This window comes from Nyctibius grandis, chromosome 8, assembly GCF_013368605.1.
Source record: "Nyctibius grandis isolate bNycGra1 chromosome 8, bNycGra1.pri, whole genome shotgun sequence".
Classification (NCBI taxonomy): Eukaryota; Metazoa; Chordata; class Aves; order Nyctibiiformes; family Nyctibiidae; genus Nyctibius; species Nyctibius grandis.
Genome location: NC_090665.1, coordinates 8,615,544 through 8,680,000, shown reverse-complemented (window position 1 = coordinate 8,680,000; position 64,457 = coordinate 8,615,544). Strand labels below are relative to the sequence as shown.

At 39.8% G+C, this 64,457-nt stretch overlaps 2 protein-coding genes across 4 annotated transcripts; one reads left to right on the top strand and one right to left on the bottom strand.

The window, feature by feature from the left end:
* The first annotated feature begins 4,140 nt into the window (after positions 1–4,140).
* DNAJC19 (DnaJ heat shock protein family (Hsp40) member C19) lies at positions 4,141–9,077 on the top strand. Its single transcript, XM_068406743.1, has 6 exons — positions 4,141–4,246; positions 4,794–4,845; positions 5,113–5,186; positions 5,551–5,627; positions 7,105–7,175; positions 8,513–9,077. Exons 1-6 carry the CDS (start codon positions 4,244–4,246, stop codon positions 8,581–8,583), a joined length of 348 nt encoding a protein of 115 aa, XP_068262844.1. The 5' UTR covers positions 4,141–4,243; the 3' UTR covers positions 8,584–9,077.
* A 1,472-nt stretch (positions 9,078–10,549) lies between these two features.
* On the bottom strand, positions 10,550–48,408 carry FXR1 (FMR1 autosomal homolog 1). 3 transcript variants are annotated; one of them, XM_068406741.1, is made up of 17 exons: positions 48,295–48,408; positions 38,346–38,398; positions 34,057–34,150; positions 32,730–32,801; positions 30,383–30,531; positions 29,839–29,932; positions 28,830–28,946; positions 28,560–28,730; positions 23,304–23,382; positions 20,606–20,715; positions 19,603–19,689; positions 18,633–18,840; positions 16,781–16,948; positions 15,887–16,087; positions 15,058–15,138; positions 12,422–12,513; positions 10,550–11,570 (listed from the first exon to the last, which is right to left on the bottom strand). In XM_068406741.1, the coding sequence occupies exons 1-17, from the start codon at positions 48,343–48,345 to the stop codon at positions 11,400–11,402; spliced, it is 1,998 nt and encodes a 665-aa protein (XP_068262842.1). In that variant the 5' UTR covers positions 48,346–48,408; the 3' UTR covers positions 10,550–11,399. The 3 variants fall into 3 exon arrangements, with proteins under 3 accessions (XP_068262842.1, XP_068262841.1, XP_068262843.1); XM_068406740.1 differs by having other exon boundaries at positions 16,781–16,984; positions 48,295–48,405; XM_068406742.1 differs by lacking the exon at positions 15,058–15,138 and having other exon boundaries at positions 16,781–16,984.
* Positions 48,409–64,457: the final 16,049 nt, after the last annotated feature.

Sequence of the window (64,457 nt, the reverse complement as noted above, 5' to 3'; positions counted from 1 at the left end):
AATGTCCCAGTGCCAATACCTGGAGAAATGGTGCATTTCCCAAGATGTGAGAGACCAGCAGAGCAAGTTTTCTATTTTGTGCTATTTCTCCTGCCACTGGTGACCACACTTACCACTCAGTTGACTTAAATACTCAATTCTGCTTGCAAAGAACGGTCTGGTAAGGCCCCACTTCCCCACTGTCCCTACTATAAGGAGAGATTCAGAGGTGTCCCTAATCCCTTCCCCTCCTTCCTAAATGCGGTGTTGCAGAAGACCTAGACTACCCTTCCAGCTTCTCCCAGAAAAAAAGCAGTTGATGTGCTGATCTCACGCTGCTCCCTTTCCACTCACTGGCAGAATGTCACTACTGAAGAGGGGAGAGCAGGATGTGCTTTGTGTGGTACCTTTCACTGGCTAGCAGTCCATCAGAGAGCACGTTTCTTCCTAAGTGAAATCCAGATAAACTTGAGTGTTTCAAGAAAAAAGAAAAAAAAACACACAACGAAAAACTTACTACATTGCAGACACATCATATCCTCTGTTCCGCGTACGCCAGTCTCTCAGCAGCACTTTCATTAAATAATCCTATCAAAACAGAACAGTAAAAAGGGTTATACACAAATTGTTTCTTGTCCACTATGTATTTAGAGGGTAGTGTTTTCCATGCTTGGTTTCATTGAATTCAATGGCTGTTTGGGTTGAAACAATCTCTGCATAGTCCCTATAAAGTTTTCCTTCTTATCATCTATAGGTGTGACCATATGCCCTCTGATCCTTTCAACTATATCCTCACTTGAGCACAAGCCTCCCTGTTCTTTGCTGTGTTTTCTTCTTTCTTTCTCTGCCTACAGTCTTGAGTCTTATCCCCCAAAGTCAGTCAGCTGCTCTTAAAGAAAATGAGCAACCTCACCCTTCCCTCTTGATGGTTCCACCTGATCTAGTGATTCTTTTTAAAGCAGCGTAACATGCAAACCAAGAGCAAAATGCAAACGCAACACTGCCCGTTACAGCTTCCATAATCAAACTGTGCATTACAGTTTCAACTTTCAACCTTAACATCGTCAAAAAAACTGCAAACCCCTCTGCTCTGTCCTCAGAAAAACCCTTAATGTCTAGAGAAATCTCCTTTTAAACTCATGGCTGAAGAATGCCATTAAAGCTTTCTCCGAGGCTGGTAGCTTTCTTCTTCTTGCTCTTCTCTCACTTCTGCTATCTGCTCCGCCCAAATTTTCCTTGCTGGCTGACAATGTTGACATTTCAGTTGCAATCTTTGGGTAGGAGAGGAGCAGATTCTGTTGCAAATCTGAACCTACAGTATACAAAGGGACCGCAGTCTACCCGATAGCTGATTCAGGCCTTGATCCTGTGATAATCTCCACGTGGGGGAAACCTAAGAATCAGGACCTTCGTTTAGAAGAACTATTGCTCACTACAACTCACTGTCAGTGCAAATAAAGGCTTTACTCTTTCCAATTTCTTTGCTACAACTAGCACAAGCTTGTTTTCCTAATACTTAATAGAGTTTCACACCACAGACATGCAAGTTTCAGCACCAATGCAGGCAGAATACAAATTTCAAAAATGAAGACTTGTCAAGGTTTAAAGCTGGGCTGTCTATTAAACGGATGGCAGATGCTATTAACCCTTTCCTCCCCCCAGACAGGAAAGGAAAAGATAAAAGAGAAAGAGACTTATGCATTGGAAAGTTAAAACAGTTTTAATAAACAATAACAATGAAAAGGAGTATAGTAATAACAATGGAAATAATTAAATATATACAAATATATACAAACCCAAGATCTAGCTCCCCTGGTGATGATCACATCACCACTGGCGCTGCAGGGCTGGTTCTGGGATGCCTCTGACTGGACGCAGCGGCAGACAGGAACTGCATTCAGGAATGCACAGATTGGGGATCGAAGGCAGGAGAAAAACAGTCAGAGTCCTCTTCAGACAACCCTTCTGATCCCTCAGCTTTAAACTGAGAACGACGTGTATGGGATGGAATACTTTGCTGGTCAATTTTGGATCACCTGTCCTGTCCGCTCCTCCCTGCAAGTGCGACTCTTTTACAGCCTTTCATTTGTGGACCATAAGAAACTTAGCAGTAACCTTGGTTTCTATAGGAATAAGTCTAAGCAAGAGGCCTTTCTGCATACCATTCTTACCATTACCTTAGTAATAACTATAAACTTTGAGCGTTATCAATCCTAGAAGCAGACACTGTCTGAAAAACATGTAGTTAGCTTCAGAAAGTGCAGTTCCTTAGAAGAAACTTAGCTGAAACAAAAAATCACTGAAAGGAAAATGGGTTCTGTCCTAGTCCAAACCAGGACAAGACTCCAGAGTAATAACAATCAATACAAACCCAGAAATAATATAGTAGCCCTGGTAAAACACATCAGCATTATCTTATTGCTTTTTCCTCAAATAAGCTTACCTCAGGACAACACAGGTAAAAGATGATAAGTATCAAACAACTTTAGAAATTATTGAGAGAGAACACATTCACATCTAGGTGCTGTATTCCTTAGTTCAGCTTCAGGGAATTTTGTGACTAATTGACTAACAATTACAAACCTTGCCCCTCCATCACCTTTCAACAATCTTACCTGTTTTTGAACTGAGCTAGGAAGTCAAATAATGCCCACTGCAAGTCAGACATATTCTCTTGTGATTGTCATGAACACGGATATACTACCTGCCACACATACACACTTCATACCTGGTGTCAAATTACAGTGAAATCTTGCTTTGTGATTAAAAAAAATCCACAACCATTCTTACCAAGTGAGAGAATCTCAGTTTATAATTAGTTACAAACACATTATGCTCTAATAATTATGATTATCAATTTAATAACAAAATGATGCTACATATACCAAGCTAATAGAGCCACAGGTAAAAGAGTGTGGCATTGTATTCTGGTACAGACGTTTAGCACACAAAAGGATAGCAGAATCTAAAAAAGGACAAATGTAAAGAAAAAGAAGAGGTGTGAAACACATAATTGGCAGACTGGCATAGCCAAAGAAGGTGGAGTACAGGCAAAAAGCAGGAAAGAAGTTTGCAGGAAAAAAAGAAAAAACCAAGATATTCTACCTAAACTTTATGATATCTATCTTAAAATATAAATACACACTGTGCTTACAAGTGCCTAAGAAATTCTGGGTCTTGGTGCCCCAAGGTGAAACCCTGCAAGCTTTTAACAGCTTGTTAGTTCAGCCACTGCGCATATAGGAATAAGCAATATAAGATTTGGCTGGCTGTGCATATGACAACATATAGCTGTGATTTTCACTTAAACAAATGTTTAGCAGCCTTATATAGGCATTTAACAGGTACATCTCAAACCTTCTGAAAGCACCACTATCTGTTTCACCTTCTGTCCAGTTTGTGGAAGGTACAGTTAAGAGAAAGTACTGCCAGATTTCTGCAGAAGTGGCCTGCTTTAATGGAAAAGTTTACTTATATACTACATACTAGCTGCTTTGGACAGTACAGTAAGATAGAGCTTCCAAAAGAATAATAATCTTCTACCATGAGGTATTTTAACCCCAGAGTGGAAAACCTGAAGATAGCAGTAGGATAAAACTCTTGTCAGAATAAACTACAAAAGCTTCAGGGTTTCTCTGGAAATTAGAAAGGGAGCAGTTTAAAAACACAGTAGGCGAAACAAAAGGTTTTGCACTCCAGCTGAGAGTATATTTCTTAAACACTCAATAATTTTGCCTTCCTCCTGATTTCAAAAAACACACATTCTGCAGAAGGGATAAAAACTGTAGTGCATCTATTTCATTTGAGCCCATTAGAGCTTATTAATTTTCCCCCGTGAATGACCTTCCATACACCACCACAAGGCTGACCGATAGAAGATCCAGAGGAATACGGTGCTATAAAATTAACTAATCAGGCAAACAGAACAGAATTTCAATTTCTAAATAAACGCATACTCTGATGGCAAAAGAAGTCACTTCCCCGCTAGTTGCAGGCAGCAACCCCGGCCGGCTCTACACCCCCGGCCCCTCCTGCCCCGCCGGGCTCTGCACCGTCGGCCCCTCCCGCCCCGCCGGGCTCTGCACCCCCGGCCCCCGCCGCCCCCCCGCATGCCCCGGGGCGGTGTCGGCAGCTCCCTCCCCTCCCTGCTTTACGACAGCCGGCGGTGGCTTTGCGGCCGGCCCGGGTGCCGTACGGCGAGCCGGGGTCCTCTGTGAGCTCGGCCCGGCGGTGGCCAGTGCGCGGGGCCGGGGCGGGCGCGGCTATGGTGAGTGCGGTCGGGGGCCGGGCCCCAGGCCCGGCGGGTCTCGCCGTAGGAGCCGGGGGGCGCTTACGTATGCGCCAGCAGCTCCCAAGTCCTTCCCCGGGCCGAGGAGCTCGGTTTGTCCTTGGCCCGGCCCGGCCCGGCCGCGGTGCCGAAGGGCCCGGGGCCGCGCGGGGAGGGCGCTGCCCCGCACAGGCCGCGGCGGGGCCGTAGGCTCCTTCCTCGGCCCCGGTGCCTCCGGGGCTAAAGCGGGGCCGCCGAGCGGGGCGGTGGCGCCGGGCTGGGTTTCCCTCGTCCCCCACAGCTGGGGGTTCCCGCCTCGCCCGGGCGCACCTGGCCCCCAGCCCCGCTGCCGGCACAGCTGCGCCGCTTTGCTGTGCCTCTGCGGTCACTCAGAGCAGCGTAACCGAAGTAAGTCGTATTGTGACTGCTTTTCCCCTGGCCACGTTGTTTTCAACGTATATACTAGTCCGGCCTGCTGTAGGGATTGCCGGGTGGGCTTTTTCTCTTTTCCTCTGGTAAACAAATACTTTATGTCTTCCCTGTGTAGGCCAGTACAATGGTGGCGGTCGGCCTGACCATAGCGGCAGCTGGATTTGCAGGTGTGTAGATGACGGGGGGACACTGAACACCCGGTTGTACTTACCATTGCCTGCTTTAAGGCAGCTTAATAGCTGATCGAGACACTCTGTTGGGAGAGCCTGTGTTGAGAAACATGGCTGTAATTAAACAAAAGATGAAAGTTTTTACTCTTTTATGTCCCCAAAAAGTTTATTCCACATTCTAATCCACAAGTTACCAGTTGCACTGAATTGCTAGATCTTTATGAAGCTTTATACTTAGCCTATTTCTATACTCATTTCTTTAAGGTCGCTATGCACTAAAAGCTATGAAGCAAATGGAGCCACAAGTAAAACAAGCACTTCAGAATCTACCAAAACCTGTAAGTTTTTGTTTTATCAGTAGCAGGTTTTTCTTTAACAGTTTACTTGGTGAAGTAACTAGACTATTGTCTCTGAATAGCATTACTGTATTTTCTTCTAATACTAAACATAATTTTGTCAGTAATAACAGAATTAATCTCAGCGATTCTGGTGGTGGTTGACTAACAGAGAACTTGTTTCAGCAAGTTTAAGTACTCATTTAACTAACGATACTCTAAGTGAATTTCTTATAACAAGTGCAAAAGAAGCTTCACACTATTTTTAGACTAAAAGCTCAGCAGCTACTAAAGCAAGAATGAGTTGTTTTAACTGATAAAGTTAAAAATAATTATTTTTTTTAAACTAACATGTTTTCTCTTTCAGGCCTTCAGTGGTTATTACAGAGGTGGATTTGAACCCAAAATGACTAAACGAGAAGCGGCTTTAATACTAGGAGTGAGGTAAAAGGAAATTTATTACAAATTAAAGGTAAAAAGGAAGCTACGGTGTTACCTAGTTGCTGGCCTGGTTTGAAAAGGACATAATTCTTAGTGCTTAAGCCAGTCCTATGCCCAGCTTCCCCTGCGAATCACAGAATCATGGAATCATAGAATGGTTTGGGTTGGAAGGGACCTTAAAGATCATCTAGTTCCAACCCCCCTGCCATGGGCAGGGACACCTTCCATAGACCAGGTTGCTCAAAGCCCCATCCAGTCTGGCCTTGAACACTGCCAGGGAGGGGGCAGCCACAGCTTCTCTGGGCAACCTGTTCCAGTGTCTCACCACCCTCACAGGAAAGAATTTCTTCCTAATACCTAATCTAAATCTCCCCTCTTTCAGTTTAAAACCATTCCCCCTCGTCCTGTCACTACTTGCCCTTGTAAAAAGTTCTTCTCCTGCTTTCCTGTAGCCCCTTCAGGTGCTGGAAGGCTGCTATAAGGTCTCCCCGGAGCCTTCTCTTCTCCAGGCTGAACAGCCCCAACTCTCTCAGCCTGTCTTCATAGGAGAGGTGCTCCAGCCCTCTGATCATCTTCGTGGCCCTCCTCTGGACTTGCTCCAACAGCTCCACGTCCTTATGTTGGGGACCCCAGAGCTGAATGCAGTACTCCAGGTGGGATCTCACGAGAGCAGAGCAGAGGGGCTGAATCACCTCCCTCAACCTACTATGTCACTGCCAAGTCAGGCAATATGAAGTGGCCTTTCACGATTTTCTCTACTTACTTGGGATTCTTTGCTGCATGTTAGCTGGCTTGAAGCTCAACTCTATACACCTGCAAATCCCTAGCACATTCAAAAGCCAGGTACAGGTCCTGGTAAATATGCAGTTTTCAAGAAGCCTTGAGGTTTACTTGGTATGGGGAACACGGTTGTGCTGTTTGCTTGTGGTTCCTGTCACTGCTGGTGAACTGCAGAGAGAGGCAGCATGAAGGTGCTGCAAACCCACTCCTTGCATGTGGAGTAAATTCAGCACTTATATCTAAGGTATTCTAGAATGTGGTAGCTGTCCCTGCCAAAACTTAAAGAGACTTAAGACCAAATACACAAAGTTATCTAATAAGATACAGAATAAGAACCATTTCTGTTTGAAGGCAGCTTCCAACTGTGACGTTTGTATACAACTAGTTTGTTGTTTGTTTTTTAGGAAGTTGTCCCAATAAAAATATTACAGCATAGTTCTGTTTGTTTTCAACCATGTGAATGTCCCCCACCATATTCGACTGCTATAGCACGTCATCTTCAGCATACAGTATTTTGGAAAAACCTTAGAAACCCTCTTCAGGACTTACATGCTACACATCAGTAATAAGAAAAGAAAAACATACATGTAAGCCAAAGAGTTTATGGATAAGAGAAAGTGCTTGCTTCTTATAAGACATCTTTCAAAGATCTGGGGGATTTTAAGAGGTTCCCTTACATCAGTTTTTCTCTCTTTTAAAGCCCTACAGCCAACAGAAGTAAAATTAGAGAAGCTCATAGACGGATCATGCTTCTGAATCATCCAGATAAAGGTAAGTAAATTAAGTCACACTGATTGATTAATACATGTTTTTAACACAGATTAATAGAACTTTGTAGGGAAGGAGTGACTGACATGACTACCTCAGCTCCTAAAGAAACCCCAGAAAACTCGAGTGAGAACAAATTTTAGGGTACCTTAATCCTTACGGCTTTGGAGCCTATTTTTGTGCTTGAATGCTCTAAAGCAAGCAGACAGATTCAGCAGGTCAGCTTGTTACTTGCTCTGTCTTCTGTGCATATCAGATTAAAATATGATTTGTTAAAGTGGGACTTAAAATTTTATTTATTTAATTTTATATGAAAGACGAGTATATTTGTGCTCTTTATGTACCATGTGAGTTTGAGTTCATTTGGATCCTTCAGGAATTCACCATAAATGGCAGGTATGGAGCCTTCTGCGTCTGTTGAAGACAGTAAACTATGAAGTATTTCTGTTTGTGGTGCTCTGAAGGCTCAGAATCTAGTTATGCTTAAAGTTCCTAACTTGAGGCATCTATACCTGCTCTAAATTCTGGTTACTTCAGTGAGTCAGAATCATGTGTTAGTGCTTGGCATTTAACTTTAATCCTCACATAAAAGGTAAAATGGCTTCCTTTAAAGTGACTGTTGAACTTCATTACTTTACTTTTATGCACCAAAATCCAAAATAATCCTTGGGATATGCCTTTCATAGACAACATCTACCAGAAGTTAACTTCAAAATTAACTTAATTGAATATATGCAGAACCTAAAAGACTGCTACGAGCATTTCACATGTTTCACATGACCTAAGTAAGTTAAATTAAGCTTCAAGTAAAGAGTAGTTCTAGTACTATTAAGTGGTATACATGCTATAAATACACGCTACAGCTCTTTGCACCCCATGGCCAGTTACAATTTCAGCACATTTGCATTATGGATTCTGTTTCAGTATCTTTGTAAGTCATTTGTATGTCACGTTTAAAACTGAACTAGTCCATTGGTACAGCAGCAGCTCGTTTGCTGGCCTTGAATGAGGGAGGGAAGGTTTATCTGCAGGCTTGTTGGTTTAGCGCTGCTGTATTCACAACAAACTTTGTGCTACGTCATTAGTGACCAATTCATTTATGATTGATAAAACTGGAGAAAAAACCCACTCCATTAAACTAAAAGCAACCCAAGAGGACTGAGCTGTCTGCACATGTAGCTACTGCAGTGACTCTGTGTAAACTTACATGGTTTCAGTCATCATGCAGTCTGTTCTTTAACGTAACTTTCAGACCATACTCTCACTTTTTTTCCCAGTGAACTGTGGCATCATTAACACAGAAAGAAAAAATTTTTCACCTGAAGTTTTCTTTCTTCTAGGTGGTTCTCCGTATGTAGCAGCCAAAATCAATGAAGCTAAAGATTTACTGGAAGACCAGGCTAAAAAATGAACGAGAGAGAAAAAACAGAGGGTTTGTCTGTGCAAATGATTATTTTTGATAAATGGCTTGAGTTCTAATGTCAGTCTTTGACTTAATATAAATGAAGCTGGAAATACCAATCCAGGGAGGTACTTCCCTCCCCACTCACTCCTTAGTCACTTTTTGGAGAAATGGGTGAGGGAGCGAGGCTTACGTTTTTTTTTCACAGCTGTTAAGCAGCAAATCTGCCACTCTGAAATATCTTCAGTGTAAGAGAGTAATAACTTGGTTTGGCCAATGCATGTTACCAGATGCAGGTAGACTTACATGCTGTTACCCAATTTTGTTAAACTAGCTATGTTTAACATTCATGCTGCTGTTCTTCCATACACCGAAGTTAGCATGATGAACCACTCTGGGGAGGGGGTGGAGAAAATCAAGAGGATTTATTTGAGGGGAAGAATTGCGACAGATGTGGGGTTGGTTATCTCTGACTGAAGAAATAAAGTATAGGAAACCACGTACTCAGTTGTCTTTGCCTTGTGAAAAACAAGGTTGGTGGAGCTTCTTCAGTGTTACCGTTGGGTCTGAAAGGGCCTGGATTTTTTAGTAACTTTCAGTTTTTAAATGGATTTTATAGCATTTCATAAATTCCAAATTTGTAATGTAAGTATTATAGTTTTATGTGTTATCTAACACAAAGTTAGAATTCACATGATAAGGTTTGCATTTATAGTAATTTGGAAACAGGAACTCTTTACGTAGACCACTGAAGATACCTGAGCTGGATTTATCGTGCTGCATGAAGCCCAAGGTACCCCAGCAGATGTCTTTGTAAGTATCCAAATTAGGGCCCAAGAGTTCTGTTATACTCCAAGAATCCTGCCAGTCTTTCTGTCACTACAGTAAAACCGCTGTAGAGTTAACACTCACCTGTTCAAAAATACAATGGATTTAAGAGCTTTCGTTTTTCTAGAACTAACAAGCCTCTGCTTCAGAGCAGCGTCAGTAGTCTTACATCCTCTGTGTGAACGTTGGCTGCTACGTTGCTGCATTTCTGTAGACTAGTTATAAGCCCTTTAGTATTACCAGAACAGCAAGGAGGAGTTCCATGCCTTCAGAAGAGAGAATCAAATCAGTAACATGAGCATGAAATAGAAAACGTTTAGAACTTAGAGAAGGATAACTTTGCTTTACTACAGAATTTAAAGTGGGGTGAAAAAGACAGCTGGAACATTGCCATGCAGCAGTTCCACGGTATGCAGGATGGGTCTGTACTTAAGTTTGCCCCAGCTAAATAACACTGACTTTTTAAATGTAGCTCTCTTTCTTCCTTCCCTGTTTGTAAAATTTTCTCCACTCTTGCAGCTGCCTTATCAGTTGATATGCTTGTGCATACTTCAGAGTTGTAACAATTTAACTGTTTGCTCTCCAGGAGGGAACACTGTCGATGAGTATCAACACTTAAGTCATATTAAAAACTGCACATCACCTTAAATGAACTGCATACCCAAGCCTAGTTGGTACAACTCCTCTGTAGCTGTTACCAGGTAGAGCAGCTGCAGCCACATGTGGTTCAGAGTACTTGTTTTTGTCCTTACTTCTGACGAAAGATTCTGTCTTACCTGATTTTAAGTCAGCACAACTTCAGCACTACCTGTTTGCTCTGACATCTCCTTGCTACCCAGTTGTTTTTCCACACCTGTTTTCTGCTTTACTGCTCTTGCTCATGTGCCTGAAAAGATGGGTTAGTGTGTCATGCTTCTGACTTCTCAAACAAAAACTACATCTGCATTAATTCCTATCTATGTTAGTCAGGCTAGGTGATTCTCCAAGATAAGTCATCTGTTTTTAGACTTACATCATGTTTTACATGATCACCCTAAAGAAGGGAAGATTATTAAGAGTTAAAGGTTCAAGCTGCCTTCAATTGTTAGTGTTAACAGCTTGAAAACCTTAATAGTAATTTAAATTTCTGATAGAAACAGTCAACAGATGGAAGATCAAAGTTTATTTTCTTTTACTACCAGCATACAAAAAAAACATATTGCACATCAAACAACCAAAACAAAAATAAAAATACTCTACTAAGGACTAACATATGTAGTTTATACAGAATAAACTTTCTGGAAATTGATCTTTTCAGTAGTTCAGGTTATGTCTTAATGGACATGACTAATTCAGCTTAGTGTTAACTAAAGCTATGTTTGATTTTTAAATACTGTACAGTTTAATAAATAAACCAAACAAAGCCTCAATGTAGAACAGTCACTGCCAATGTCACCCAGTATCCCTGCAGATTATGAGACTTTAACAAATGTATTCCAGTGGTCTGCAGATTTTTTTCCTCTACATACAGCATTTAAAAAACATGTATTAAAACAGACCAGTTTCCAGACTAAACTAATGGAGAAATTACATTTCAGTGCAAAATATTTTAGACTGCATTTCTTTCTAGTATTCCTCAGGTGAAGAAGTGGTTGCATATTATTAAAAATGTAACAAAAGCAGCTAATGCTTTCATAAAGAGTATTATGTTAGGGATCCCCCTCACATCTTTGCCATATTTTGAAAACAAAATAACATTTCCTATAGCCAGCAATTTTGTTTATTTAAATGTTACATATACTATCTCAAGGCACATCTGATGATATATTTATAACACAGTAGGTGTCAAAGTATGTTTAACATATGATTTCTTCAGGATCCCTCCCCTTTCTGTATTCCAAAATGGAGGAACTGAAAGTGCGGTGTCAAGACTGGCGATCCATATTCTATCTTTGGCAAGCTTATACAAGCACTATTTTAAATGTAATGTAAAAGAACTGTAAACTAGGAACTTCAGTTTATGAAACACCATTCAGCACTGCTTCTTCCTGATTATTTCCATCCTCCTGAACAGTAACTTTCTTTTCATCAGGACTGTGCTGTAGTTTGGAAGGCTCATCCCCAGAAGCTGTAGCAGGACCATTCACTGCCTTTTCGGAAGGGCTGTTTTCATCAATCGCATCTTTTGCCTTGCAAAAACAGAAACAGGGTAATATTAAAAATTCCGTAAAAATACAGTGTGTCATCTAATTCCCTCTGGCTCACACAGCAGCTCTGCAATAGGAAACACCTCGTGCCTGTCTGTGCCAATATCCTGTCACTTACCTTGTCATTTATAGGGTACTTCTGTATCGGACACTTCTGAGGAAATCATGCCAAGGTGTAACAGCGCACCCCAGCACATCCAGAATGTCCGATTTCACAGCAAACTGAAAAGCTGAGTTTTAGATCCCTTTCAAAATCTATAGTAAGATCAGGGTTTCGTTAATCGTACAGCAATGGATCCTTCTTATTTTGCTAAACTCAGACATAACTTGTGGCAGTAAGTTCAATGTTACTTTAGAAGTAAAGGCATTCTGCTTTATTCAGTTCTGAATATTATTTTTTATGATATGTAATGCCACTCTGATCCTTTAAAGAGAAGGGATCTCAAATCTGCAATCTTTGTAACATTAATTCTTTCTAACATAGTTTGTACAAGTCACTAAACATGCTACCTAGTATCCTCGATTTATGAAGTGTTTTAAGGATTAGTTCTCAAGACTCATCCACGGATAATTTTCACATTATGCGATGCTACATTAGTAAGTGTAATGTTTTAAAATGCGTAAAGACTTAATTTGAGCATTACACTGGTCACTAAAGTCTGCAGTGATCGTCTGAGTCAACGTCAGTTCTGTTTACGCTGGGACATTTTTGCTTTTAATCATTTATTCTTCAACTCAAATGCATTTGTAATCAAATGAGGGTGATCTAAATGAACCATTCCTCTACTGTTTTGCTGCAAGGGAAGAGAAAAAAAGATACATAAAAATCTTACCGTTTCCTTCTTGGTTTTGGCTAGTGTCTCCTTTGGAGGGTTTCTCTGTCTACTCTGCGATTCAGCTCGTGATATATAATCAGCTACTGTTACTGTTCAAGGAAAAAAATTACAGTGATGCTCACATCAGCAGTCTAATTCAGCATTAAGCTTCATATGTCTTTTCTGTACAACTTATGCTATAGCTGGGAGACATCCCACAAAAGGCCTTCACACTTACAGGTATCAACTACAGAGGAAGGATCAATTTGGTTCTGTTGTTAAATACAGTTCTCACTAAAATCAGTGGTAACATGACAATTTGAAGGTGGAATCTTAAAGTTAATAAAATAGTAATTTGGGTCCAATTGTAAATTTAATTGGCAAATAGAAGGGCCTTCTGTACTGGGTTTGAAGAGATCAGACTGTAGGCTCTTTAAACTACAGACTCTGCTTGTCATTGGGGCTTTACTATCTTGAGTAGCAAAGAATTTCACACTAGTAAAACGAAGGTAAGGTAAAATATGAAAAGAATTGGGGGAGGTTCAGAGTATGGTATCACTTACGATAAAGCAGTATTCAAATCTTTGTTACTTCGTGAAGCAACTGGCCAGAGAACTCACCCTCCTCCTGGTATTCAAAACGCAATCCACAGAGTTAACTCTGGCTTGGGGAGGGTGGATTGATTGTGGTGCGCGTACAGAGGCTTGAAGTGGCTCCGTATGAGCACGCCTGTACTCAAAGCAGGACAGCCGTGTTTGCACTGCTACAGCTACACTTACTGGATGCCAGCCAGGGGGTTTCTGACCTCTGTTCTTCTTACCACCTCAGCACATGTTCCTGTAGCCTGGTTTTGTCTTATCCCGCCCTCTCGTAACCACACCAACTGAGAGTCAGTTCTATCTTTAGAATACATAGTACTGCAAGTTTAAATATACACTTGTATCTTTGATGAGCTAAAGCACATTAGAGTTGGCAAGCATTATCTATGGAACAGAACAGTCAATTATATTTAGTATATCATGCATTCAGGTGAACTATTCTTCTGGACTTAGGAATGACTGTGCATGAAACCTACATCAGAACAGGTAGTACAGCACATGAATTTTCTGTTACAGTAACTGGACTTTTTACAACAGGGTCCTTGCACAATTGTAGAGACCAAGTGAGTTTCTGCACAAGGAGAATTATTTCTTTAAAATGAGGTTCTGTACCCAACTCCTCTAATGTAAAGATGAAGCATGTTTTATGCACACAGTGCAAGACACCAATTCTTAATATTCATATATGTAGTAGGAACCCAAAATGTATAGCAATGTAAATCAAATAATACAACTAACTGACTGTCAGTTAGTACACTGTCAGACAGTACACTGTCAGCATTTTGGGGGGGGAGCAGTCTGTCTTAATTTCACTCACTATACACTTACTAAGTATTTATGAAGAGATTAAATTATTAGAGCATTTTTCACAAAGACAGTGTAACTACCAATGCTCTTACTGTTGTATTGAAAAATATTTATTATGCAAACTGAAAATGGTATCTCGAACAAAGACAACAGAAAAAAACTGAGAAATCTTGTCTGGGAAATTTTGTTTTGTCCTTAGAATACTTAGATTTAGAAGAAAAATACCATAGCTTTTGTAGAGAGGACTAACATCTCATTATGTTACTAGTTTCTTCGAAGTAAAAGCTGAAATCCATTTTTACTTTTTCAGCCCCTTTGTAAACTTTATCACTGTTACAAAAGCAGAACGCTGAGAAGTTAATGGGTTACTTTGGGTCTGGTGTTTTTTAGGGGGGCAGGGTGTTTGGGTTTTTCTTCTGCCCCCAAGTTTTAATTAGTGTAACAGAACAACTTTTTTCTTCCTAACCAAATGCTGTATGAGCACCACGATACAAGGAAGACAAATATGGGTGCAATTTTGAGCCTGTCAATCTAGAAGCCCCTCTGTTACTACCTTACACCATGTATGTACAAGCATTTTCTAAATAGGGCATGACATTGAAAATGAGCTAGTTCACCTTTAACATTTCAAGTGTTAGTACACACAAAAGAAATGCAACAAGCCACAACAACAGAAAATTGGAAACATGCAATTCATTTAAATTCGTCCTCCTTCCCACCCTCAATCTGCAGATGACTTAGAAATGTTCACAAAAGCAAAGAACTGACAGCAGCAGTTCGATGCAGGCAGGGCCCTGGCAGATCCCCTGCGAGCTCCCTCACAGCGCTCTGCCAGGGCCCCAATCCTGCCCTTTCCACTCTTGGCTTCCCAGCCAGCGCCGAAAAGGTTGTGTCGCATTCAGTGCAAGTGCGCAGATGCAAGTGAGCGCAGATCATGAACCTGCACGTTTGTCTGGATCCTGGACCACTGAACTCAACAGCTGTTCGGCCATTGACTTCAGTGAGAACCGGATCAGAAGCGTAACTCGTATGTCCAAGCAAAAAGTTAGACATTATCAATTAGTTTCATTAGGCAGATTAAGAACTTTTAGAAGTTCTCCTAGTAGAAGAAATGCCTTTCATCTTTATCTAGTAGTCTTATTAGTTATTGAGTAACCTTTTTACATTATGCAGCTATATGTAAAACAGCAGACACAACATTCTCTCATGCTTTTGACCTGAGATTACCCACAGCTCCACTCGAATTACCTGGCTGTCTATCTTCTGCCTGACCCCTGAAGCGACGCCTGCGGCTACGATTGCGTCGCTGGGGTTTTTTGTCACTATCATCTGCAATTGCAAAGTTTACCATGAACTACTTCTGATGATAAAAATAAATAAATAAATTCTTCAGCAGTTTCAGCATGGGGCATTTAAAATTGCTTCTGTTAAAGAGGCTAAATAAGACAGGCTGAAAGAAAAACATAATTTTATACTGAAAGCATACACAATAACGCAAATCTAGATTTTACTGGTTTGCTCTCGGCTCACTGAAACATTTAGGCATATGCTTAATGACCTCAGATTTCATTTATTAAGTAACCATATGTCAAATTTTAGCCACATAACCCATGAAAAAAGAGGTTTTCTTCTACATTATTAAGCAACAGATTATATTCTTGGCCCAGTGAGCATCAAGAGAATTTACTGAGGGAAAGCACTTAAGCAGAAGCTGGGTAGAGACAAATTAACAGCTACTTAAGTAGCTTCCCTACGCTGAGACTGAGGTTCACAAGGAGAAAACAGAATGCTGATCCAGCAGCCCTGTTTTTATGAGAACAGCAGTACTAATGGGAAACAACAAGTTAGTCTTTGGTGTCTCTGTCAGAGAGTTTTCACATATGAAAATACTAGTGGTGCTCAGTAAACGGGAGATCCCACGGCAGAGCCATGGAGGAAGTCTTTCTTTCATCAGACAGCAACCTTTAACAGAACGATGATTCTTCACTAACAAAAACAAACATGTTTCACTACACTTACATGGTCAACACATTCTTTCTTAGCTTGTTCTGGGACTATCACCCGACTCTTTACATACCTAAACCATTCTCATTAACAGAAGCTGTATCAGACTCTGTCATTCCATCCATAAGAACAGCATCTTCATCAGTCCTTCGCCGGCGTGACCTCCTGCGGCGGTTACTGCTGTGGTGAGACTCACTAGCATCAGTATCCACTGTCTGGTCTGACTCTGTGTTATCAAGCAAGCTGTAAGGGTTGCTGTCCGGGTCTTTAAGCACTAAACAAACAAAAAGTGTCCATCTAAGATACTGTAGTTATATATAATTTCCAGGCTGATTTACACCTGTGTTCAAACGTTTCAAAATATAAAGCAACCATATGAAAAGGTCTAACACACAGAACTACGGTATTTATGATTTCATACTGGTTCCTCCCTGACTCAGCCAACAGTAAGTATTCTGACACACCACAACAGGCTCTTGTGTTATTTCATCACAAAGATTTCCAAGGTGACATTTAGAGAACTTTTACTCAAAACTGCTACGTGTGTAAAAGATACCTTTCACTTCCCAGCAGCATGGTACTTTTGACACTACTGAAGTGTTATGAATTAGCACAGTCAAATTCTGATAAAACATAAGATCACGTCCATTCTATGCTTCTTCTCTCATTCTGTATATAAACGCAAGCTTAACTCAGAAGGCAGCCATAGGGAACATGCCAAAGACTTACAAACGTTGATAATATTGTGTGTGTAGTAAAGGAAGAAAATGAAGATCATTGTGAGCAGAAGATAAACGATTAAAAATGTAACAACAGAGTATATGACAAGAAAGTATCACGCAACTCTACTGAAATCCCAGTGTATTAAGATGTAAATGTCAAAATGAGTCTTTTAAAATAGTAAGAAGTTACACAGAAAATGGCGAGCAACAAAAACTAAATGCAAAATACATTTGAAACACAGTACCAGAGCTAATAGATGACTTGCCACCACGAGGGCCACCACGCCCACGGCCTCCAGACATGCTGCGGCCTCGTCCTCCAGGACGTCGTCTATTGTCACGTTGGTGTCTGCTTTCTCTGTCATCCTCTCCTGCCAAGGACCAGTCACTAAGTTCATCTTTTCTCTCAGATTCTGTTTCAGAAGGATTAGAGAGCTCAGAGTTTGTACCTTGTACAGGAAGGAAAAGAAAATTGGAAATGAGTGTGAAATTTCGGATTATATTCTCGTTTCAGAGTCTCACAGAAGTCTTCCAACCAGCATGGAAGGTTATATATATACACATATGATTCATATATAAAAACATTCAATAAATTTATTAATATATGCTTATATAAGTACATAAATGTATATATAATTTTATATTATACATATACTCATATATAAAAATATATGCGCATATAAAATATACATAGAGCATAAGTTACCTGTGTTTCTAAGATTCTCAACCTAAGTTTGTTTGTAGTGACATGAGATATAAGGGCTCAAAGATTACCACAACGGTAATTTCTGTACATGGATACATCCAGGATGAAGCAGCATGTCCTCTCTTTGTGTACACACTGCAGGCATTTGGTGCAGTTTCTAGGCAACTTCTCTGAGATTCCCAAGGACAACTTTATCTCTGGTGGCAGTCGCTAAGCAACCTCCTCTGGCTGTTGTAATGCTGCCTGAACAATTGAACTGTTCCTATTAAACAGCGTCCGTAATATCCCACCGTCTCGGAGCCAACCAAACCCACACAGCTTTTTACTACTTAAAAATTCAACACCTACTATTTATTTTAAGCATCCAGGAACGCTCCCTACTAACCATTCTGGAATAAAGAAATTTAGACCCACATGGTTCGAACATGCAGTTCTTGCCATTTTGGGGAAAAAAAAAAATAATAATTTTTCCAAATGAAAGTCTGTGGCTATATAAACAAACCGAACAACTGTCATTACAGTTTAGTCACATAATTCATTGGGAAATAGTAAAAAACGGAATTACAAACATCAGTATTATCATCAGAATCAACCTGACCAACATGGCATGATCCTAGAAGCTACAGTCAGTGACAGACTATAAAATCCCCAAGAATTTGTCTGATTTTGTAACAGAAGTGAGCTACAAGTAGATGATCAAGAGTAATCTACTGTATTGAATAAACAGATTTTTTTTTTTTTCTGTTTACAGGAGCACCTATGTCCTTTTGTAAAATACATCTATATTCAAATACAGACTGTCTCCATCTGGGGAGCTGCTGCTGAATGAAGAGGGGATGTGCACACCTCCAGGGAACTGAATAGCAGTTCCTTGTTAATTTAAAAACACATCAGAATATTTCACTACATCTTAAACAAATCCAGCTAGTTCCTGACCAAATAAAAAAAGAGGGTTTTGTGCTGCCTCCATTTTAAATTATTTTGCTTTACTTTTCAAAAATACATTCATAAGATGGCCATGATTACAGACAAGCATTTTTTCTCCTCCTCAATCAAAACAGATAATGCTAATTCCAGATTTTTTTATTTTTACTTGTGTCTCCTGAAGAGTATCTGCTGCTCTCTTTCCCAGCTTTGTATGATATAACTACTACTGCTGAAGGACAAGATCTTGCCAGAGTTCGGTTTGCTCATTTTTTCAATTTAGAACTTAACTTCAACAAGAATGTAAATCTAATTAGGTGTTTCGAGCTACGTAAACAATGAAATGGCAATTCTAAATTTTCAACCCTACCTTCACTCAACTGCGCTGAACACGGAGAAATCTAGAGACAGTTACGGATTCCAAAGCACGCTGAGGACTCGTTCAATAGATGCACAAGAAAACTCACCGTAACCAGATGTGTAATTGGGGCCCCTGCGGCCTCTCCCTCTTCCGCTGTAGGATCTGGAGCCTTGCACCGAGGAGAGGGTGCTCTCGTCAGTTGTATAACCCTTTTCTTTTTCAGGAACTCTAGCGGAAGAAGGTCTGAAACCCATACCAATCTGACGCAATTGTTCATCAATCTGGAGCCTTTCCAGTCTTAGTTGTTCTACCTCCTACATAAAAGGAAACAAAAAAAAAAATTGCTGTTAAAGAAGTGTTCTTTCCCCTCACAAAATACCATCATCCATCTAGTCATCTTAAAAACTAGCATTCTTGTAGAAGAGTTAACACCACCTTGAAGGTGACTGCAAATAACAGAATTCAACTACGAGTTCTGCAATCTCTGAGTTTTGGAAAAAATCTAAAATCTTTCTCTTAAACCACCACGCTGAAAGACTGTTTTTAAGACTATCATTACCTTTCGAAACTACACTTCACACACTTTTCTAGTCAAATTTAAAAAAAGCAAACTGACAAAGTAACACGATTCAAATTCATTCATTATTTCTGTTCAGTCAACACCACAACTCCATACAAAGCCAACTAATCTAAATGGACAATTGTTCTAATACTACACAGCATTAGTGGGTCACTATGAGAAATTCCATCCTACCCCAACAGAGCCTTAACCTCAGAACAACTGAACACTAACACAGACAAAAAAAATTGCACATTACTTCTTAAACACCACTGAGAACAGTGTTCTTTATAGCCCAATCTTTCCGACACCAACAGCACTAAGTAACCACAACAATGTACTTCAAGGCCTACGTAACACCTCTGGGCAAGGGGTGGGTTCAAGGCACCAAACCTTAAATCCCGATATACAGAGGAACAATTTGTCAACTGCAAATCCCACCGAAGCTGTTGCTCAAAAATTCTGTTACTTCAACTGAAGTTTCCTCTACAGATTCATTCTTCTGAAACGCACTCACCTTCAGATATGCGATGTGGTATTCTAAAAGAACTTGGACATTTCCAATGCTTTCTTTAGTACCGACAAATACAAATGGTACCATTCCCTAGAGAAAAAAATGCCAGATCTCATTTTCAGGAAGAATGTTACCATCAGAACAATGCTTTCTGTTTAAAATATAAAAAAACCCCGTTTAAATTACAAAAGTGAGCTAAACAAGCAGAGATAGAAACTGAATCTACCTCAGACTGGGGTGAGGGTAGGGGCTTATATGTCAAGGACTTCAGACTATCCAGCTTTCCCAACGACCTATTCTGGCAGTTGAGGTAACTTGACATACAGTGTTTATATTACCCCTCTCACACAACAATTCCTGCGTGTTTATCACCATGGGTGTGTAGAAGCATCCACAGTTCACCAAGAAGTGTCCAGTGGTTAATTAAACCAACTTTACAAGATGAAGCATCTTTAGGAGATTTTACGTTCTCATCTATTTAAAATATGTGAACACTATTAACACTATGAATCCTAAATTAATTATGCAGCTAATGTACATATAGGAGAAAGATTAAAAAAAGGTCTTGCTTCAGCAGCAAAAAACCTTTCTTGAATCGTTTCATATAGAATTTACTGCAAGATGCCAGGCTGAAAAAAACCTTAAAAACTGCGCTCTCTGTACCCACAGAAAAGTTATAAAACTGGCTTCGTTAAATAATCCACAAGCATCTATCCAAGAAAACTACAAAAACAGGGTGTCTGTGATTCGGGTAACACGGACCTTACCACCGTTACAGATTGGCCATGAGAAAAAGGGTGCCTAGGCCACAAAAGCTGCATTTATAAACTGCATAATGACGCAGAGATGCAACAGAGATCCCATTCTGATGCCATAAGGTAGCATTCATGCCCAGCAATTCTCACTTTCTGTATGTATTTTCCTACATATTCTTTGTTAAAAGATTCAACATGACTGGTTTTGAAAATGAAAACCTAATCACAGGAAGAAAGAATAAAGTACTTACATCTTCACGGGGCAGTTTATTTTCATTATCTCCTTCAATTCTCACCCTGACGACTCCAGACTTGTCTACAATCTCCTGAATCACTTTTCCATTTTTTCCAATAACTTTTCCTTCAGAGGGCAAGAATGGTTAATTTTGCACCCACGCGCAAAATATTTTCATGGATTTCTTCATATTTTATGTATAACATAATTGTAACAACCACCTGACTCTCCTTTATTTTCACTTTCTTTCAAAGTCTTCTCCTACTTCACAGAGGTAAAAAAGAACCCAAAGAAAACCCCACACTGTGCCAGAAGAAAGAGGTGAAAACTTCCAAAATTAAACTATATATATACATGCATAGAATGACAAGTATTGGTAAATATCACCACTACACACAAGTTTCAAATAGAAACAGACTAAGAGTAAAATCGCACAAAAGTTCTGCAAATGCCTGCTTTAAATTTACGTATAAATATTATTTGAACCCCCTGACTCCACATGTACCCTCATTCCACCTTTCCTGACATTCTGACCTGCACATCCAATACGTGTTTGTTGGGAGCCTCTTAAAAATAAAAAAAAAATGAGTAAAAAACCTACATAATTGTTTTCTGAAAATTAATTTTGCCTTTATAACAAAGATGAGTACTACCCATATTGCCTTTGAAATATTTGAGATCATTTATGGGATCTAAACCAAAAGGTTCTTCAGAACTTGTATGTTTAAATCTCAAAAAAGTGACTCCCTTACTAAAAGATTTTAGCTCTTCCTTAAACTAAAGTTACACAGAAACATTTCTTCATCCCAGCTACAGATATCTGACACTTAAAAACATTTATCTTTAAATTATGAGTAAAGGAAGGTAGAACCTCTGAAAAAAAGGGTGTAACAGCCAAAAGTGTGTGACAGAATACTCCCCAAAAAATTCTTTACAGCAGGTATCAACATGACACAAAGTGCAAAAAGCATTAAAATTTGTTTCCTTTCCTCAACAGTTCAGATAGCTCAGCAGGGCGGGTTTTTTTATCTTTTTGTCTTAAAAAATGCTACAGCTCATCATTCTGTATGCCTAGAATTTCACTTTGCACAACGAACCTGTTACTACTACTAAAATAAACTACACTCATTGTAGTGTTAAACATTTTTCTACGGATAATGGTTAGCCAGTACTTGGGAAAAAGTCCTCTGTCCCAGTGAGCTTCAGCAGCTGAAACTGGCCATTGAGGAGATGGCACTCCACTCTCTTGGTGCAGAAAAACGCACTGGGCATAGTGTGACACCTTCCGTTTGACTCGATGATCACCATGCTGCTTTTTACTTGGGTGTCTTCATAAAGTGTGGCTAAATGTATGTCTGCTTACATATACCACTGTAGGTGATTTGGACAAGATGTCTGCCTTCGTCATAGACTGGTGGCGTAGTTGCCAAAAGTAGCATTTTCAGTTAAACGCTTTACAATGACTAGGGCCTCGATTCCTACATGGGTGTATTCACATCAGTAAGTGCTAGCCAAAATGTGCAAAAAGCTCAATTTGTAAAACATGAGATTTAACAAACTTCCTTGGTTCAACTCAGTTTGCTGGATGAAATTACAGAAAAAAAAAAATGTGTTCAGCTAGAAATTAACAATTAATTTGCTGAATTTTAAAACAAGCTTTAACATTTGGTAGATGAATCATCCAATTGCATCAGACACATAATTTGCAGAAGTCCTATTAAAAAAAAATAATTTAAAAAATAAACAAACCCCAAAACACTACATCTTCACTTGCTCAAGTTATAAAACCTTGAAAGTCTAATTTTTAGGAGTTTGCACACAAATTATTTAAATTAGGTAGTCTATAATACACAAGCTCTAAGCCCCAAACCATAGGAGGTTAAAGCACAGCTTTTAATTTCTGCTTTGGATAATCCAAACTGCTGCTGAATCAGGTACAACACCTGCACTCTTAATGCTCCCTTCACACTTGCATGGCCTGTGAGCTGGTGATGTGGAGTAGGAAGCTGCCAGACTCGGTGAAACAGGCAGGCTAAGAGGAGTAGAACACAGGAAACGGAAAAAGTACCCTGTGAAGACTGGACTAGGGAAAGACGTGTTTTTCTCTTGAAGGCGAAGAGAGATTAGCCCCAGCTTTGGGTAGCTTACGACACAGAAGTTAATCATAAACCACATTTACAAGTTTTGGGAAGCTACGCCTTCACAGAACTGAAACACGGACAAATGGCCATTTCCAGACCGAGGAGGAGACTGACAAGCACTGCTTACTTATACAGCAGCTCAACACCATCCACCCACCACCTCTACCAAATCCGAACCCAGGAGGGAACAGTAACACGAGAACTGTCTTGCGTCATTCTTGCAACTCAACTGTATTACTTCCATATTAAATTCTGGAATTTAGTTTCAGCACTTCTAAGTAGTCAATTTAGCAAATAATTTTTTTACTGGAATCTGAACTTCAAATATTACCACTAAATTAGATAGTACAAGTCTGTAATCAAACCATTTTAAGTGTTAAAATCCTAACAAAGTATTATACAACAACATATGGAATTTCTTAATAATTCCCTAATACATACAGTTTTAAAAAATTAATCACTTTCTACTTAAATGGAGAAATCAAGCATTGTACTGGCATTTAAATGTTCTTTGCAGTCATGCTATTTAGGCTCCCTTTCCCCAAGTTTTCAAGTTTTAGCAGTATTACATACCAACAAGATTTCTGGGAACTTGAATAAAATCCTCCACAAATTCCAAGTAACTTCTAGCCTTTTTTACTGCATCGGCAGTCTAGAAATGAATTTAAAAAAATTGAGTTTATTTGTGAATACAATATGTTAAAAATAAAACCTTGTTGCACCAGCTGCAAGTCTTCCAAACATCAAACTTATTTTCAAAGAGAGAGGAATAGAGACAAGGTTAATCTAGTTTTGAACTAAACATTAAAGAAATAATTGAGTAAAATGCCCAGAAACAAAATTCAGTAGCAAAGCAAAGCATCAGTAATGAATAAAACAACTTTTTCCATGCTATTTTAAGACATTTTAAAATATTATCTGCAACTTATCACAAGCAAACCCCAGACATAAAATATCTTACAGATACATCTTGAAGCATTTTCTTCTAGACATTAATGGAGAAAAACCCAGCGAATTACATGATTTTTCTCCAAAAATCAAGACACAATTTTGAAATCTAGAATCCATTTATTTTTAAATAATCAATATAACAATTATCACTAAGATTCTGTACTAAAAAGAAATAAATTTGTAAGAGGTTCTACCAGCATTCACAGAAACTTCAGCTTACAAGAATACTATGTTAAAGAAACTTTGGATCATGTATCTCATTTCACCCACTGTCACAGTGAATGAGTAGCTATATGGCTACTACCAGATGGGCAAGCTGCAAAACTATACCACAGAAACTGTGCTACCATCGATACTGTCAGCAACATAAATTTGATTTTGCAATTTTTAACATAATTTTTAACATTTAGTACACTATTACATTTCCCAGAGGACCACGCATGGAAAAATGGGGAAGCAGAAAATGAATTTTAGACTCATTTATCTCTTGACAGTATCTAAAGATTATGTCAGCTGATCAAGATAAGCCATTTCAAGGCTGAAGGGCAATCTCTCCACAGAACTTTACAGGCTCACTGTAAGCAGTGACCAGCTTTACAGCCTTTTCCATCAGAAAGGTGTACTGATTTTTCAGAACAGCCGACATAAACAGCCATTGAAGTTCTCTCCTCTATGAAGTTTCTGTACTCAGTTACTCAGTATTCAAGAGAACGGAAAGAAAACAACAAAATTGGTCACAGAACCTTTCTTGCAACAGCTAGATCTATTTTGCATGCAAGTCTTGATACCAAGTACAAATACACATTAATCCTCAGTGAATCAACACTGCCAAAATGTCAATAGCAGCTACTCCTCTATGTGTGCACACACACAAGGCTTGCCCACCACACAACCTGCTTGTACCTTCACGAAAGGGACCAGCTGCAGAAAGGCTGGCAGGCCACGTTCAGAGCACAGTGCTCTGCAGGAGAACTTGGCAGCAGTCCGGCAAACTGGGGATTCAAAGGAGCAACAGCACTGCAGGAAGGTGTAGGAGTGTACAGACGCAGCACACACCAAGCCTGTTTACAGCTGGCTACAGGTCAGAAGTTTTCTGTTTTCTCTACAAAAATTCTTCTTCTGTTTCTCTCCTGTCTCATGCTTGACAGGAAGCTAAGTCTGACCAACAAGCACCTTCAGACAAACTCTCTCCCGTAACTGCAGGCAAATCACACTAGTGCAACCTGAACTCTACAATGGTCGCTAAGATGGTGTGTGGCACTAAGGAACATGTCCTAATCACACATCACCTCTACGTTGTAAGTAATAAAACAACCAAGGCACTCTCCTTCCAGAATGCTGCTTTCTGACCACAGTTCACCTACAATGTTTTCCAAGACAGGACAGTGTCATTGGTTAGTTGGGAGAACTCCTAGAAATGCTCTCTTATAGCTTTATTACTAAATGACAGAAATTAACTGCCAGTTAATTGAGGCTATACAGATGCTGAAACAGGAAACAAAGCTTCAAATTAGCAACAGCAAAAGTGTAGAATTAAGGAACAAATACCAGCATCTAGTCAGTAATGACAGCTCTTGAGCAGTTTCCATTTCACACTAATGCCTCAGCCCTTTCAACTGTCATTTTTTAGGCAACACGCACAATAAGATTACCATGAGCTCCTGCATCTTTCAATCAAATTAGGGAAGTCCTAGAAGAACAAAAAATTTATAATCCTCTACTTGTGGCAGAGGTCAAAATGACAGCACGGGCAAGCTGGGTATCAAGATTAATGAAACAAGCAATAAAGCATGGAAAAGAGATGAACAGGAAGTCACTGTAGGGAGCAGAGGCTGTGCTGCAGACTCGGAGCAACTGTTAAAATGATACAAACTTCAACACGCACTAGCAATTTGTCACCTTCAAGGAACTCTACAAATTGGACACAATTAACTAAAGAGCTCACAAAGTCCTGCCTCAAAGGTATGTTTATCAACTCCTTCCCAAATAAAGCTGAAGGAACAGTGACTGCTTTCACAGAAGCAGAGTCAGGATGAGAAAATAAACAACTGCCAGTAGCTGCCGTCTCCAGTGCACCCATATGCATATCTACACTTTGCCACAAGCGCTCAGAGTTTTTGTGCAAGCACAACCTATGTGACTCCTTCACACCCCAACACGAGAGAGCATATAAAGCTGGTCTGGACAATGTATTCTCAGTTCCTCGCAGTAATTCAGAAAAGGAAACGAAAAATAATTTCTCTCTCTCTAAAAACCAGTGTGCACACGGATTAAAGACCTCAAAGAACTCCAGTTACTAGTAACCACCTTTCTAACTTTGACTGACAGTCTACACGTTCATTCATGCTCTGGTTACTACACACAGTAGCCCACACAATCAAGACACGTCCAGCTTACCTGAAGAGTCTTTAACAGAAAGATTAAATGCAGGGTATTTTTCTAAACTCAGCATTATACCTTTTGCAGGAGGAGAGTTCTGAGACTGTCAAACAAGAACTGTACGGCTGCAGATTTTAGAGAAAATGTTTTATAACCCAGTCACTAACGTAGATCTAGTGGCTACACACTAGATGAGGGTGAAGTGCACTCCTATTACAAATGGTGGAACTGTCTCAGGACCTCACACCAGTTTCTGAGATAAGGTTTCAAAAGTCTCTCCAACGTCCTGGTAGCTCTTTTAGACCTTCCCTAACGGAAAACACAAAACTATGTCTAGAAATCATTTAAAAAGCCTTATCCCCATGCAGATAAAGACAAAGCCCTCCCAAGTCATGGCAGGGAACAATGCTTTTTCTATTGTGACACAAGCCTTTTTTCAAGAAATAAAATAAAAGGCATATTAGTCTCATAGTTTAAATGGAACTGAGCTCACGAAAGCTCTAAAGGGAAGACAAGCTTTCTTGTTTTCTCCAAAGGGAAAACAAGAAGTAACAGTCTCCTGAAAAAGGCAGGATAGATAGGATCTTGCTACCCTTCTATCCAAAGGAACGGTTACCATTCAGTTAAGTATCTTAAATAAATTTATATAAGAGGGAAGAAGCTCAAGTGTTAAGAATTGCAAGAGAATTGAATGCAATTCACTTTTGCCAGTAATGAAGGTCTAAGAGAAGCTTTTCTGTTTCTGATAAGGCTCTCCCTCTCCGGGGAAGCACAAGGTTTCCAAAGTAGGGATAGCCACTCACTGTCCAAGCTCTGAAGTTCACAGTACTGTGGTCTCTATAACAAGCATCACAAGCAGCAGTGCAGGCAGAAGGGGAAGGGTCTTGGAACCAAAGTAGTCTTGACCAGACAGGGAAAAAACATGAACAGCATCCCATACAGTTTCATCTCCTTCTAATCATATAGCTCTCCAAGATTTTTTAAAATTTATCTCCCTGTTCCTTCCCTCAAAGATTCTGGCCCTGAGCAACACTGAACTTTTATTCACATGCAACACATTAGCTATGGGAGACCCTCAGACCCTGACTACAGTGTCAACGACACTGAATCACTATTCCCACACATCTCAGCCTAAAATTGTCTGCCCATGCATTCAGCCACTAGGGCCTGGCTGCTTGCCAGCTTCAGCTGAAAAGAGGCAAGAAGAGTAGACAAGTATACCCAGATGCTGAAAGCCCTCGTCACGTGGAATATTTAGGTTGCCTGGCTTTTTTAGAAGCAGCTATTGCTTCTAGGAAGGACAAGACTGGATGTGTCTAAAGGCATTTTTATTTAGGGGGCATCTGGTATTTATAATCATTGCCAGGCACTACTATAAGAGGCTGGTGACAGTTGTAACCTTTCCACAAGTTTCAGCATCATATCATCCACGTTAAAGAGATCGAAATTGGAGGGTACTAGACATTCTACTGCATTTAAACTTGTCCGATTCTTCTTCATGAACTGTGAGATGTGATTTACTGGTAGTATTAGGTCAAAGAAGGATCTGTTGCTACCCTGATACCCTGGAAGTGTTTAAAGGTTTCCAAAAAAAAAAAAGGAGAGAGAACTTCAGATACTGAAGAGTAGAGACATTTGTCCTCCCCTCAGCAATATCAGCTTCATCTGACCCTTGTATCACAACCAGGTTCTATTCCTGACATGCATGGAGTATAATACAAGACCACAGATTCTTGAAACAGTAGACAACTGAGGATTTCTAAAAGCGTTAATACCAGAGACTCAGGTGTTAGTGGCTCCTGTAGAGCTGGTAACATGGGATAAACACTGTCAAGTAATGTTCCAACAGGGCCCTGGTGACAGTGGCATCTTGGTCACTACTCTCCTGCCTCCTAAATGGATCACTGTTTTGGTCCAAAGACCAGCTGCATTTAAAGGCTCTTGTGAGATTTAAAGCACATCAGCTAAGAGTCACACACATGGAATTAACTTGGACCAAACCAGCATTATGTTGCCAAAGCCAGCATTAAGTTGTCAAAATAAGAGGGTTAGAAGCAGCATACATGCTTTAACGCATTTGGCTAGGTCAGAGGAGCAGACACCACACCGCAAAACATACAGGAACTAGAAAGGGTGGAGAGGGAGAACCAACAAGAACAGCATATACAGTCTAAGGGAAAAAAATAAATCTGTGATCAAGTAAAACAGCAGCAAATGATACTTCTCTCTGGTTGACTGAGATGTATAGTGCAGTTACAGAATTTGTGCATCAGCACATGGACTGATTAGGACAGAACACATCTTATGGAGGTTATCACTACAATAAAGTCTTGTATTTCAAATACACATAGTACAAGCTGCCATAGTGTGAACGCGCACATAGACATTCAAGACGACTACTCAGCTACTTCCAGCTGGTGCCTGGGTACAGCTCTCACCACTCTAAAAGCAGATATAGAGCGAAATGCTCATCAGATTCATACAAAGTTTCCCCCTTACCTCTCCATAGATTCTGAAAGTACCAGTATCCTCCTCAAGTTCAATGGCAGTAACTCCTGGAACCTTTCTGGCTTGTTGTATGTTACTGCCATGCGTTCCTATAGCAAGTCCCATTAAATCTTCTCTGACTACAAATTCCTCATGAAATGCTGCAGCAAGCTGTTTTGTGCACTGAAGGGAAAACAAAGTAAGATTCATCCACATGCGCTCAATGTAGTGTACAGTTACGCGCTCAGTTTCAAGCCAGAAGAATTACAAGCTATGGCTTACTTCCAAGTGTTTTGTAGCCTCTTCGTTTCTGGACATAAGCATAAGTTTGGTACGAATGCTGCGCAAATGCATGTCACTCAATATATTCACTCTCTTCACTGTTGCTTCACTGGCAGACTACAAAAGAGAAGGAACATGAGGTTTCATTTTTTTAAGCAAATCCACATTTAAATAGGTTCCTGATTTATCCTTTAAACTAAATCATAAACATGACCTAAATTTCCAGTATTTACGTGGACATTATTCTTCCTCAAAACAAAGCATGAGAAATGCAGCACCACCTCTGCAAACCAACAATTTTCTATTCTCACTCACAGTATATTTGACACTAAAGATTTTGCTGCTGGATATACACAGTAACTTTTTCCCCTTGATGTTCCCCAGACAAACAAATTAAATATCATTCTACCATATACACACTTGTCACTCACTGTCTGAATGGCAGAGCTAAGGAAAAAAGCAAGAAAAACACAATTGTGGAGTTTAAGGTTCAAGCGGATAATATTAAGTAAACAGAACTGTGAAGAGAAACTAATGCTGGGAAAAGTCTATTAATAAGAGAAAACTGTCACAAAAGAATCCAAGTGAACACTTCCTTAACAGCTATGCTGAACTGGTGCAGTTCTTCATGTAGAAACCCAGCTGTAGGTCAAAGCGCACAGTGCAATACAGTACAGGAGGAAATCTACTGCTCCAGAGCAGAGTAAGCTTGAGTTAACTCTGAGCCACCTGTTCAAATCAGGGCAATGGCACTCAGTTGTGGGTGACAAAAATCAAAAACAATGAGACTGAAAGCTGCTCCTAAATTTAGGCTGTACGCAGTGCAGTACTCGTAGCCCCCCCAAAAGGCCTACCCCCAAAGATTAAATTTAAACATATCTACTTATATTAAATTTACACAGCTTGACAAGTTAAGCCATTTTCCATACAAATACACACCTGGCTACATAATTTCCATAAACAATATACTGAAAATTCATGCAACATTTACATAGAAATAATTAATTACCAGTATTATTAGTTGAGCAGTTTCAGCATGATAAAAAATTCGACATGCTCCCACAGCTTTCTTGAAATCTTTATGTGCATTTTCATTAGCACACCTAAGGAGACAGAATGATTGTGATTTCAACAAGCTGCATCAAAACAGAACACGGAGTCTCACTATCAGAACCAAGAATGTTTCAGTAGTTTATAGCAAAGACTGTTCATAAACTCCCATTCTCCCTAACCTGGTTCTAGAGCTCACTTCTCTGCGGACCGTACGCCACCATGGTTACTGGGCAAGTCTCACTACCAGAGGCCCACTGCGAGTGCATCACCTGTATAAGCCTGAAGCAAGACCTGAAGCTCCCCTCTCAGAACTTGCTTTTTGTCCCCACCCCAAAAGCTCAGCGGAAACCCAGTCAGTAGTTTCCTAAACCAGCTACTGCTGCCATAGCCACCCTTAAGGTTCTTCATGAACCTGTAAACTGGCCTCTAAAATATAAGCCAAATGGGGTTTTCCCCCCAAACACAGTAAATGCCTTATTAAAGTGTGCAGGGCTACTCACGCATCTCTCAGATCTTCAGGAACATCCACTGTGCACTTAAAAAAGGTGTTCTTTTTGACAGTTTTATTTTGATTCACAGGTCGGAGTCGTTCATAAGTGACAATTTCATTGTAAGTGGCATCACAAGCAGCATATTCAATGACATAAAACTATGGGGAAAAAGTTTTTTTAAATGGTAACTTCAGTAAGGAGCATCAAAGACATAGTAACATTACCAGCATCACCAAGAAAGTACAAAATATGAATATATAGACTAAAACGTAAATCTGAATTGATATAATGCTACAATTCTACACAAATGAGCCTGGACATATTTCAGTACCCATCTGATACCTCAGTGCAGTCAGGGCACTGTATCAGCATAATTTCAGTCCCCCACAAAAGCATCTTTGATTTTTCTCATGCCCATCCCTCTTCAAATACCTACTTTAGTCCAGTTCAAGTTCCAAACTTCAAAATGTTTACTGGATCTCTAATTCTAAAAAATACCTAATAGAGAAGCAAACATAACTCATTCTTCCCAGAAATATCTGCTCTGCAACAGTTAAAAAAAAAAGGCAAATCCACTGATTCAATGGGCAAACTACATGTGAATCATGTAAGATCAAAAGGAAAATAAAAATTCAATATTTTACTAAAAGCTATCCCGAATTTACGAAGGCAAGAGAACTAAGAAGATTTAACAGCTACCAGTAACCTACTCCTAACACTTCCACCCCACACATGCAAGTATAAAGAAGCTTGTGTGCACAGTATCCCCGAAGCCTGGCTTTGGGTTAGGGATGTAGCCTTCTCCTATCCTCCCTTCCACCTCTATACACTTTAGCAGTGCAGCAGTACTTTCTCCTCTTCCTCCCTCAAAACTTGTATCTGTTGTTGCCAAAACATAGAATTTACTCAAGTATCAGGAAAAGTAAATCACCGAGGTCGTGACATACTTTTCCACACGCTATTTTCCAATTTCAAGTTTTAAGTTGAGCTTAGGTACCATCCTAATCACATAAAGCTGCTTTGAAATATCACAAAACAAGTTAGGTAATAACAATGAAAAATAAATACTAAACAGACAACTAAATTTAAGAGGACTACCACTATATGCTTTAAAAAAATTAACTCCTATAGTTAAGGATAATTCTGGTTACCAGAACAGTCACAAAGCTAACTATCATCAGATAGATGGGTTGTTTGTCAAATTTCACATTTACTTTGAGGAAAAAATTTTAATATGGAGCCATGTTAAAGACTATTATAAAGAAGCCAAAATTGAACTGTGAGGGGTTTTTTTGGGGGACAATTCCATAAAATAACTAACTTGACAATGCTGTATAAAGATACCAGCCATCTAAGGATGAAAAAACATTTTTTTTTCCCTGTCAAAAATACCAGAAAATTAAGAACTGGATAAAACTGGATTTAAATTCAGAATTCAAAATTTTTCTTTTCCAACTTTTTTTTTTTTTTAAACAAACAGCATAGCAAGGTAACTGATAGTAAAACTCCATATTCCTGTGACATACAAGAGAAGCAGATTAGCCCCAAATGACAAACTCTATCATTTAAATTAGTTTGTCTGCTTTTCTCTCATTTTCTTAACAAGCTGTTCATCTACAACGATCAGGACACCAAATCTTCCTTTGATAACTGTTTACCACCACCTTGCCCTTACAGAGCTCAACATCAGTTACTATTTGTTGACAGTTTTAGAAATCTAATACAGTAGACGCATCAAAACACAAGACCCTTCCTACTATGAAGTTAAATTTTCTTGCTGTCATTTCACAAAATAAAGCTTTAATGAGACTGTATCAGACACTGCCATAGCTCTATACACTTCAGTGTCTGAATCTACAGGTTACCTTGCAGCTGCAACTCTGTCAACAGTAAAATAGAAACTTGCCATATGTAAAAGCAAACCAACCAGTGTCTTTCCACTACACTCAGTAGAAATACATACAGAAAAAAAGAACCCACAGCAGCCACATCAATAGCTACAGCATATTTATGGAGTTTAAACAGACTTTAACCACAGGTGAAGCATACTGTTTTACTTAATTTTTACCACCAAGTTAAATTCACAGAGTAGGTTTGTTAAAAGTCCTGTTCTCATGCCTGCATACAGTGCTCCAAGCAATTAAACTACTAATAATGGAAGTGACTCGCTCAGCTATAAAAACACAACCCTCAGCTATGTAATGCAGCATAGGTCATTCCAAAGGGATCTCAACTTATAATTCTGTTTTATCTTGGTTTTGTACTTGTAGTACTTTATTTATTTATTATTCCACCACAAAGACCTTTCATATTTACACTATTCAGCATGAAATCAGCAGGTTTTAAAATAATTTACCTCTCCTTTCATCATTCGAACTTTTGCCAGCCACCAGCCACAAGGTTCTTGGTCATTTGCTCTAGAATAAACCTGAAAATGAAAGTAGTAAGAAACATTGAAAGCACATACAGACATAATTCACTTGTGACATCCCAACTTCTCTAATTGTCATTAAAATGGAACAGTATTCTACACAAAAGTAATTTTTGTATAAATTATGTGGCCACGTGTTTCTTGCACAAATTTTTATTATTTTGCACTACAAGGATTGTGAACGGATTTCTTTTGCACACATTACTGACGATTCAATCGAAATTTCTAAAGGAAGATAAAACCTTGGCTCAGCACTTATTCAGGGGCAATTCCTCACTAAATTCAAACATCGTCTTCACACTGAAAGTTCACACAGAAGTAACTCCACAATGAAGACTTTTTTTGTCCTTAGCTTACTTGATGTACCTAGGACCACTGAAAGGAACCAAGTCATCACATGACTACATATTCCGTATTTAACACACACTACCAAGTTAATGCAAGATCAGATGTAGAACAGACAACCTCTGAAACTTTCGTTTTCCTCATCTTCTCTAAGTTTCATTTACACCTTATACACTTCTGACAGGCCAAAGTCATTTGCATGCAGACTAAACACGAAATTTTGCAGTAGCAAGGAAGCAGAAAATAATCCTTTATATTTAACCTCTAACAAAGCCAACAAATAGCATGTATTTCAAATAAAATAGCAGAAAACCCCAGCACCTATGCTACATTGTTTCTTAGATTACTAACCCAAAACTATAAAGGTATCCTAAAGAAACTCATTACTTTTATTTTAAGGACAATTAAAGTAAAAAGCAGAAGTTAAACTAATGATAAAATACCACAAAGAGCTGGGAACAGAACATGCACCTTTTAATTTCCCAGTTTAACACATAATTTCTAATTAGCACTGTTTCTCTGTAAAACAATATAATTCACACAATTTCCTACCAGATTGTACCAGATATTTCATGTGGATCAGAACTCTTGTTATTGGAAGAGCTTTATCACATCTTCACATCAAAACATTTCCAACAGTTACATTTCAGACCAAAAATGAAAATTACCTAGTTTTGTTTTTAATTCTGAGACATTCTCAGCTATTTTAAGTTTTAGATTTTGAGAAAGTTCCATTGGTAGTTCTGTGACAAAACTGAAATGACACAGTTTCACTGAAAGCCTCATAAATCCATTAGTAGAGACAGGCTCCATTTTATATCTTTACTGTGGTAACATACTTACAATTATCACCACCTTGAACGGATAATCAGTTATGCATTAGGACAGTTCATTAGGATAAACTCACCTCCACTTCATCTCCTTCACCAATTTCTTTCTTGATATCAGGGGGTGGTGGTAATCTGACTTCACTAAAGGGTACCTGGCGCTCTGGTTGCCAACTGAAAGTTAAAGAGACATTACACATTATTTCTAGAATTTTCCTGTCGTTTTCTTAGTTTTATTTTTAGAACTCTTGAGTTTAGTTAAAACTCACTCTTTCCATAAAATCATTTTTCATCATTGCTCGAAAGCAAACCTTATAAGCAAAGGAACAAAATAAGCCTGTCAAGACAAAAATAATATTTGGGAAGATGTTTAATGACAAAACAATTTTAAAATTAACTGAAAAATTTAACTTGACTGGGTTCACTAAATGGCTTTCATAAAGCCCCAGGGAAAAGATTATTAGATGATGTACTTATAATTCTACTGTTCAAGTCATAAAGCCTTTATACAGGTATAAGCTTATCTTGGCAGTCCACCATGGGGTTCATCCATTTCTTCACCTCATACTTAGTATTTCAACTGCTTACCATCGATGTTTTAAGTAAATTTGACTCTGATTGTTAACAAAACTTTACATTTCTACCTACAAACTTGTTAACACTCCCAAATAAGTGTCTGGCAAACAGATTCAGTTCAAAACATACCTTTTTATCTGCTCATCAATACCAATTATTACAAGGCATATAAAATTAAAAGTTTACCTTGTACAGAAAGGCTATTTTACCATGGCTGGCTCTACAAAGCATTTTACTTGTAGAAGTATATTTTAGGCACATTTTACGAAGACTACTGGAGCAATTCACATCCTCTGCGTTCTCCTGAGATTTCTTTCCCTTCTACTCTGTGAATGTCACACAATACCATCACCTGTTCCTCACTCTTTTAGTCAGAAACCCAACTGAAGGCTCTACACAGCCCGAAATAAAACCACGGGAAAACACGCCCCCAAAAAACCATACTAACTTAGAATAGCTGAGGGACTTCTGTCAAAGCATTCCAGTGCCATCATTCATGCCCATCTTAATCAAAGCTCACATCAGGTACAGACAGGATCCAGAACCAACTTGTAACAGTAAGGATTACTGGAAGTAATTTGTTTTGCTTACTTCTAATACATGCAGACAGAGCAGCCTAAGTTAGCAGAACAAGTCTCAGCGTTAAGAGCAAAGGGCAATTCTGCAACTTTCTACAAGATGGATACATTTGTGTGTTTTCTCTGAAAAGACAGCTTATGCTCAAGTACTTCACTTAATAAGATATGAGGTATCCATATAGTTTTGCTCTATCTATTATTATAGATTTTATTTTTCTTTTAACTATAGTTGAACTTTGAAAAACAAGAAAAAAAACCCTGACTATCATGGACAGCTTCTGTTGAAGTTGGAAGGTATTTTGGCCATAAAACATTATTTAAATCTCATTCTATTTCTGACAAATGGTGAAGGGGGCTGGCAAAAATCACTTGCAATTCAATTGCTCTTGTTGCAACTATAATGGTCACTAAACTCAGGGTTTGGGTTTTTCTGTCCCCTCTCACCTTTGTGAAGTTATTACTCTCACACGTGCAAAGGCAAACAGTAAGACTCCAGGACAAAACACATTCCCTAAATTATAAGGTATATAAAACTTCAGTCTAGAAACAGCGTGAGCATAATAATCATAACTGAATGACAGGATCAAAAATGTTGCAAACTCAAATGAACTGCTTAAGTTCTCTTGAGAACTTGAACTGTGCCTTGTAGTTAAAGAATTCAGCAAACAGTAGCTTACAGAAAGCTCCTATTATAAACTGCCCACAATGACACGCTACGATTGAAGAGACCTTGTACCTTCAATAAAACCCGCTCAAAGTTGCAGCAGGCTAATTTTGGTTCCATCTCTAATCACCTAAAGGAACTACATCCACTAGAAGTGGATGGGCCAATAATGACTTACCCCTACCAGCTGCAAGATGTTTTGGTATTTTTTAATAAAACACTGGAAAAATGCACAGAAAGCTTGGTTTCAGAATATGAGGAGTCAAAGTTTTGATGCAAAAAGACCAAAATTGGAGCACCTCATTGGTGAAATGCAAAACAAGATATTTTAAGAAATGACTTGTGACTGGCTACAAATTACCTACTAAGAGGATCTGACAGAACTGACGCCTAATAGTCATAAGGATTATCCCCAATATCTGGCACAAATTACAAAAAAGGGAGGTGCTTGCTTGCTACAATGGAGAAGTCTTTCTTTCAATATGGCTGCTTCAAACTCCAATGGGCCTATATGAAATTGCACCTCAAGATACAATTTTCTGTCTTATATAGTAACAAAAGTTTCCAGTTCCTGAAGATTCTGCATTCATTCTCTGCCTCCTTACCTCCAAATAACGTCTCTTAAAAGAATCAAGTGTATCTATCTGCCCAGAGATAAATTATTGCTATGGCCACAAAACCATCATTAGCAGTCTGTGCTAGTACACCAACTTTGGGAACCTGACAATAGCTGTACATAAAGACTGGTTAACAATGGCAGCAAATGCAAACTGACAATTTAGACTGCCTTTAGCAGAGTAGGTGTGTTTACTTTGTTAGTGCTGATCGCTATCACAACAGAATGATGCATTCAGGACAGGACACTCACCAGCTTCAGTTCTACTAAAGCCCTTATGAATTAACTCAGTAAAAAGGTTAATAATTTATTAGATTTACATCACAGAATAATTTGACTAGAACTGTATACACACTTCTTGACAAGACCTATTTTTGGTCAACAAAACACTCAACATATGTTGCAGCCCATCCTTTCTGGAACATGGCTGCTGCTGCCAGACCTTCTGAAACACATGGAGACATGGATATTAAACACTAGAAATGTGTTTGCCAACAATTAGACCCCTGCTGTGAACCACAGGCACTTCCTTCAGCTTACTTGGTTTCTGACATCAAATTATATGCTTTGAAGGCAAAGAGCCTCCTACCTTAAAGAAAATTAATACTGATGTTGAATATGAAACTGAAGATTTGTCACATCTCCTTAGACCATGGATAGGATGACCCAATTTATTTTTCCTTTTTATTGAGTTTTGGGGTGGGGGTATGAAAACCTAGGAGACAGTAACAACGTCCATAACCACCACAGTAAGTGTTAGTACAAATTATGGTTGCCACGTCATCTTCTAACTATTTTTCATAAAAGAAGGGCTAGAAAACACAGGTTAGAAAGAAACAAAGACTGAACTTTGCAGGGTAAACCCTAGGATTACTTCTTTTCCCCTCCGGATTTATTTTTATACATGTGTATATATGTCTACACACACAGATGTACACACATATATGTATACACATACACACCCTAGGATTATACATTCAGGATTATAAAATACTGTTTACAAACGCACACTTGCATGCTCCCTAGTATTACCTTTATTATCCAGCAATCTTTCTCAAAGAAAGGCTCAAAAACTAATCTACACTTTGATGCTGGCAGAGTTTAGTAACAATTTTCACATCAAAAGCTGACACATTTTTAGGATCTCCACATAGCAACTGGAAAAGAAACAGGATGTAGCTCCCAGAGTATCTTAAATTAGCCCTGGAGTCTCCCAGGTAATCCACGGTGTTATCAGTCTGAACGCTGAACAACAAGTATTCATTTGTACTTTACTATCCCACGGATTATCTTTGACTTGCCACTACAAGTCCCCACTAGCATTGCTATGTTTATATATTAAATGAAGAGGACCTCATAGATAATTCTTTCTCTAGATTTGCTTACAGTTTTGCACTCTTTTCCACTAAAAAAAATCTCGGTCTTTAGATTAGATATGTATGTATACTTATATTCTTAATAGTTCAAAAGAAAAATCAATCATTCTCAGGATACTTCTATCTATTTCTCTCTGGCTGAGAACACTGATCAGCATTCCTCAGATTAGACATATAGAGAATTGTTTAATTAACAGAAGTACTTTGGTATTTTCCATCTTTTTCTGGTTTACTATAAGAGTATCAGGCCTCTGCCACTGATTATTATTTTAATTAAATTTGGCTGTCATATCTATGGGCATCACTAAAGATACCAAGAAATCATAGAAATGTAAAGAACTGTGTAACTGGTGAGCTGAATTCTGATACAGCAATTCAGGAAGGTAGTTCATGGAGACTGTGAACACAACAGAGAGCCTGTATTTCTAGAACTGTACCTTTCTAATGAAACCTACTTCCTCTTAATGTCAAAACAAACAAACAAAAACACACCACCAAAAGCACAAAACCGAAATAACAACTTAATACTCAAATGATTTTTTTAAAATAAAATACTTACTTGTTTTCAAATGCAACTGTGAGTGAGTCCTCATGAACATCTTTGATAAATCCCTAAAACAAAAACATGATAAGAATGTTATAAGAATGCATGTGAAATCCAAACAAGGCAGCAATTTCAACACAGCCTGAAACTAAGCCAAACAGCAGACCACCACTAATAGTACGAGTCCAATTTAGGAAAGTTCAAAGACACGATCCCACTGTTTGTGTGAGGTCACTGATACTCTTAGTTGGCTACTCTAAGAAATACAGTGCACAGGGATTGTTTCAAATGACTGCTCAAATCAGACTAGCACATTTACAACTGAAAACTCGTTATCAGAGTTTATTTTATCTACAGGTGTGCACAACTGTTTTACAGGAACAAAAAGAGATACAGGCCCAGGGCAATTAATACAACTCACAATACAATGGCAAATAGCTGTGAAGAGCACTATTTGCTTTATAGGTGTTCTTCCCAACACAAAACTGAATCCCAAACAACCGTCCTTCAGAACTGTATGACAAGAAGTTTGGATAAAGTTTGGCAATACAGGCTGCCACGAGCTAGCGTGGTATCATCTTTCAAGTACCAAATTGGGGACTGTGTGAGGCCAAACACCTGTAGGACAGGACCTCATAGGAAAACAGAGAATACAATATTTCAGGTTTTTTTGTGTCGCATTATTATGATCTCAGGAACAACTGAGGGGAAATCCCACTTCCCTTCCTTTCTTTTGAAAAACAAAGGGCTTTCTTTAGGGGGCACTGATTATGCCAAAAACCCTAAAAACAAAGAACACCTGATAGATACAGCTGCATTCAAGTCCCCATGCAGAAACCAAGTCCCTAAATCTCTTGGTTAAGGCAGACAGGCACACTGCAAAAAAAGCAAAGGGACAAGAAAGATATTTCAAACTACTCTTGCTTTTGCTATAGCCTGGTATTTGCCCAAGCAGAGGAGGTCAAGGAGGAACCCACAGTTTTAAAGGAGTAAGAGCTGCATAGCTATGTTAAGAGAAGTTCCAGGAAATCTGCTGAATGGATTATATCCACTTAAGAAACTGCCAGCTGAGGAGGATGAAGAATGTATCAGCTGTGGTTGGAGCGACCAGCCCACAGAGGTATTATGTGTCAGCTCAGGGAAAGATAAATTTTGACACAGGAGATCCCTCAATGTAACGACAGACAGTAACGGATATAAAGGAGCACACACTGACAGCTGCTTGCAAAGGGCCTATATAACACATCTCCTTCCACCTGAACTCGTACTCAGGCAATGCCATGAAGGCATTTGCTCAAAATCTGCTTTTCTGCTCCCAGAGCTTCACTCAAAACCTTCTGCCAGCAACACAGAAGACTGGTTCTAGCAGAAAGCATACAGGTGACCCCGAACAAAGCAGGTCACCAGAAATCACCTCACTGAACCACCTAGTGTGTTCCTAATAAAATAAACTCTTTCAAAGGCCATCCTGCCACTGCAAGGGAAGGAAAGCAAATCTCTTTCTTTGCAAGGTAAACAACTGAAACAGTTGGCAATAAAATACACCCGTAATCAGAGACCTTTGGTTTCAAGGAAGTTTCTGGACAGGTAAACTGGACAGGAATACTGAAGCTATGTCTGTTTAAAGATGTAAAGAGCGTACAAAATTTTACCGCCTGAAGTACACGTTCGCTAGCAACTGAGGTAAAGCAGAAGTTTTACTAAATTTATGCTACCAATGTCTCCTTTAAACACGCCCCAACACGGGGATGAATTAACATGGCATAAAGTGCAGGAAATAAGAGTTGTTCTACTGCAATTCATTCAAACTCTATCCAGGGACAAAACCCCAACTCACTGCACGGTGCACCAACCTCATGCAGCCCAACACTCTGATGAATGACAACTTATCAACAGAAAGCAGTATTCACAGAGATGTAACTCCCTACTACAGACAGCCATTTATCTGCATTCCAAGAGTCTGTGACTCACTATTAGTCTTTGCCTCATTATGCTGCTTTAGTTCATAGCCGAACCTTACCTCTCACTTACATTGTTACATGCTCTCATAGTACTCAACATGGGGGGAGGTGGAAATAGATATTTCATTTCTAAGGCCAGCCTACAGTAACTAACAATTTATGCTGCAGATCTGAATTCAGTTATCTTTCTGTTGTTTAAAAAACAGAACTTCAGAATCAATAGAGATTCAAAGTCAGGTACCATAAGATACCTGAAGAACATTCAGAACATAATGCTCTTCAGAGTTTAGAAAATCCTCAATCCACTGACTAGCTGCTGATTTCATTAATAGGACAACAGAAGTGGAAAAAAAGGAATCCCAACTGCACTGACTTCACAGGATTTCAGACAATTAGTCCATTACTAGGTGAAGTCTGATTTTCTGTGTAACAGTACAAACAGGTTTAATATTCAAGCTAACATCCTGCTGAAGAATGGGAAAGCTGAAGTGGAACAATAATGCAGACATACAACTAGCAACAGGCTAACAGCTGACACTGCACAAGCGTCAGCTGCATAAACAGAAACACTGAACACTTTTAAAAATAAAATCGAAAGTACAAATTCCAACACAGAACCTGTACATTTTACAGCACCATGTGGGTTTCAGGAACTCCTTCATACAAGGAAGTCTTTCAGTTCAAAGGGTGCGCACTGCTCTTCCCATACGAGGATATACTGCAGACTCATGGCTAGCAGACATGTATGCCGTAACTTGCTTGAAATTACCTGAATAGCATTTTCAGTTGGCATTCTCAAACTCTTTCACAGTACAGTATTTATATATTGGAAACACTAAAAATCAAATATAACATTTATCAAGTGTGCACTTCAGGTCACAAATGAACATATGTACAGCACTAACTAAAATTACATAATTATTTAAATAATTATATTGTTTTGAGGCCTGAAAAATGTCTGATGAGAGTCTAATTGTACAAACACAAGACTAATAGTGAAGGAGCAACATAAAAGTAAAAAAATCCCAAGTATAGTTCTTCCTGCTATTATCAATTTCTCTACAGCTGTGGGGAAGAAATCCCATTTACAGTAACTGAAGCACAGCAGTCTATGAGGTATTACAGATCGCATGGTTCATTTGTAATACCACTAGAAATAATCAGAATTCAATATAGGTTTTAAATACAGTTTTATAAGAAATTACTCTATTACTGCCAAGAAACATGCCAAAAGTATCATCAAAACATATGTCAAAAGTAAAACTTCCTGCATACCACCTTCTTACCTACAATCCTGACCTCTACTATAAGCATTATCAGCTGTCACTTACAACTTCAAGATAAAAACAGAGAAATAGATTTCAGGCACGTCAGGATGAGATTTAGTGTAACTTTTCAAGAAGGATTCCAAGAGCCTAGCGACTATTTTTTAAAAAAAAGGTTTTACTAAAACCCTGTGACGTTAAGATATTTTGCAATACAAAAAAAATATTTTTACATTAGAAGTTATATTAAATCCTATAAATTCACAAGGACTTCTTCAGAAAGTGCGAGATGAACATAAAACAGAAAAGTAAATATTGTGGTTTTCAGCTAGGAATTCTGAAGCTCTTTATCAGTGAGGTAACCTGTATAAATAGATTCGTACTCTAAGCTTGCACTAGTCATGTCTGATACTGTATCAAAAACATTTTCTACTCAATTAAGTAATGACGCATCATCTTAACTTTTGCTCAAATGAACAAGGCACTCCATTACTGAAATTCAATTTACAGTGTTGCCTAAGATAGGTAATAGCAATATCTACGTTCGAGATGTTCTATATTCCTTGCACATCATTCCATGTATCCTCATTCCAAACAGAGGTGATGAGCCGAGCTAACAAGAGACCACCAAACACATCATCAATAAATATAATGGCATCAAAAACACAGTGATAACACTATTATCAGCAAGTAAGCTTACTTATAACATTTGTGTGTGTTTTACACCACATGCAAAACTGGAGGGCAGAAAGGGAAGAAAAATTGATGTGACTTCATCTTGCCAGACCTCTGATTTGGACCATCCAGATATTAGTGTCAGTCACCCAGTTTACGCTGTGAGCTGGATCTCTGGAAGTCCATGTATGCCCTGCTTGCTGCAGCCCAGCTCACGAGGCTGACAGGAGACTATACTGTACTACAGGCTATTAATGTCGTGCTGGCTCCCCAGGCACTTCGGTACAGACCTGTCTCTGCCACTCACTTGGCAGAAGCCAGGCTCCCAACACTAGCACCTGTAAAACAGGGGGTAACATCACTAGGACTCTTGCCTGGGTTTGAGATCAGAAATCCAGCAAATCTAACACAGGTCCATACCGTGCTAAGTACGAACAAAAGGACAGGAAACTACGAACAGATCATTTGCCACCAAAATCACTACAGTTGAGACTTCATCTCGTAACACACACGCTCTCTTTCCCTTTTACCTGGGTTTTGCTTATGGATTTAGGATTAGGATCTCCTGACAACATAAACAGATTAAGACTTACTGAACTGCCCTTACAGTGAACTGTATGTCTCTGTATATATACACTTCTTTTTTTTTTTAAATCCAGTTCCAAGCAAAGTCACAAAATCTGTATAACAGGCAGATGTAATCCAAGTTCCCTCTTCATCCAGCTTTCTTAAGTTTATCTGACCCCCAAGTAGGATGGTCCAATCTAAAAATGAGGTGCTGTTAGTTTAGCTGCAAACATTCTTTCTAGTGATAGCCACTGTGTTGGCTTTTGAGTCACACATACCTGCACACTAAAAACTATACTAAGATCACCCTACCCACTGCTGAGCAAATTGCAAACAGTAAACGCTTTGGCATCTGGTACCATGGACCATTTCTGAATCAGTAACATAAAGGTCAGGAAGCCTATATCCAATTACCAATCCTTTCACTCCTTTCAGAAGCAAGAACCGTTAGTAGTTTTAACTAACATTCATACACAACTGCTTCATGTAACAAATACATCCTTCAGTAATAATTATTTAATGTATCTCATGCTGACCCCCCCACGGAAAAAAAAAAAAGTAAAAAAAAAACCAAAGCAAACACAAAAAACTTGTAAATAATCAAATCACTGGGCAAAAAAGACTGAACTTCATGAAGTATTTTCATTAGAAGTGATTAGCTGCACCTGCTTATACAAGGAATTGACAAAAGCAAGCAGATCTAGCTTGCCGCAAAACACAAACATTACAAGCCGCCACCAGCTAAGAAAGATCCTGAACTATTATATCAATTTTAGCAATCACAGTTTAATCTATGACATCACTGCTTATTGCCATTCACAATCATAATTATCGTATGTAAATTCAAAGCTCCTTATGACAGCTATCCAAGAACTTCAGCCCTGAATCCCCTGGTCTAAGTGACTCACATTACTCATACTGCTGCCTCCATACGCATATTCCCAAAGGGCAGAACTTGGGACAGACACCCTCCGCCGATTAGGTACGACAGCGATCAATAATCCCTGCCTGTGGCACCTCCCTTTTATCAGCCTGAAAGGGTCAAGCAAATGGCTCAACAGCAATAATGACTACAGATACTTCTTGCACCAGTCTACACAACTTTCAAGAGATCAATAACAACTTTAAATATCTGAAATTTCCCACCCATTAGGGCTAGATAAAATAAATAAATGCTAACCATTATAAGACAGTTGAGATCTTTAAAGAAAAAAAAAAAGTCATTCCGTTACCATGTTTCCTGGTGTAGTAATTGGGTACAAACAGCTGTGTAAGCTATACTCTTAATGACAAGTTTCCTATTTTACTGACCATCAAGCTAAAAACCATTCAGAACTCAGAACTGTTTTCAAAGCCACTAATTAAAAATTGTAAGAAAAATTTTAAAGCCTTTTTTTTTATTGATGCATAAACTTTTTCTCACACAGAATTGCTCATCATGCTTTGACACTGTACACGTGGAGAAATGCTGTGTACTTTCATAATTTTTTCCCTCAGGAATATTTTGGGTAGTCTCTACCTTGAGGTCTATGCCAACTCCTGCTACCAGTGCTTCTGTTAGTCCTGTTACCAGAACGACTGCACCTCTTGATAGAAGAACAGACCAAGAAGGAAGCACTTCAGAACCCGTAAATTAAAGGCTGAGTTTCATTCTAATTCATTTTTTAATCTATTTCATGCCCTTGCATAATCTAAATAGCTACTACTCTAGACCAGGAAGAGTGCAAGAGCACACAACACACCAGAGTCAGTTTTTCAGCACGCGTGAGTCCCTACAATGAAGAGCGCAATGGATCTTTCAGTTATTCAGATGCCACTGAAGGATTCAGGTAGGGGAAGTATCTGGTGTTCAATTTATGTACCTTGGTCTCATTTTAATGTTAAGGCCCAACCTATTTCATGTAAGCTGACACCTGAACTCATGAATAACGTGCAGAACCAGGGCTCTAATCTGCATACAAGTGAGCATACGCAGGCTGAGGGAGATACTGGATAAACAGAAGCTTTTGTCCTATTCTTGCCAAGAGCTGCACAGACACCCTCCACAACTGGCAGGACCAGAGGCAATGGGCATGAAGTGAAAACACAGGAGGTTCTGCATGACCATCAGGAAACGCTTTTTTTTTTTTTTTTTTTTCCTCTGTGAGGGTGACTAAGCATGGGCACAGGTTGCCCAGGGTTGCTGTGAAGTCACCATCCTCAAGAGATATTCATCTGGACATGGTCCTGGGCAACTGGCTCTAGGTGGCCCTGCTTGAGCAGGGGTGTGGGCCAGATGACCTCCCACAGTCTCTGCCAGCCTCAACCATCTGTGATTCTGTGAATTAGTTAATGATCTTAATGGCAGAGAATCATCATCCTGAAAACACTGCAGTCAGGCCAAGATGAGGCTGGGAGCATTCAACTTTCACTCTCTCCAACCCACTGAGAGCCCAAAGAAATCCAGGCATTTTTTGGCCGTGTCACATAAAAAAAAGAAAAGGCTACTCTAATGTCCCTAAGATAAAAACTAACCTGCAATCTAGCACTCACCTAGAAAGCATCAACTGTTCTGCTCTCAGGAAGTCCTCACCACACCTCTAATATATGCAAACCCTTAACATCAACCCTGTCCATTCTCCTCCCTGTTCCACAACACAAACCTCATCTTTTTTCGGAAGACCATGACCACTTTGAGCCCCATCGGTGCTATCTGTTCTCTAAAGACAATGGGTTCTCAATATTGTGATACATGCAAAGCCGTCTGAGCTGAAGGGAGTGGCTAAACATTGGCTCTGCTGTATACTGGTTGAGAACCTGGGATAAAATACAAAATAAATGCTGTCCTGTTTTAAAGCAAAATAAACAAAAAAAGAGATAAATTCATTTGCAGATTTATAATTAGAAGGTTAAATTTAGATCATAATATTTTTTGTACAGGGCAGAGCATAAAAAAGTTATCTTGGGGCATCCACCATAACCACAGTTACTGTCCATTGATTTATGCATCACAAAAAACATTTTGACTTGTCATGTATTCAGAAAATAATTTTCCTTACTAATTTATAGCAACCATAGTATATACATATAAATACATGTATGAAGAATTCCCTGTTAAAATTGGATTTTACTAAAATGAACAGTTATTAGAATAACAAAAGAACCTATAAAGAATATAATTTATCATGGTCATATCTCTAATACCTAATGAAAACCCCACTATAATGTTCCAACAGATTTAATCACTACTTTTGTTCTACTACAGCTAAGCTGCAGATCATATTAACAACTCATTTAAAAAATTGTCATGTAATTGTTTACATAATTATTTTGGTTTTTATCTCTGTTGGTGTAACAGGATCCTTCTCATCTCATTTACCAGGAGGCATGCTGTGCTAACGAATCTGAATTCAGACTGTTCTGAAGGCAAATCTCAAATTTCATCCCATCTGACAGATTCTGCTTTTCTCTTTGGAAAATTTTTGCCACCTCCTACGCAGTGACATAGGGCTTAGACAAGATGAGCCGATTCTCATCATCTTACAAATGCTATTATCAATGCTATCAGCGTCCAAAATAGGATACTTTCTAAATGAGACTGACATGCCTCCCTCCTTTGCTTCAGGAACTTTAAACAGAAAGTTACTAGTAGTGTTACTTAGCTCCAAAATGCACGCACCACCTCTGCCTACCTCAACAGTAAGGCTCACAAAATGGAGTCACTGACACATTTCACTGCATCTAGCTCACAAGATTCATGTTTTGAAATTGTGTTTGTTTGGTTTATTCAGTTTTGGTTTTAGGGGGTTTCTGTGCATTTTTTTTCCCCTCCACATTAACAGTCAATTATTCTGAGTTGGGGCTTTGGTCGTTATACGTCCAATCACTCTAACCTGACTTCATCCACCATGAAAGATGCCATCACTGGACTTAATCCCCATTTCATTGGTCTGAAAGCCATTAACGCCATTTTTAAGTAAAACTTCTGCTTTTGTTAGTCACTGTTCACAGGGCTAAAACATATGATGGTGCTAATCCAAGCCTGACAATTCTCATAGACTTAAGAGGAGACGTCATCGTTGCAGATTTTAAATCAGGCTTATTCTAATAAATTTTGTGCACACAGATCCCTTCAGTCCAAAAATTCAGTATAATAATACTCCCATTAGTCTCACATTCCTCTTATTCAGAAAAAATAACTAATCCATGGTTTATAAATTTGTCCAAGATCACAAGGTAGAAAATGGAAAGCTAAGAAGAATGTCTCCAAATTCTGGGCTTCCTAATGGCCAGGAGGAAAAAAAAAAAAAATCAATTCTATTTAGGAGTATCCTGTTCTAAATGCAAAGGATTCTGATGTGGGTTTGTGTGGTATTTCAAGTCCAACTAAAAATGTATCCAATTTACAAAATTTATTATCTACTGATTTTGGTAAAAATTTAAGAGGCTTACCTAGCAAGGGCATATAGCTTACCCCATTACATTCTTTCCTCATAACAGTATCTCCTATTTGTCTCTTTTAATAGCCAGCCAGTTGAAAAAACTAACTCCCAAAGTCAGCTGGTTACAATCCTTTAAAACACCAACTGCCTTTACATACTGTACAATTACCACATGACTTCCAAGCCAAATCCACAGCTGCACACAGGAAATTCAGGAAAAAAAAAAAAAAAAGGACACCCCCCCCAGCATAACACTGCATGTGCAATACCACCCCGTGTATGCAGACAGGCACAATAGCTAAAGAGAGTCCGGAGATTAAAGACTCCCCGAACACAGCTCCATTGCGTGCTCACAATACTGGCTGGAATCAGCCCTCCTGGAAAGGAAGACACAAGGCTCTTGCCATAAAAAGAGCTGGGATTCTTAAACATCTGAAGCCAAGCTTAGGGGAAAATGACTGACGGGCAACAGCTGAGAGTATTTTGCATTGATCCCGTAACATCCTGACATTCCAGGGAGGGTGATGGCGAAGGAAGCTTTCTGATGACATAAATAAACTCGAAATCTTTAAAGAATTATTTAAAATGTTTTAAAATTATTATTTTCGGCTCAGTTCACCCCATCCCACCCAAAGCTCCTACTTCTTCCAAAAATACCCTCCGCACACGCCCACCCACCCGTTCCAAAATGAAGGCTCGGCAAACCCCGTGCTGCGCATCTGCTCCCCCGGCCCTCCCGGCGCTCTCCCTTCCCGACACACCAACCTCCCCTGCGGAGCCCTTATCAGCCCGCCCCGTCACCACCTTCCCCAGCCACCGCCGCCCCCCGGCCCCCCTCCCTTCACGCCAGCCCCCGACACCCCCTCCCCGCCGCGGCCCCCTCCACCACCGCCCGCACCACACCCAGACACCTTCCCCCAACGCCCTTCCCCCCTCGCCTCCCCCTCCTCCGCGGCCCGGCGCAGGGGCTCCCCCCACGGCCGCCGGCGGCCACTCGCCTCCGGCCGGGCGCGGGAACCGGCGGGCGGCCGCCCCCCGCGCTGCCCCCGCCGCCACACCCTCCCCGCGCCGGTACCTTGTAGAAGGCCCCGTTAGAGCCGCGCACTTCCACCGTCAGCTCCTCCATGTTGAGAGCGCAAAGGACGCCGGGACGTGCTTCTAGAAACTGTCACCACGGGGGGGAGCGCTGTCGGGCTCCCCCTCCGCCCGCCCCCCGCGGGGTGGGGGCCGCTCCGGCACCGCCCCGCCCCTCCTCCCCCCGCGGCGGGTCTGCCCAAGCCGCGGGCGCGGGGGGGGCTCACAGCCGGCGGAGCGGGGCGTTGCCTGCGGGAAGGGCTGCCGGCCGCCGCCTTCCCTCCCCCCCCGCCCCGCGGGAGTGGGAGCGGCCGGTGCGGCGGCGGGGGTGCGCGGTGCCCGCCGTGAGGCGCAGGTGGCCCGGCGGGCTCGTCCTGCCCCCGCGGGAGCGGCCCCGGGTGGTAATGAAGGAGGTAGCGGCGCTGGCGCTGCAGGCCGCAGCCGGCGCTGCAGGGAAAACGCGGTGGTTTTGTTGTGTTTTGTTTTTAAAGAATAACGATTCAAAAGGCCGGGCCCTAGGGGACACCTTCCGCTCCCGAGCCGCCTCACGCGGGCTGGCTCGCCGCCCGGTGCGATCAAGATGGTGCCCGCCATCCACCCGCGCAGCCCGCTTGCGCGTTGCCGTTGCTCGGCTGTCTTTGTCCCTCCCGGTGCTCCGGCCTGGCTTCGGGGCGGGGAGCACCCCGCCTCCTGCACGTGGTCCCACACGGAGCCGACACAGAGCGGGGAAGCGCCCGGTTGCAGCCTCTGTCCTTTCTTCCTCCGTATAGCGCTGCAGAGAAAAAAAACAAATAAAATGACTGTGCTATTCGATGACCCTCACAACGCAATCGGACCCAAATCTTGCTATGAGCTCAGTGCTCACATCAGCTTAGTCATGCAGAGCTTGATGAAAGGCCTGTATCTTTGCCAAACGCATACATTTTTTTGCAATAGCTTTAAATATCAATAACTACTTTAAAATACTCTTTCTGCTGATCTTTCCTGGTAGATGTCAGCCCCAAATGAACAGGAGTACATGATGGTATTTTACTCATTAAATGTTTTCGGTTTTAGTTTCTCCGTGTTACCTCCCACTGCAGCTTTTTTGCCAGTTTCAACCATGTCTGTCGGAGGGGTGAGGATTTCGGATAACACAGGCCTGAAAGGTTTGAGAAAGCTGGGTAGTGGGTAAGGAGACTCAAATGTGCCACAACTGAAGGCAATATAGGGGTTCAATGTCATCGGCTTAGCTTGCGTGCTGCTGGCTAGCCCCTATACATGCCAGATGGTTAGCGTGCAGCTCTGGCCATTTATACTCTGCTTGTGTTGCCCACTGGGTAATTTGAGGGTATGGGGATGAGCTAGGAGGGTTCTGTTGGGGAAGAACTGAAGATCATAGGTGGAGTTGAAGTTACAGGCTCTCTGGACAGCAGAGCCTTGAGTCATTGTGGTGAAGCATGAAGGGAAATGAGACACAAATTAATTGGGAAAAAACCCCAATAGGCTTTGCTTGTTCCAGAGAACACCATGTTTTTTTCCACTCAATAAGTCATATCTGTGTTTGGCTATGAGGTAGTGTTTAGAAAAAAAAGCAATTATGTGATCTACTCTTTTCCCATGCTGTGTGCGTGGATATTCTCATTCTTGCATATTTATTCCACAGGAATGTTGGAGGGTACTTTTTATTCTAAATGTTGTTTAAATCTTCAGAAGTGACTCACAATTTATTCTAGGCCACACATAGGTAAGTGAGCCCTTCATGCAGAATGGTAGGTGCCCCCTTTCCAATTGGCAGAGGGCACTCAGGACTTTCCAAGATACAGTATGAAACCTGACTATATGAAGCAAACAGTTGTACTACAAAAATTCTATGGCAAAAGCTTACATTGCCCTAAGATTGAATAGCCTGAGGTTCATCTATGCAGCTTCCAAGACACAGACTCTCAATGTCATCTGCTAAAAAAATGTGTTTGGAATTAAAAAAAAAAAAAAGGCAAAACCAAACTATGCATGAGCTGCTGTCCTCAGGAGTGAAAACAGGACACACATAAAAAAAATTACTTCAGAACTCCATGAGGTGCCTGGGTGTCCACATTTGCAATAGTGGGGACGGTTCTGGTCAATAATGATAACGAGAACTGGTTTGAGCCAATGCAATCTGCATCTGAATTTGCCTGATAAAATTTGTTTTTCTGGAAGTGTGCACATGATAGTAGTTAAAGTGACAGGGTTGTTTACAGATGAATATTGAGGCAGATCGCTATACCTAGGTGGAAATGGGGGTAGAAGAGGGTTATTATTAGGTTGTGGGCCATAATATTGTGCAGTGCATCAGCCAGACTGGTGAGGATGATTCTATTCTAAGTTTAATTTTCACTTAATGTAAATTAGAAATAACTACTAAATTAAATTACTTTAAGTATTTACTGAAATAAGAAAAGGGAGGATCTTTACTCTTCCTCTGATAGTAGCTACTTACGAGTGTTTTCTCCAGAGGTCCCTTCCAACCCTAACTATTCTGTGATTCTGTGTGATTCTGTGTAAGGTGATTATTTTTTTGTTTTCATTTTGCAACACCCACAGTGAAACTGCCACTTACATTTCATAGAGCAGTTCTGGTGAGGGAGATGCTGTGAGTAAGTCCAGTTGAACCACTCTCTGTCCTCTGTTGAAACTGTTCGGCAACCCAGGAGGGAGAGCAAGCTTCATCGTGCCAAAAGGACAGTAAGCAAGAAGTAGCAGGGTTCTGTGTCCTTGGGGCCCTTGGTGGGAAAGAGCAGAAAAAGGGTTTGCTTATTTAAGTGAGCAAAACAAAGGGTGAAGGATTAAACACTGAAGGATTAGGATTGTTGTCTTCAAATACATCAAGGCACACAGAGGGGATAATGATCAATGAAATACTAAGGCTATAAAAGACAGAAGACAAGACTAGCAAAAAGACTCCCAAATAGGCTGGCCATCAATAAATTTAGTCTGGAAATTAGAGTTTAAAATGGAAGGCTGAGGAAGTTTCTGGAACAGCCTTTTAAAATGAAATAATGAAAGTTAATAAAGCATGCCTACTTTCAGGATGGAAAAAGCATTGTGAGCAATATAAACCATATTTTCAAGATAGGAGACTTGGAAAGTATTGATTCCAACAAATAAAACAACCACCCCCCCAATCCTTCCAAATGCTCTTGCCTAAAATTCAGGAAGTATGTGGACAAACTGGAGAGGGTTCAGGAAAACCGTGACAAGCCACAAAACCAAGGATTGAAAATGTAACAGTATCATAGCAGAGTTTTAATATTTTGAAATAATGATTTTTGGCTACAATCTGCAAGTAGCGTGGTAGGAGAAAAAATTATAAAGGCCTCTTTAGATTCCTATCACTAGCAATTTTAAAATCAAGATTGGATATGCTCTGGTTCATACAAAAATGAATTCATGGAAATCTTATCTGTGTTACTGAAGGTCAGAATGGAATTGTCTTCTGGGACCTTCTGGCATCAGACTCTGTTCATCTTACCCAAAAGCAGGCAAACTTTAGCCATTTTCAGGGACTTGGGCAAGAGTGAGACAACTATGGAATCAACAGCATAACTCCATAACAGTAACAGGGATCTTTTTAATTAAGATTATATTTAGTTATGAAAAGATGCACAAATTGATAGCCCTGTTAAACTAGTAGTAGGCTGATAGTTTATTTTTGAAAAAATTTTGTAGTTTTAAAGTAATCAGTTACTTCTATGCCAATTAACTTTAGCGTCTTTGCTGATACCAAAACAAGGGGTATTGCTGTGTTTTACTGAACTTATTCTCTACCCTTTGGTAAAATAAAAACCAGAAGCATACATTCTTAGCATATTTTGTAAAAATAATTAGGCAGAAGTCAAGGTCAACTAAATTCAGACCTGTGCCTTTACTTACAAACGCAGAGTGTAATAACCTGGGTCTTACATTGCATTCAGTGAAGGGAAATGCTGACACTTAGCAACTTGTGCCATAAAAAAATAAAATAATGATAAAAAATTAATCTAGCTTTGCCTTTAAGCGGGTAAAAAGCTCTTTGGTTCGCTTGCTCATTCTGAAATTTTGGCAGAAGGCTGATACCTATGAGACGTCCATCCAGAGACTTCCAGCTCTAGCAGAAACTCAGACAACTGGCAGCACTTAGACCCTCTGTAAATTGCTGTGCATCCCGAGTCCTCAGTGGAGACAAGCAACACAGATGAATGTTTGAAGGATATTATGAGATAAGATCATATCGTCCTCATGTCTTGCCAAATCACAAAACTGTATTACAAATCAGAAAAAAGTCTTGGAGGAGTTCTTTTGAAAAATTACAGCTTCCCAGTGGTGGGGGGTTACTCACATACGTGTATGTTTTCTTTGTTCCACATTGTGCTTGGGTAGCAGAAGGAAGTTTGTGAGACGTGTAAAATCAGCTCCAACAGACTTGTGCAAGTAGAGTGGGGGATCTACTATTTTGTCGCACAAAATTGGTATTAAGGCATATGGTTTTGATACAGATCGTCCTGTTGGGCTGCCACTGTGTAAAGGGCCAGTGGTTTGTTGTAAAAATGGAAAGAAAACTGCTAAAGAAGAGCTTGTGCTTTGTTTTATTTTGTCCTTCACTGTGATTTTTACACTATTTGAATATTGAGCTGAAGAAGAATCTCTCCCAATTTTCATCAGTCTTTTACAAATGCATTCCTGACCTTTACAAAGGAATGAATATTTGTCTGGAGGTTAGCTGAACTGAGTGTGCCATACCGAGATACATCTGCAAGTACTGTAAGCAGACACTGCTTCTGAAAATAGGATCCACAAAAGGTGTTGCTAAGTGAATGTATGTAAAAACATTTTTGTGCAGTGCAGTTTAAACCCCTTTGTCTGTTATGGAAATCACAGAAAGAAGAAATCATAAGTGTTCCTATAATTGCAAATAAATATTTGTAGTTATTTATGCCTATCCTGAAAAGGAAAAATCTTTAGAGCTACTTTATTTTGTGTGTACTACAGCTGACAGCACTCACATGTATCTGTCTTTGTCTAGACACAATGAACTTAAAAAGTCTCGCAGTTATAGGTTTAACCCCCCCCCATGTTTAGTAGGATAGATAATGTTAATAATCCACAGAATGCAGTAGGTGTTTACTATTATATTCTACTTCCTGTTACCACAGTCTAAAAAAGAAAAAGTCACTGAGCTAATTAAATTATATAAGGAAGACGTCAAGAACCAATATTAAAAGAAAATTGGTTTTGACTACAGTCTGTATTTATGCTGAAGTAATGATGAGTAATAGGATTCAGGTTTCATTTGTTTGAAGTCCACAAGATAACATGCACGCTCAGCAAAATAAAAATATACATCCAGGCAACAGACTACTATGTGAAAGTAATTTCACACTGAATGACAACATAGGAAGCTTGTTTTTCCACACTGGATGAACTTCTGGCATACCATTGCTTGGCTGGTCTTCCTATTTTTGTCAGTAGCAGCACAGGAAAGTAAGCAAAGTAAAACTACAAGTTTGATGTCATTCTAAAAGTAAAAAGAAGCACTAGGCAATGTCTGCTGTAAGTGCAGTGTTAATTCTGGCACAATGCAAAGAAACCGCAAAATCATTTCACTGAAATTTTAATGAACTTAAATGAGAACACTGCTGTTTAATGGACTTTACGCAATGGTCTGAAGCTCATCCATTCACAATACAACTCTTCATGGGGTTGGCTTGGTTTGGTAATTTTCATTATCACTTTACATCTGCCTCTTTTGAATGCTAGTGGGAATGCAGCTGATCAAAAATAACCTGGCTTGTGCTTGACTTTATTCCAAGCCAGGAAGTGAAATGCACTGAGCACCAGAGAGGGACCTCTGTGGTAGTGTGAAGTCATGGTGAAGTAATGATGTGGAAAGGCCTGTCATAGTATTAGCTTTAGACATCCAAGCCTAGAAGTTCTCATCTCCAACTGTTGAGTTATATCCTTCCTATAACTGTTGTTACCCACACAAACCCAAATTAATAATTTCTGTCTTCTGAATACTTTCAATGGAAACCAGGAAAGTATTATTTTTTCTCTATTGCTGATCCAATTTTGGTCCTTGTTTGATCCTCAGACAAGTCTAGCCTACCTTTGTTTTGACTTGACGCCTGGGCCAACTTTTGGTGTCAGTGTCATGTAAAGAGATGATACCTGCATTTCTAGTCCTGGACCGGACCAGAGCAGAGTTTCAGGTAATGTAGATTTATGTGATATGAATTACTAGCTACTTTTTGCAAACATCAAAATGTACATGTTTAATCCCTGGTTCTGAGTATTAGTATTTAGTTTCTTAAAGTCAGGGCCTACTCTAAAAAAAAGGCAATGAAGTCCTGAGCAAGAATTGCAAGAGACAGTGGACAGTGGGCATGTTGCTATCATAAATGCATGATCTGACGTATAAGAATTTAGTGCTACAAGACATCAAGAAACAAAACAGTAGCACTTAAACAAAGGTGTATCTGGAGTAGCAGAGGGATGCACATCAATCCAAATGAAGAAATGCAGTGTGGAAGAATGAGGAGGGAACACGCGGGAAGAAGTTAGCAATGCATCTGTGTGAAACTGTAAGCAAACAAACTGGAAAGCTTATTTCTGTTCCTATAGGATCACCTGATGTAATCTAAAGCACAAAGTAGTCCATGTCAAGAAGAGTTTGGTTGTCAGCTCAAGGTTCTCTGCTCTCCAGCGTTCCATAAGCAGTTTTCTGTCTTGTCACGCTTTACTTGTTGAATGCCCTAATACAGCAAAGTACTTAGGTAGGTACTTTATTTAGTAACTGAATGGAAGGGATATAAGAATAGTTTGGATATAAGAATAGTTTGCTTAATCTGTGCTCTTCCAGAAAAGAAAAAGAGATGAGAAGAAAGTTTTCTGTTAATTTGTTGGCAGAACAATAATGTAAAACATTCTGAATATAGATATTTTCAGATTCCTCTGAAAAGTCCCACCTGTAGAACAACAGATATATTTTATATATATATATACAAAAGACATATATATATATGTCATATGTGTTGTTATTTTATACATATGTGTGTATATATATATATAAAAAAAAGAAACGGCAGATAAATACTGAGTCTCAGTGCCCTAGGAGCGAAGATAAGCATTTCACAGGCGAAGTACTAAGAATGTTGATATATCTCAATATCCAGGATCTCAACATTCAGGATCTCAACATCAGTTGTTCTCCCAAAATGGATTGTATTCAACTCCCTCTAAAAATGAGGGGAACCTTTTCTATTACTTTAGTCATAGGCACTGATTTTAATAAATTAAATACTAATACTCAGAATAAGGGATTAAACATGCACATTTTGGTGTTTGCAAAACATAGCTAGTAATTGATATCACCTAAATATACATTACCTGAAACCCTGCTCTACTGTTAGATACAATGAGGCAGTATGGTACAGATAGTATTTCAGGGAAAGGAGTTATCAAGAAGTTAAAATATGTTTTCTGTGGCTTTTGTGATTGCTCTCATAACTGAGGTGACCTTCCTCTGGAACGTGTGTTCCTGTTGTAGCACAATTGCCACTGAAGAGGGTGGGATATAATCTGGACTCTTGCCTTTTTCTTTTTTTCCATCTTTCTAAAAATACCGTTCCATCAATAGCATGGTATTTTCCCAGACTGCCTATCTGTTGAGATGAAAAAGGGAACTCATGAAGCTACTTTGGTGATAAAGTAGACAGTTCTGATAAATACAACAAAACTGACCATCCTTTTGATCTAATCAATAATATTATTGCACGAGTGCTGAGGACGTCATGTCTTTGGCATACTTCCATTTCCTTTTTTTCAGTTGTTTGATACCCTGATACCAAATGCTCTAGGCTGTCTGGTATGTTAGACACTGCAGTTCTTGATTTGTGGCCACAAGGCTCATCATCTGAGCCCTAACAACTGAGGGTGCTTTAACCTGCTCTTTCCACAGCTGTACATGCCCACTTGTTCTGGCCTGACTCAGTGGAGTTATACCTCCAGCCCTGGACTTGTTCTGCTGGGCTGAATTGGTACTTGGGAGAGGAGCTCTTCGGCTCAACGTTTAAAATGCTGCTTTAGACAATGGGGAAGAAGTGGCTAATTACCAGAAACCAAATCCTTTAAAGAGCCATCAAAAGGAGGAGCTGAGGAGGATTAATGCAAACAGATGAAATATGCAAGAAAAGAAATAGGAACAAGGAGGAGACAAATGATAAAAAAAGAAAAGTCAAGATCTGTGAGAAAAGAACAGCAGAAGAAAGAAAGGTTCAAACAGCAAAGAAAGAAAGGTTCAAAATTTAGGCTTTGATGATGAAAGAAAAGTTTGATAAATGAAAAAGACGAGGTAGGAGAGGAAGATAGATAAAATGGGTGATAAATGAGGAAAGGCAAGAGAGAAAGAACAGTTCTAGGGAATACAGGAAAATACATGATTGTCACTTCTGACATTCACATGCTTTTTCTCACTAAAAGAAAAGGGAAGAAGAGATGGTAGAAGACATCACCAATGTAAACCCACAAGACTAATCCATACCTAACATAATGTTTACTGGTATTTGGGAAATCCAAGTTCAAATCTATTTCTTGCCAACTTGGAGCAGGAATCTGATTGCAGTTCTTTTACTGTCTGAGCTGTGTTAGCATGTCTGACCACACAGTTGATGTTGCTTCATGTCAAGATACTGGACTAAGCTCTGAATGAAGCAGTATTTGCATGGGAAGCAACACAGCCACCTAACATAATGTTGCACCCAAGCTACGATACCCTGCCTTTCAGTACGGTACTTCACCTCCATGGAACGCCAAACAAGCAGGGGCAAAGTGTTCCCAATGCCCAAGGTCACTTGTTCTGACATCCTTGTATGGTAGCACATTGTGAAGGATAGATGTAATTCCAGCTTTTTCTGTTGAGGTTGTTTCAGTGCTTACAAAGCTACAGAGCGTGTGAGAATGACAGTTTAGATTTTTGAGCCAGTGGATCCTTGCATACTGATAAGAATCACAAATACAATGGCTTTTTCTGCATAAAATAAAAGTATGCTTATGCAAATTAGTTTGCAGGACTGGAAACTTTGAAAAAATTCACAAATTGCACCTTATGGAGCCATTTTGAACAACTTCTAATTCACATGACAAATGTTTTCAGAATTGAACATTTTCATCAGTAAATGACATTTTATTTTAAATTAAAATAAAATATGTTTTCTAAATGCACGACAATAAAGCGTGATGTCTTAGCTACCTGTACTTGTTCCTCTGAGAAAATAAAGTCTCGAATACCCTAAATTCCACACTCTGGAGCAATTTGGGTCTCCTTAGAGAGCACAGTTTGAACTACAAATGCAATAAGGGCTGCATCCTGCTGTAACTGAAATCCTTCCTAAGTCTACTTCTGCTTTTCAATCTCTCTAATTTTTCATTAGATCAAGAGTCACACATTTTTGTTGGCAGTAAAGCAATTCCAATTTGAACTGCCTTCTGTCTTCAATAGGAATTTTCCCAAAGTACAGAAATAAAAATGTAAAACTTTGCTGTGTTTCATTACTTTCATTCTTTTGAACATTGCTTCTCTGAAAGCTCTGTGTGAAATTATTAGAAGACAGGTTTTGAAATGCTTGTGAAAGTAGATGCATATATGGGACTCAAAGGGCGTTATTTAAAAAAGAAATTTGCCAGTTACCCAGCCGTCTGGTTGGTTGTGCCCATTCAAGGACACAGAATCCATCATTCGTATGATTATTTTTACATCTGAACTTTTTTTTTTATACCAGATAGACTTGAAACTTTCAGGGTCATTTGCCCAGCATGTAGTTGAATGTCCTGTGCTATAGATTCCAATTAGCAAGACCATGTTCAATGGTCCTACACCACCAATGCTGTCTAACTGCTTTCCACTTGGCTTTATATGTTTCTTCTTTGTTGCAGCTGCAACCAGGTCTATCCACCCTTTGATAGAAAAAATTCAATTACCCCAGGGAGAAGCTTTCAGCTTTATTAAGCATTGAAGTCTACGCATTTGTTCTTCTGTTGAAGAGAAGTTCAAAGGGAGAGTTTCTGAGGAAGTAATCTGATAAATTAGGATAAATCTTGTGGACTTTCACTGCTAATGTTTTTCCTGTAACCTGAGCCTAAGAATCTGCCAACTCAATGTACGGTTAAGCATTTCTTTAACACTTTTAGCCCCTGACAGATGTTTCTTATACTTTACAAGTAAATGGCTCTTCAGTGGTTTTTGAGACTGCTGTGCTCTCAGCATAAAATTGATGTCACAGAAGGCTGGGTAGCTGTGCTCTAGCCTTGACAGACAGTGACAGAAAACTGTTCCCATCTGGTAGCTTTGTATTGGCCTCTGAGTAAACTAATGGTTTCCTTTCTTAGATGATGGGTGTCAACTCATCACCTTCTTGTTGCCAAGAGTAACCTTAGTTATCTAAGAAAAAGCAAGGACTGCATACACCAGATCTCTAATCTGCCCTCACTCTGTTGTGATTGGCCTCTTAGGGGAGTGGGGCGGCCAAGTGACGTGGAAGAAAGCTTGCAATAATACTGTTGTAAGTCACATCACTTTGTAGATACAAAAGAGGAGCTTCTCTTCCCAATGCTGTCAATCCTGTATTTGACTTCATTGGTGGGTTCATTTACGCAAGTAAATAAGGCTGTCATTTATGCTTTTTAATGCTTGAAAATTCCACAAAAGTTTCACATCAGTGGTTTGAAATCGAATCTTTCATTATTGTCTCTATCTTGCAAATTAATTTATTACTGTATTTGAAGTCCTAAATGCCTCTTGAGAGAGCTGAACATACAGTCTAACAATCTACCCGTAAAGAGCAAACATGAGTTACACATTTAAAGAAGATAATCTTTCAGTTGTATGGAAATCCTGTCACTCTTGCTTTTCTGTTTAAGCTTCATATAATAAAGCCTTTCTTTCTGTTTTCAGAAAAGTTTGGGTTCTTCCTCACTCATCCCTGTTCTGTGTGGCAGAGAAAAATGGCACATCAAATTGAGTCTGTGAAAAGGGCACACAACTAAATTAAATTAATATCACCAAATTAGAAGAACACTAGAGTTCTTGGATGAAATATATTTTTCTAGAAATCCTGAATAAAAACTGAGGAAGAAACAAATAACCATGGATAGATACCTCCAAACCCAGAATCCCACCTAACTCACGAGAAGCTCACCATGAGCTGGCAGTGCGTGCTTGCAGCCCAGTGGGCCAACTGCATCCTGGGCTGCATCAAAAGAAGCGTGGCCAGCAGGTCAAGGGAGGTGATTCTGCCCCTTTACTCCGCTCTCGTGAGACCCCACCTGGAGTACTGCGTTCAGCTCTGGGGCCTCCAACATAAGAAGGACATGGAGCTGTTGGAGTGAGTCCAGAGGAGGGCCACGAAGATGATCAGAGGACTGGAGCACCTCTCCTATGAAGACAGGCTGAGAAAGCTGGGGCTGTTCAGCCTGGAGAAGAGAAGGCTCCGGGGAGATCTCATAGCAGCCTTCCAGTACCTGAAGGGGGCCTACAGGAAAGCTGGAGAGGGGCTTTTTACAAGGGCAAGTAGTGACCGGACAAGGGGGAATGCTTTTAAACTGAAAGAGGGTAGATTAGATATTAGGAAGAAATTCTTTACTGTGAGGGTGGTGAGACACTGGAACAGGTTGCCCAGAGAAGCTGTGGATGCCCCCTCCCTGGCAGTGTTTAAGGCCAGGCTGGATGAGGCTTTGAGCAACCTGGTCTAGAGGAAAGGCATCCCTGCCCATGGCAGGGGGGTTGGAACTAGATGATCTTTAAGGTCCCTTCCAACCCAAACCATTCTATGATCCTATGATTCTATGGCATGCCTTTTTTTGGGTGCTATTAAGTAACAGCCACTATCAGTTTCAAACACAGGTAGTAGAATTTACATAAGCAAATCTCATCTGGCTAAATACTGCCCTATAAATATACATATTGTAATCTATTATTAAGCCACAAGATTATATTGTCATAATACATCAAAATATTACAACCAGGGATTTTGAATGAATTATCACTCGTCGCTCCTGTGCATCCATCATAAGGCCAGTATGCCAACTATGTCTCTCTTACAAGACACATCATCTACTGTCCCTCTGGACAGAGGTGTTTCACTTTTTTTCTCAGCAACTCAACTAACAACAAATACTCCCACTAAAACCAAAACAAAACTGAAAAAAAGAAAGAAAAGAAAATCCCCAAACTGTTTGCTCTCTCTTAGGAAAACACTATTTCATGGTGCAATAAAAATATTAAGACACAGGAAAAATAATTAAGATTACAAAAATTAATTCTATATCAAAGTCCACAGAAAGACTCCTGTTGACATCAAAGCTTTGGCTTCTCTTTGATAATGAGATTACACATCATACTTGATTTTCTATGTATTCTCTGCAGAATAGATGTATTACCGCTGTCTGTCAATGATTCTGCACAAAATTCAATCAGTTTGAAAGCAAAGGATCTATTTTTTGTACCACTGGGTTTGGAAAACCTGCAACTCAAGACCTGACTGCATAACCTTGGAGCTGAAACTGTAGTTAGAGCTGGAAACACAGTGTTTCATCATCTTGTGCATACGTAATATTTTAGGCTTTCACTTCCAGTCAGTCAAGATCTCCACCTTTCAAATTTCAACTTGTATCATCTATCCAGCTTCATTCAATACATTTGTACACATGCAATCACATGAAACTTAGTAAATAATTCTGTTGACTGGACAAAAAAAGTGGAAAATTTGCTGTCTCATTGTCTCACCTGGTTGGATCTAGAAAAATTAGCTGGAGTAAAGTGCAGTTAGAAGGCAGTAGATAAGACTGAACGTAAAGAAAGGGTTAACTTTCTTATGAAAAAAACATATCTCTGCCTATCTCTTTATCAGAATAGAAATAGTATCATAAACCAAATACCAATCTTGCTTTGACTGGCATTTTCGGAACAGTCTGATAATACAGTCTGGTAACATTTTGACATGCAACCTTGTAAGAGGAGCCTTGGTAAGCTCTACGGGAGTACAGCCCTTTTGAAGCTGTATTGGGCTCAGGTGCCAAGTCACTATTCCAAGGTTCAAGGTATATGTTGCTGAATCAGCCATTGCTAATACTGATGTTTACAGCGTTAAGAGAGAGAAAGTACTGGAGGAAAGTCTTGCAGGTGCCAGACAGAGAGATGTCTATATTAAGACTTATGCTGAATTGTTAATTTTTAGTTATCAGCAAAACCAAACTAAGGATCTGCATGCTCAGCTGAGAATGTTATTGGTGCAGCTTGTTCATGCCTCAAAGATAACGGTTGCTTTCAGTATGAAATGCTGAGACTTTTTTTTGTAGGTTTGAGCTCTTCAGTTCAAGACATACTGCTCAAATTTGGCTACTAAACAAGCAATGAAATTTTTGATGTTTACATAAGTGTAAGATCTACTGAATTCTCTGGGATTTGGGGTGACTCAGTGCTGCCTGTGTGCATTGAGAGAAGAGGGGTTTCTTCAAAAAGAATTTAAAATCCACTAAGTGGAAACCATAACGTTCATTAATGCTGAATTCAAGCTATGAAGTTCAGCAGAACATGGACTGAAGATCATCATCTCAGTCAGGGTACATCTGCCCTGTAGCTGGAGAAGGCCAACTTCATTCTCCATATGTGAAAACCTTACAGTTCATGGTGGTCTAGCAGACAGCTCCTGCGCTGGCATGGCTCAAGGTATTTCCATCCCAGCTCCAGACTTTCCCCTTCCCTGCCCAAACCTTTTGCCTACTTCTTCCTCTTCCCTTCTGCAGCCTTCTACAGATACAGAAAATGAGGTGTAGTAGCAGGGACTACCAGGGGAAATGAAAGCTGACCGAACAGCGAAGAGGAGGAGAGTATCGTTGCTTACGCAGTGGAGGGGATGGTGAACTGTTCAGGAGATGAGCAAAGTGCTGCTGCCTGTGCCGATGTGTAGAGGTTGAAGGCTGCTTGGGCAGGTTAGACAGGGCAGGAGAGCTGCTGCCTGAGGAGGCAGTGAAGGTGGCTTTGACTGCTGTATGAAAGAGGATGGGAGCTGCTTGCCGGGAGAGGGGACACAGACTGCAGCTGTAGATGGGAGGAGGGGGTACAGGTTACAGGGCTTTGTAAAGCAGAGATCCAACTCACAGCTGCTAAGGCTGCACATCTCTGCTTTGTGTTATCATACAACAGCAAAAAGCAAGTGAAGGAGACTTCAAATGAACAGAACAGCTCTATGAGAAACTTTATGCTGATCAATATGACAGATTATTTGTTTCAGTGCAGTGCTTTCACCCAAATGGTACTTTCTCTTCCTGATATAATGAGCTGTAATTTTGAGTAACTTTTATTTCACGGACTTGTAATGAAAGATCCTGCTGTAATCATCTACACCAGGGAACAGTTTAGCTTACCTGCACAAAAGCCTGTCTCACTACATAACCTTCACATGCTGTTAAGCAGAGATCTCTCTATTAATCAAATATTGGAGAATTTCCCTGCTCCTAGTGATACTTCCAAGGCACTAACATTAGAGAGTGTCCACCAGAGGCAGATCGAGGTGCTGGTGAATCACTTTCTTTAGGATTTATGGTTATCCAGTGTAGCCTATAGTGTGAGACTGTGAATGGGGGAGCCTGTGCGTTAGAAATCACAGGAATGATCTACAAATCATAAGAAAAAAAAGAACTAAAAAAGTGCTGAAGAATACCCCAAAGAAGCCAGGTTCTGCTATAAGGATTCTGTGACAATCTCAGCCAGTGCTTTGCAGCATCTTCAGTCCTTGTCTCATTTCAGTAAATTAAGACACCTCTATGCTTGATCATTATAGTAGTTCACAAAGCAAGGAGTAATTTATGTCTCTCTGGCTAACGATGGTACCTCACAGGCTGAGAGGACCACTTCAGTGAAGTGGCATTGTATCAGTGAGCCGGGTACTCATGCACATGCAGAAAATATTTGTGTCTTAATGCATTTTTTCCTCTCCAAAGAAAACATACATTCTATAGCCTTCTTGTATCATTCCTCTTCCTGCATTACTCCACTTCAAGATATTCTTTCTAGAACAGGACTTCAGTCCTTTCTCCATACCACTAAACAGTAGGTCAGACAGTACGTAGGTATATTATAGTCTCACGCACAGGAACTCCCTCTAAAGAAATATTGAAAGTCATTGCAATGAAGAGAAAATAAAATTATGAATGCTGCTGATTAGTCTCTTGAAGTATATAGCTGCTGTTCAGCTGACAAATTAAATGGCGGGCAGAAAAGAACACTACTACTATTACTATATATATTAATATTACTACGGAGAAGGCAGCAGCAGTCCTTGCCCTCATCCCATCAGCAACATTAGCTGGCACCAGCTAATGGGATCTCAGCTATCAAGAGTTGCCCAAGCCTTTAAAGAATCTGTTCAAAGCAGAGAAGGAACAGAGAGATGTTACTCAGGTGAAGGATACAACGCCCTTACTTTCACTATGCTTTTTCATCCCACCAGTAGAACAGCTTTGTCTGTGAATCTGGCTACAGCACGGAGGGAGTAAAAGAGCAAATGTGCACATACACATCTTGCAGAGTTAATGCCACAGTGTCAAGCTCAACAGAAATCTCATTTTAATAGGAAAAAATACTATTTCCATGGAATCACTGTCTCCCTGGAACAACCCCTCAGCAGGTACTTGTAACTACGGGACAAGTGGCTGAGCTATGTCTAATCCTCAGAAAACTCTGATCTCATACACATGACTGGCTTGCCATCATTAAGTTATACAGGACCACCACAGACACAAAGCTTGTAGCATGCTTCACAGACCAAGTGGCACCTGGGATTCACCAGAAAACAGAACCCTCGGCACATCTAATTGCAGAGCTTCAGAGCAGCCTGTGCAGCCCAGTGCATGGGCTTCTTTCTGGGTTGTGAAGAAAGCCTGTAGTGAGAAGCACAGTACCAGCACCACCACTTGGTTCTTGGATTACTTTACCTCTTCTTCCAAGAGACTGTAAGAACAGAGAACAGAAGAGTTGCAAATTTTTTGCAATCTTCAATATTTGCTTTTTCCTTTATCTACTTTAATCCTTGCCTTACCTTGGTAAGAGACATCCAAAATATTTTAAATTTAATTTTAGGATTTGAAAATGCAGTTATAGCTCAATTTTAG

What these genes read in the sequence shown, in the direction of transcription:
- DNAJC19 (XM_068406743.1), top strand. An exon ending in AGCGGCAGCTGGATTTGCAG is followed by an intron (nt 4,846 to 5,112) that starts GTGTGTAGATGA and finishes CATTTCTTTAAG; the next exon opens with GTCGCTATGCACTAAAAGCT. An exon ending in TTCAGAATCTACCAAAACCT is followed by an intron (nt 5,187 to 5,550) that starts GTAAGTTTTTGT and finishes TTTCTCTTTCAG; the next exon opens with GCCTTCAGTGGTTATTACAG.
- FXR1 (XM_068406740.1), bottom strand. Translation starts at nt 48,345, where the DNA reads ATGGAGGAGCTGACGGTGGAAGTGCGCGGCTCTAACGGGGCCTTCTAC. An exon ending in GTGAAGGAGATGAAGTGGAG is followed by an intron (nt 32,802 to 34,056) that starts GTGAGTTTATCC and finishes TTTCATTTTCAG; the next exon opens with GTTTATTCTAGAGCAAATGA. An exon ending in AGTTCCCAGAAATCTTGTTG is followed by an intron (nt 20,716 to 23,303) that starts GTATGTAATACT and finishes TGCCCTCTGAAG; the next exon opens with GAAAAGTTATTGGAAAAAAT.